Source organism: Andrographis paniculata, unplaced genomic scaffold, assembly GCF_009805555.1.
Source record: "Andrographis paniculata isolate CXL003 unplaced genomic scaffold, ASM980555v1 Contig82END, whole genome shotgun sequence".
NCBI classification, from domain to species: Eukaryota; Viridiplantae; Streptophyta; class Magnoliopsida; order Lamiales; family Acanthaceae; genus Andrographis; species Andrographis paniculata.
Genome location: NW_026137620.1, coordinates 3942595 through 4014683, shown reverse-complemented (window position 1 = coordinate 4014683; position 72089 = coordinate 3942595). Strand labels below are relative to the sequence as shown.

The window sequence follows — 72089 nt, the reverse complement described above, 5'->3', positions numbered from 1 at the left end:
TTTAAGTTGTCTTCCTACGGTTTATGATGAAATAATTACATTTAAGGGAGCATTTTCCGGATGAGCAATTACTTACAATTTCTTGTTCTTCCCTTTGGTATGTTGATTTAGTGAATTATTTGGTCACTAACAAATTTCCTACAGGGTGGAAAAAGGCGAAGAAGGCCAAGCTGAAAAGTGATGCAAAATACTATGTTTGAGATAACCCCTACTTGTGGAAACGATGTGGGGGCCAAGTTATTAGATGTTGCGTCAAAGAAGGTGAGTATGAGTCTATTATGAAGTTTTTTCATTCATTGGAATGTGGAGTTTATTTTGGCTCCCAAGAGATTGTAAAAAAGGTACTAGATAGTGGATTTTATTTGTCAAATGTCAAAGGGTAGGCAATATTTCTGCTAGAAACCAAATGCCTCTAACAGCAATATTATTTTTTGAATTTTTTGATGTGTGGGGTATAGAATTTATGGGTCCGTTTCCACTTTCACATAGTTTTTTTGTATATGATACTTTCTATTGGCTATGTGTCCAAGTGGGTGGAAGCAAATGCCACCCGAACTAACGATTCAAAGGTTGTTGCAGATTTTCTAAAGTCTTCGATTTTCCCTTTTTTTGGAATGCCTAAGGAGATTGTAAGTGATCCGGGGTCACACTTTTGTAATAAATATTTCAGCTTTGTTTTGAGGTTTGTAGTTCTTCAAAAGGTCTCAACATCATACCATCTGCAAACAAACAAGTAAGCAGATGTTTCCAATCTAAAGATAAAGTGAATTCTGGAAAAAATGGTGAGGCCGGATAGGAAAAATTGGAGTTTACTTTTACAAGATGCATTATGGGCGTATAGAAATGGATATGAAACTCCACTCCAGATGTCGCCCTAGAAGTTAGTCTTTGGTAAGCCTTATCATTTACCTGTTGAACTTGAACATAGAACATTTTGGGTTATTAAAGAGTGTACAAGTATTTGAACAAAAATGAAAAATGTAGAAAATGATAGTTGCAAAAATTGTAAGAAATTTGAAATGAAGCTTACGAGAATGCTATGATTTACAAAGAAAAGGATTTTAAGATCAAAAGATTACAATGGAGGATTTTAAGGTTGGCCAAAAGGCTTTGTTTTATTATTCTCGCCTTAGGTTTTTTTTAGGGTAAGCTTTGTTCTCATTGAATTGGTCAATTTTTGGTTACTAATATGTTCCATATCGTACAATTGAGATTCAAAATTAAGTATGGATAAAAGATCTGCTATGAATGGACATTGTCTTAAACATTATTGTGAGGGATACCAGAGCAAAGAAGTGGGGTGTGTAGTTCTATTTCTGCCACGTGATTAACTTAAGAGTCGTTATGTCTAGCCAAAGATAATAAACAAAGACGTTTTTTGGGAGACAACTCAAGTGTTTTAATTTTATTTTGCGTGTTTTGAGTTTTTTTGTGTATTCTAAATTAGTTTCATGCCCTTGTTTTTGGTGTTTTGATGGAAGGTAAATTTCTATGGTTTGATGAAGGAAAGTGGGAACGGTTTATAGGTTTGACCACACCTAAAAGTGTGCTGAGATTGATGAGAGAGTGAAAGATTAGGAAAACTTATCAGAACGTAAACCTCCTTAGTTGTGACCATGGATAAATCGCACTTAAAGGCTTAATGAAGTGGTGAATATTAAAAGTTAAGCAAATCTAAAAAATTTGTTAGGCGTGATCATTCTTAAAGAATATTTACATTATGGAAAATAGCATTAAAAAAGAGATATTTTATTTGGAATTTTTAAAAATTAAAATTTTGTTTATTTATTATTTTCCTAAATCCCCAATTAATCCGAGATTTTATTTGGAATATTTATTATTAATTATTCCCGTTCACACTCCAGCGCCGCCCTTGGATTCAAAGTTTAGCACTGCTGCTCGAGTTCAGCACTATTCGGACCGCCATCCGCCGCTTACGATGCGGCTACCGGTAGTCTCCTCCACTCAACCTTGAGCCGTGCTGCCCCGCCTAGGTTGAACTCGACATCATTGGCCCTGCTCGGTGTCCAGCATCGCCGCTCGACCTCACCAGTTCACCGTTTCTCTTGTTGTTCGATCGCACCATTCACCGCCACAGTGAAGCCACTGCCCACTCCTCAACATCCAATCGATGCACATTCGTCTCCCGGTCCTCAACGTCTGGTCGTCATCTGACCCTAGTCGTTCTGACGCACTGATGCCATCCGATGTCCACTGCTTTTTTCTGTCTCACCACTTCGTTTTTTCGAGGAAGTTATCATATATTAGTCTCTACTATTTTCTATACTACATTGATAATTTCTGAGATTAGTGTGAATTTGGTAGATTTTGAATTGGGCAAGTTTTTGTCAAGTTTATTTGATGAAATTGATGAATGCTTGATAGATGTTTGGAAATGATATGTTGGTTTTGAAATTTTTGATTGAAGTCTGAATTTCTATGCCTGTTATTGGTGTCGGGACATAATTGCTAGTGTTTATGCTCTTTGGAGTTCATTAACTTGTAATTTGGTTGTTGATTTCTCTTGCATTCAGACAACATGGGAAAAGTATGTGCTTTCCTACGGCATCTCTAAAGGTTCCAATTGCCACCGGTCTAAAAACCACTTCAAAACTTGGAAGACAAGGAATAACTAAGGCATCGATCTCAAAGGGCAAAATATCAATCTCTATGTTTGTCCTTGAATTGCTTGAGCAATTTGATGTCATGCAACAAGATGTTATTAGAATTCGCTTGCTGGATAAAGTGTTTAAGCTTTCTTTAGCCTAACTTAATTTATATCTAGGTTTTGTATCTTTAGATGAATGATTGGTTGCGCAGTCAATCAAATAATTCACTTACTTTGTGATCACAAATTAATGTGATACATGGGAAGGGACCGTCTCCACATGGATTGCATAATTGAATCTTTTGTATTCTAATATAATAAATTAAAAGGGGGATTTTTCTCTTATTATCTAATGAAGACAAAATGATAAAACAATAAAAATAACGGAAAATTGGTTACCGATGAGATGTCTGGCTTAAGGGATGATGCAGTTATGGTACTTGTGTTTTATCATCAATTGAATAAAGTTAGTTCTTATTAAACTATCAATAAATTGGTTATAGTTATCAACAAGCTCTGACAACTAGTTTTTCCTTATAGTGTAGGTAATTTAGGTACACCTGTTAATTATCCTTATTAAGCTAATAAACCTAGGTACGCTAATAGTAAACATTACCTAATCACATTCTAATCTAGAAAAATACAATTCAAAATAATTACTACCTAAGAGGAGCAATTAAATGTGATTGCCTAACCCCTGGAAATGAACTATTCAACACGGTTGTCACCTATTCAAGTGCGAATATAATTATGGATATCCTACTTGAATTGACTTTAGATTATAAGACCAATTTAAATATTTTTGTAAAAATATCCAATTAATTTAACAATCACAAACACTATTATCAGAATTAGACAAATATTGACAATTAAAAAAACTTTTATAAAGAAAGTCAAGAATATTCAGAACACAAGAACCAAAATATTGTCATATCTCAAATCAACAAAGTATCTACTTCATAATCAAATAGGAAAGAAGAATAAAGATAAAGTCATAGTTTGAAGGAAAATCTTCTTTATCGATTCGCTCACGCGCGATCTATGAATCTGTCAGTCTCCTGCTCCTACGCGTGTCTGCACTGCTTTTGGCCATCCTCTTCGTCTCTGCATGTAGGTTTCTCTTTTTTCTTATGGTTTTGCCCTATTTTTGTACCAATTGAGATTTTGGGCCTTCGATTAAATTCTTATGTCAGAAGGGTGGGGTTAGTCATGGCCATGACTAACTTGATTGTCCAAGGCTGATTTTTTTTCCTTTATTTTTCTCCAAATTCACCAATTTTGCTTTATCTCTTCTGCATGTTGGAAATAAACAATACCCACAGAAATTAGGTAGAATCCAATCAAAATCAATCAAATATCGCATATGATATGAACATAAAACGCATGCATTTTCGAGTGATCAATTCTCCCCACACTATATCATTCGTGCTTTCAAGCATGGATTTGAAAGGTTGTCATCTCTTACACGTTTTCATCTCTTCGACAATCCTTTTTTTTCTCTTACATGTTGTCATCTCTTCAGTTGGTCTTTTCTCCAAATGCTTTGTTAATGCAATTTTTTGTTTATTCTCATCACCAAATTCAAAGGTTTCTTGCACTACAAGATTGATAATATTAATAGAATATACCTATTCAGATTCAACAGGACATTTGATGGGAATAAAAATATCAAAATGAAATTATTCTCCATCAAACTCCAAGGTAGGTGTGCCTTTTTTGACATCTATCTTTGTTCCTGCAGTGCACATAAAAGGTCTTACTAACAAAAAAAGCGGTGGATTAAAGCAATGTGCATCATGCATATCCAGAATATAAAAATCAACACAAAGAATTTAATCATTCACTTGAACTAGTACATCTTCTATCATAACATCAGGATAAGCATTAGTTCGATCAACAAGTTGAATAATAATTCTTGTTTTTTTTAGAGGCCCTAGATTTAAAAAGTCGTATTGATTGTGGCATGGCATTAATGGAAGCTCCTAGATCTAGTATAGCCTTCGTTATCTCATTTTTCCAATCTTACAAGGGATAGAAAACATACCTGGATCACCTATTTAAGTCGTACCTTTCTTTTAAGAACAACATAAATGTTCTCACCCGCTATAATGTACTCATCTCCTTGAAACTTCTCTTGTTGATGCACAGTTCTTTCAGAAATCTTGCATACTTGGGGATTTGGTTGATAGCTTTAAGGAGCGGATATTAAGTTCCACCTTCTTGAATATCTTCATCATCTCCCTTCCCTTGTTTGCCTTTTGTGGTTTCTTCAAACCTGTCGGGAAAAGAAGCCGATTTAATTGTAGTATGAAGAATATAATTAGGATGTACCTTTTCGTGGATCTCAAGTTTCCTTTCAATCTTCTTTTCAATTTGCTCTTCGCTTTGCTCATTTGAGATAGGAGATGGACCATCCAATTTCTTCCTATTAGGGAGTGTTATAACACTTATATTCTTTGGATTAGGTCAGGAAAAACATTCAATCATCGTGTCATTGGAAATAGTGATGGCACTGACGTTTGCTGGATTTGGCTCAGGTTGAGAGGGCCACTTTCCTCTTTCATGTAGTTGTCTTACCTCCTCTGACACTTGATTAATCTGACTTTGTAACTTTTCAACGGTCAATCTCATCTCTTGCTGGAACTTTTTTATCTCTTGTTGAAATTGCAGGGTAGTGGTAGCTATAAACTTCACCAAGTCTTCCAAAGATGGATTAGAGTTGCTTGTGGGTACTTGGGGCAATTTTTTCTCATAGAAACAAGGATTTTGTATATGCTGTGTAGCTCCAAATGGTTGAGGACCATTAATTTGTTGTGCATTTTCATAAAACAGGTTCGGATGAGCTCTCTAGCCTGGATTGTATGTGTTGGAGATTGTACACTATATGTCTACTCGCACCATTATTTTCAGCATTTACATCCACTACATAGCCTTCTTGGAGGGTCGGGCATGCATCTGTAAGGTGACCTGCACTTGTGCATATTCCACATGCTTTAACTTAGACACAAGGGTTAGATTTTTGTACGACCATTTTGCGAACAGAGCTCGTCAACTCAGAAAATTGTTGTTGCATGGATTGGATAGAATGGTCATTACTGTTTCCGCTTGTCTATCCAACATCCCTCGAACCAATCTGCTTTGTGTTCTCAATCATCGTAACAATAAGATCCTAGGCTTTTGCTGGCATGTTATTCACTAGAGCTCCACCACTCGCAGCGTCGATAATGTTCCTGTCCATCAGTGACAAACCATCATAGAAGTATTGAATCAATAATTATGGATGAATTTGATGTTGTGGATATTTAATGATAAGCTTATTAAATTGCTCCCAATATTCATGGAAAATTTCACCTGATTCTTGCTTAATACCTCATATTTCATTCCTCATAATCGCAATTCTGGAAGCCGAAAAGTAATTCTCCATAAATATCTTCTTCATGTTATTCCACGTGTCGATGCTTCCAGGTGGGAGATAATAGAGCCAATCCTTTGTTGCATCTTTGAGTAAGAATGGGAAACCTCTGAGCTTGATCTGCTTATTTGTAACACCTGGAAGTTTTATGTTGGAGTATACCACGTCAAATTATTGCAAGTGCTTGTGCAGTTCTTCGCCTACAAGTCCATGAAAAGAAGGCAGTAAATGAATCAAGCCAGATTTTAGTTCAAAGAAGTAGCGTTATTTAGAATTGGAAAGTTAATGCATAAGGGCTATTGCATCAAGTTACGAGCAACCAACTCCTTTAAAGTGTGGTTATCCTCAGCCATGACAGTTTCTTGATTACTTTCAGAGTCGCTATAGCTAGGGATTTTGAGGTGGCTCAAATAAAGCTAGATTTCCAACTTAAGGAGCTTTTCGTTGTCTAGATTCCTTTCGCAACTTTTGCTCAATCTTTTCGATCTCAATATTGAATATTAGTTCACCTATACGAGAAAAACAAGGCATAAACATGAGGATATAGGAAAATAAAGCAAATAAATAACAAAAAATAGTAAAACAAAGCGCCAATCCCTGGAAATGGCGCCAAAAAATTGACCGGTTGTAGGGTCAATTAAATAATTCACCTACTATGTGATCATAAATTAATGTAATACAGGGGAAGAGATTGTCTCCACAAGAATTGTGTCACTCTTTTTTATTCTAATGTAATAAATTAAAAGGGGGATTTTTTTATTATCTAATGAAGACAAAATAACAAATCAATTAAATTAACGGAGAACTAGCTATCGACGGGATGTCTTGCTTAAGGGATGATGCAATTATAGTACTTGTGTTTTATCATTAATTCAATAAACTTAGTTCTTATTTATGATAAAAACATATATTTTCATATATTTTATAATTAAATTATAAAATATAAGCAATATTTTGGATAAATATCTAATAATTTTGGTGTGATCTTGATTTGTGCTTGGTTGGAGTAATTTAAAATAATCACGCCATTCTCCGGATCAAACAAGAGAAAATCGTGTGATTGATTGTACGCACTAAGGGAAGTCTTGATTTAAGAGGATGGTGGGGTGATTTTAGGCTTAAAGATGGAACGAGACTTGATTGAAGGCATGAAAATGAAAAAGAGCAATTAAAGGAGTTAATTGAATATTTACCGTCTATAAAAAAGGGGATTAAGGCTTTAGATGGGATATCATGATTTACACATGCATTTCATATCTCGAGGATTTGGAAGCAATAGAATGAGAAGAGGCGCCGGAAGATCGTCATTATCATTATTTATCCCTTTATTTATTTAGTATGAGTAGCTAGTTTCTCTTGTTCTAATCCAAGGTTGAATTTAGATTTTAGATTCGAATTTTTAAGATTATGTTTTGATTTGAATTGAATCTTGTTAATTAAATTGATATTTATATGATTTTTGTGATGCCTGCCCATAATTGTTTTATTTAATCTTTTATCGCGGCCTGATTTTAGATTGGTTTAGCAATTGTGTGCCAATCGAACATTTGCATCCGTAATTGTCCACTTGTTTGATAAAGTGGTAAATAGGTTAACAAGCTTAGCCTAGAAATTGCATGATCAAATAATTTAATCTTTTCGTAATTGATTGAATATTTGAATTGGGTTTTTCTCGTACTCTTTTCAATTGAAGAAATTAATTTATGGTCGTACCTAAATTATTTCTTTGATTAGGGATGGGGTCAATCGGTCGTACCATTTCCGCCAATAAAGTAAGGAAAAATTGGGCATTATGATCGTATCTAATGCCTATAACCAATTTATCAATTTAATAACAAGATTAGTTACAACCAATGATAGGATCTTTAATCCGGTTTTTTATTCACTCATTGGACTAAAAATTTAATCTCTTTGCAATCTAACTTTTCGTCGCTTATTTTAATTACCTTAGTTGAAATTGCTAATCTCTCCCCCCTAATACTTGAAATTGTGATAAAACAAGAATTAAATCTCACAGTCCTTGTGGATCGACCTCGGTACTACTTGCTTTGCCGCAATTGTGGTGTTGGAGTATTTTTATTGTAAACACCAAGGCTACCAATTAAACTATCAATAAATTGGTTATATTTATCAACAAGGTCTGACAACTAGTTTTTCCTTACAGTGTAGGTAATTAAGGTATGTCCGTCAACTACCCCTAATTAAGCTAATAAACCTAGATACGTCCATATAAAATATTGCCTAATCGCATCCTAATATAGAAAAAACCCAATTAAAAAAATTACTACCTAAGAAGAGCAATTAGATTTGATTGCCTAACCCTAATCCCTGGAAATGAACCATTCAACAAGGTTGTCACCTATTCAAGTGCGAATATAATTACGGATATCCTACCTGAATTGACATTAAATTATCATACAAATATAAATGTCGGTACTAGAATATCCAATCAATCTAACAATCCCAAATCCTATTCTCAAAATTGGACTAATATTGAAAATAAAAAAGAACTTTTACAAAGAAAGTCAGGAATCTTCATAACACAAGAACCAAAACATTATCATCCCTCAAAACAACAAAGTATCTACTCCATAATCAAATAACAAAGAACAATAAAGAATAATAAAGTCATAGTCTGAAGGGAAATCTTCTCTATCAATTCGCTCATGCGCGATCTATGAATATGTCAGTCTCTTGCTCATACGCGTGTTTGCACTGCTTCTGGCCGTCCTCTCTGTCTCTGCGTGTAGCTCTCTCTTTTTTCTTATAGTTTTTCCATATTTTTGTAGCATTTCGGCTTTGGGCCTTCAATTAAATTTCCACGTCAGAAGGGTGGGGTTAGTCACGGCCATGACTAACTTGATTGTCCAAGGCTGATTTTTTTCGTTTATTTTTCTCCAAATTCACCAATTTTGCTTTTTCTCTCATGCATGTCGGAAATAAACAATATGCACAGAAATTAGGTAAAATCCAATCAAAATTAATCAAATATCGCATATGATATGAAAATAAAATGCATGCGATTTCTAATTATCAATGAACTTCAGGATGAAACTTTCAGTACTGTTGTACGTGCTTTTGCTGAGCCATTTGCTCTTTCATTTGGGAGATTGTGGAGTAAATTTTCAGTAGATGAGAAAACTTATTTTGATGATAATATGACTGCCCATAAACTGAAGGGCCATGCCTTTGTTATATCCAACATTCTATCGCTTAATCTATTTTAGGGCGAATGGGTACCTCTAGTATTGTGACTAAAACGGAGTTTTTCTTTTATGGTGCATAACTGACAACATCAGGGTTAATCTAGGTTTTTGTTTGGCTATCCGATTTAGTGAAGTTTTTTTTTTTTTTTAAAAAAAAAGATTTAATTGGTCTTTCATTCGGTACTATTATTGCACTTAGTTTGAGTGTTCTTTCTAGTCTTGATGCTTCTTTTTGTTTTCAGGTTGCACCCCCCTTAAGTGGGGCGCATAGAATACTTGGACATGATGCTATTGTTTCACATGGGAATAATTAAAAAGGACAACACTAGATATCACTTTGTTCTCTAGTGGCAACGTTTGTCCCGTACGGTTGTGATGCAGTTTGATGATGACCAAGAGGAGCCCCTGCTGATGATTTTGATGAGGATGGAGTTGCTTTGAGATCCACCACTAGCCTTACCTTACAGGCATTTACTGCGGATATTGAAATATTGAAGCATGACAATGTTTAACTTCGTATCAAAGTTGTTGAGTTTAAACTAGTCAGCGGCCCTTCAAGAAAAATTGGACACTACCAAGAGTGCAACACATTTCCTCTGGGTATTTTGTAAAACACTACTTCAAATGCACATAAATTTCATTCTACTTAAAAAAAAAAAAAAAGAATAATGCACTTCATTTAGGAAAACCAACAAAATATATATGTAATAATAAATAGAAAATAAATGATAAAATAGAAGTAAAAAATTTGCAAGTTTTAATTAGGGCAGACGAAAAAAAAAATGCCTTCAATACATCTCCTTGCCTTCAATGTACATCTCCTTGCCTTCAATAGGTGTTTGATTTGATATTTTGAGGGGGAAAAAATTGGATGAATAGTATAAATTCAATCCAATCCCCCAAACAAACACATTATTAACGCTACTTATTTATATCTATATAAAATTTCATTCTATTTAAAAAAGAAAGACATAATACATCTCATTTAGGAAATATATATATACTTTTTCTATCGTAACTCAAAATATCATTCTTACAATTTTCGTTTGTCCTATTTAAAAGTATCTATTTTTTATTTTAGTAAAATAGATCATATATTAATACTCAAATATTTTTAAATTTTATTTAAATTACAAAAATACTATTATATATATAATTACTTTATACATAAAATCGAATGACAAAATTGTCAAAAATTTTTTACACACTTTCATTAACTAATAAAATACTTTTATTTCTTAATTTATTCTAAAATTTCAAAAGAATATGTTAAGTAGGACTCGGACGGAGTATGTAATAATAAATAAATAAAGAAGATAAAATAAAAATTTAAAATTTGCCAGTTTTAATTAGAGAAATAAAAATAAAAAATAAAAAATGCCAGCAATAAAAATCTCCCCAAAAATCTTTAATTGACATTATAGAAGTATTAAATGTGAATTTCAGTAACGAAGGATTTTTGGGCTTCAAATATAGAGATAAGAATAACTGATACATCCATTAGATTAGAAGAGCCTAATCCGATGCCGAAACCACTGTAACTAATACTTTAAATTATACTAATTCACCAATAAGTTTAATAAACATTTAGTCATTTAATCATTTCATTTGTCAAAATTATGTTGTTATTATTAATATTATTATTATTATTATTATTTTTGTTCACTAAACTATAAATTTATGATAAATTATACATCCTCTTAAATTTTAGTAAAAATGCACAAAATATTATGTGTTTTATTTATTGCATTAAACTTTCTTATGTTAATGGAAAGTTTACACGAAACATTCTCTTTGTCCAAAATTGATGTTTGGTTTCAGATAAAAACCTAAATTACACAAGTTTTATACAAAAAAAAAATATATAAAATATTTTATATAATTTTGTTGAATAAACTAAATAAATAAATAATTGATCAACTATTTCTTTTTATAATTTTTGTAAAAATTAGATAGCAATTTCTCTACTATACAACAAAGGATTAATCAATTATTTATTTATTTATTTTATTCAAAATAAATATTTAAAAATATTTTATATTTTTTATTTGTATAAAATACGTTTAATTTTGTCTTTATTTAGAACCAAATATCAATTTTGGACAAAAAAGTGTTTCGTGCAAATTTTACATTAAGACAAGGAGTTTCATGCAATAAATAAAACACATGATGCTTTTTGCATTTCTAATAAACCACGAGGGCGTATTATATAATTTACCCTGAATTTATTTATAGTAAATAATTTTATCCATTCAAAATTTATTAATTACCTTTATTTTAGCAAATAATAATCAATTTGTTACTATTTTTTCAATTTACTCCACCTTATTTAACAATCATTTAATAAAAGGGAAACTGAATTTTTAGTTTCGTAATCGTACCATTTTATCATTTTAGTCACGTAATTAGAGTTTGTCGCAAACTAGTCCCATAAGTAAAAAATTTTAGCACTTTTAGTCATTCGGCATTAGAGATACCTATGTGACACCTGCGTGGCTCGCCGGACGGCACATGTCCGCCAGGTCCACGACATCTAGAGGACACGTAGATTTTTTTTTTCTTTAATTAAATTTTTTTTATATATATTTGCTATTTAGTCCAATTGGACCAAATACAAAAGCAACAAAAGTTCAAAATTTTTTCACTTACGGGACTAGTATGCAACCATTTATAATTACGAGACTAAAATGATAAAGAGGTCCATTTACGGAACTAAAAAATCATTTTACCCTTAATATAAGTATTTAAGAAGTGTATAAGTAAAAATAATTATTGTATAATAAAACTAATTATACATTAAGATTAAGATAACTATATAGTATAATTAAGAATAAAAAAATTACATATTATGAAATTTAAAATATGATCAAAATGTATAAGTATATTTTCTAAAAAAATAAATAATATAAGACGAATGAAATAAAAATAATGAGCGAAAAAAGTGGGACTGATTAAGTATTACAATAACTTTTGACTATTCAAGAATGCCAAAATACATTTTTCCTTTGTATTCTTTTTCCATATTTTTTACTATTCAATTTTACAATTATTTATAATGATATACTTATTATATATTATCATAAAATATCATAATGAAATATAATTTAAATCAAAGTTAAAATTCAAAACTCAAACAAAAGTGCAAGGAAATATTAATCTACACGTAATTGAAGAATGTGAATGAGGAGATATGTGCCTGTTATTCATGTTTTTGGGGTGAGTTAGGTATTGCTCTTTTTGAATATGTTTCTTTTTTTAAAAAAAATAAATAATGTTATACGATGCACATACGTGGACAATACATATATGTTGTGTGGATGCAACCGATAGTGTAATTTCATGGGCTATATAAATGATTTGTTCTTTTTCATTAAAAAAAAAAAAGACGGTACAATTTGTTATATATATAGCTGTTATTTGTCAAAATAATATATTCAACTTCATTTTGCATTGTCTCTTTCTTTTTCTCTGTAATTCCCCAACATCAATCATCATTACTACCTTACATATATATATACATACATATATATATATATATTAAATACTAACATATAATATTATTACACCTACCGCATATACATATATATACACTAATTATATTATAATAATATTAATATCATACAAAATAGTGATTAACAGTATGGATAATTAATATTCCTATTCGTTATTTCTATATTAATATTTACAATATGTTATCAGCATGATTTGCTTTTTCGACACGGTAGGTATATTTCAATATTATTATGGCTACTAACATTGCAAAACAGGAATTCGTCCCACTTGTCATTTCTGGCAAAAACTATTTGTCGTAGGTCATGGATGTTGAAATCCATCTGGAATCGATGGGCCTGGGTGAAACGATTGCGAGAGATAATAATGCCACAAATCAGAGTCGAGCAAACACAATGATATTCCTCCGACATCATATCGATGAAGGACTGAAAATGGAATATCTCACATTCAAGAACCCTCTTGACTTGTGGAATAAACTAAAAGAAAGATACGATCACCTGAAGTTGATCGTACTGCCGAAAGTCCGTAGCGAATGGCACAACTTGAGGTTGCAGGACTTTAAATCAATCACTGAATATAATTCCGCCATGTTCAAGATCACTCCACAGTTGAACCTATGCGGCAAAATTATTAATGACAGTGACATGATGGAAAAAACATTCTCCACATTTCACGCCTCAAACCTGCTTTTACAGCAACAATATCGAGAGAGAGGCTTCAGAACATATTCAGATCTTATTGTCTGTCTTTTGTTGGTAGAACAAAACAATCAACTTGTTATAAAAAATTATGATCGGATCTAAGTATTTTATTAGTGAAATCAAGTAAAAACACAAATATTGAACTAGATTTGGTTAGGCTCAGTCCCAACCAACTCGGAAAAACTAAAATCGACACAATACACACCTAATCTAGCGACTACACATACGAACCGGCCACGGCCACGATACACACGAAATATAACCCCACACAAACATAGACAAGGCACCCGAAGGCCTACCGCGTCGAACGAGCCCCTTTCGGCTACGAATGACTACACACAAAAAGGGAAAACGTGCCACAGGAACTCCACAAGATTATAGGAGGAAGGCACCGCCATAAACCGCCGTGAAAAGTCACCGGAGAAGACGAACAGAGAGGTTGAGAGAGAGAGAGAGGCTAGAGTGAGAGAGTGATAATGAGAGACGAGTTCTCTCTCTCAATGTATATATATTCAAGGCAAATGCAACGGATGGCCAAGATTAAGATCCACAATCAACGGCCCAAATCACACCTCGCCAAAAGGACGCGGATCCCAGCCGGGTCATGGGCGCAGGTCACGGGCACAGGTCACGGGCGCGGGCGCGGGTCACAGGTAAGAGTGAGTAAGCGGTTCACGGATCACGTGCTATCGGGTGCGGGTCGTGGATCACAAGTCAGGGCCATATTTGAATGGGCTGCATAGATGTTGGTGTATAGTGTATTAAATTGGGGTGGATCCAAAGGACAAAAAATCCAACAAATCCTTCACTTGATTTTTCGTCCGAGTAGTATGGGGTACATCATCGCCCATATAATCTTTACCTGCACCAAAAATAATGTTAGAACAAAACATTAACTTAGCCTACCTATTACTCTAAGTAATATGAGGCTAATCAAAAGTATCACAATGTATGTATTTTATACAAGATACAAACTTATTTGCAGGCAAAACTTTACTACCCATATCAGGTGGATTATATTCAGATGGAATTTTTTCCAATTTTAAAATTCCTTTAAATACAATATCACGTATAAAATAAAAACGCACGTCAATATGTTTGGTCCTATCATGAGATACAAGGTTTTTGCACAGTTGGATTCCCGACTGGCTATCCGAAAAAACAGTAATAATATGTTGTAAATAACCTAATTCACTGATTAACCCCTTTAACCACAATGCCTCTTTTAACGCTTCAGTTATTGCAACATATTCAGATTCTGTTGTGGATAGTGCTACAATGTGTTGTAATTGAGATTTCCAACTTATACAAGTTCCACACAAAGTAAAAATATAAGAAGTTGTACTTTTCCTACTATCTCTATCATTTGCATAATTTGAATCCACAAAACCCTCTAATTTAACATTTTCAGTATGTTTTCCAAATACAAGACCAACATTTATTGTACCAACTAAGTATCTAAACACCCATTTTAATGCATGCCAATGTTCTAAACTCGGGTTCGACATATACCTACTTAAACAACTAATAGCATAAGCTAAATCTGATCAAGTGCTAACCATTAAGTACATTATGGAACCTATTGCATTAGAATATGGTACATGACTCATATATTCAAAATCAGATTCTGATTTGGGACATTGATCCCTACTTAACACAAAATTAGAAGCCATAGGAACGGAAACAGATTTAGCATCACTCATAGGAAACTTCTTAAGAATTTTCGAAATATAAGTAGATTGATTTTAAAAAGTCTTGAATTTTTTCTATCCCGTGTGATACACATGCCTAAAATCACTTTGGCACACCCAACAGTTTCATATCAAAATTATCACACAAACATTTAGTCACGTGATCAATAAGCTTTAAACATGGACTAATAATCAACATATCATCAACATAAATGAGAAGAAAAATAGGTTGGTTTTTAACAGTTTTGAAATACAAACAATAATCAATTTACTTTTAATGAAGTCAAGATTTTTCATACAATCATCAAATTTGATATTTCATTGTCCAGGTGACTGTTTTAAACCATATAAAGATTTATTTAACAAACAAACAGGATTCATTTTGTTTTTATCAACAAAACCTTCAGGTTGTTTCATATAAATCTTCTCATTTAATTCACCATGCAAAAAAGCTATTTTAACATCCAATTGTTTTAGCTCCCAATCCTAAAATGCAACTAGAGCTAACATGACTCTAACAGTGGTAAATTTGACAACAGGGGCAAAAATTTCATTATAATCTATTCCTTCCTTCATAATCTATAACCCTTAACTCCTTCCGGATAACCCAAGAACACACATTTTTCAACTCTAGGGTCTAATTTGCCATTATTAACTCGTATAAAAGCAGAACACCCAAACACCCGAATATTTAAAAAATCAATTTTCCTACCAGTCCACTTAAATTCAGGACAATCGCCATTCAAAGGAATATAGGGTGATCTATTGACTATATAAGCTGCTGTCATAACAGCTTTCCCCCAAAATTTTTTAGACAAACCGGATGAAGCCAAAAGGCTTCGAACTCTCTCCAAGAGAGTCCGGTTCACCCTCTCAGCCACCCCATTCTGTTGGGGTGTATAGGGGACAGTACTATGTCTATTTATACCATTTTCTTGACAAAAAAATCAAACCAGGAGTTACAAAACTCTAAACCATTATCAGTTCTAAGATATTTAATTTTCTTTGCTGTTTGATTTTCAATTTTAATTTTCCAATTTTTGAAAACATCAAACACATCAGATTTATTTTTCATAAAAAATACCCAAGTGTTTCTTGAAAAATCGTCAATAATGGATAAAAAATATCTAGACCCTCTATATGTGGGCTCACTAGCTGGGCCCCACACATCAGCATGCAAATAATCCAACACAGATTTAGACAAATCACGTTTTTCACTAGGGGGTGGGGAAATTGAACCCTATGGTGTTTACCATACACACAATTATCACAAAAGGACACATGAATTAAATTTTACATTTCCTAAGGATCCATTTTTATGTAAAATTTCTAATCCTTTATTACTTAAGTGTCATAATTTCTTATGCCACAAATCACTATTCTCTTTAACAGAATTTGTTGTGTTTACAGGCATATTAATTGGTTCAGCACAAGTAACGTACAAATTATTATGTTTTACAGCTTTAAACACAACTAAAGATCTCTTAGTAATTTTCATACAATCATTTTTCCATTTTCCCTCTAATTCTAAATCTGATAAAGCAGCACAAGATAGCAGATTATTTGATAAACCAGGTACATGCCTCACATTATTTAATTTTAGCACAAAACCAGTGTTAAATTTCAGATTTACACTACCAATTCCAAGCACATTAGAGACACTATTATCAACCATGGAAACAATGCAAATTTTCTAAAATTTTGTATTCACAAAAAATCGATTTTAATGGAGTCATATGGTAAGTGCATCTAGAATTAATAAGCCATTCATTCATACATACATTGTTCACATTCAAGCAGTCGACAATAACAATAAACACATCACCACAATTTCGATCAAGTAATGTCATATTTGCTAACTCACTAACATGCTGCTGGCTACCATTATTATTATTGTTTATAACATTATTAATCCTTCTTCTAGGGCACTCACGTATAAAATAGTTAGGATCACCACAATTATAGCATCTTTTACCCCATTTATTTGGAGTTTTAGACCTATTATTTCCTCTACTTTTAGATCTATATTTATTTTTATTATTCTGGTTTTTATTACTATTATTATTATTTCCAGAATTACCCTTTTTATTTGATCTAAAAAGAGACTTACCTCTTGCATACATAATTTCACCTTTATTGGACTTATGAATTTGTAAATCTAACTCTTTAGATTTTAACTCATTAATGACTACATTTAATGTTACATAATCACACCTATATTTAATAGCAGATTTTACATCCATGTGTGAATTAGGAATTGCATTTAACAAAACTATAGCACTATAATTATCAATATTTTTATCACCAGTAAGTTTTATATTTTGTATTAATTTTGAAAAACTGTCCACATTTTCATCAATTGATTTTGACAAATCAAGTTTAAAATTGAAATTTTTTTCTAACAAATATAATCTACTAGGAAATGAAGTTTGATTGTATAGTTCATCCAATTTATTCCATAATTCCAAAGCAGATTCTTGCTTACCTACTTTCTTAATTACATGATCTGCTAAATTGAGTATTATAATAGAGTGAGCCATTTCATCAAACTCAACCCTCTTTTCTAAAGGAACTTGAGCTACATGATCTGGTTCAATTGCTCTAATAATTTTTTGAGTGACTAACATGCTTCTCAGTTTTTTGTTTCCAAATTGCAAAATCCATTTTTCCACCAAAAGGCATTTTTTTATTTCAATAAAAATAGTTTATATTTTTCCCCAAAAATGACCAGTTCTGTTTAAAAAAAATTCCAGAAAATATTTATTTTAATCTTCACACGAAAAACAGATTAATTTTGCAAGTAAGTCACACGAAAACAAACAATCACAGATATCACAAATAATCAGGCAGTCACAACAAACAATTTAGGCAATCAAAAATATAACCTATATATTACAACAAACACTCGTGACTATTCAACCGAGGTACTCGAGAATCACTCACAAAGTGAGGATCGGAGTTTAGTAACCTTGGTTTCACAATAGCCTTTACAATTTTATTTTTGGGTGCAAAAATTAAATGCAGAAATTTAAACCAATCATCCAAAAATAGTAAAAACTATGAGTTTAAGGGATTACCCTCGTAGCACAGCAACAAACAATTTTATTCCTACAAAACAGTAGGAAAATCACAATAAACAAAACATATTATCTTTTATAGAAAATAGGGGTTAGCCAACAATTTACAAAAATAGAAAACTAACTCGAAAATTTGTTTCTTTTATAACAAAATGTTAGAATCCCCGAAACAGATTGTGATTTCAGAATGTCGACACAATGAACAAACACAACCAAACAAGGCTTTAAGATTTTGAAGATTTTAAACAAGATTTGGTTTGAAAATATAAAGATCTTCAAAAAATATTTACCAAAACTTTTTAAGATTTAAAAATCTTTTAGATTGACTCCCCAACTATAGATCCGCAAGGATCTTTAACAAAACTTTACAAAAGTAGAGACAACTTAACCCTACACTTATTATTTAAAGAAAATTTGAAAACAAAATTCGTTTATAAAAAATAAAATAATTTTGTAACAAACTAACCAAATCTAGACTCAAATTTAACCAAACTACACAGATTTGTAGCGATTAAGCACGATTAACACAAATCGCACTCGACCGAGGCTAGAGAGCACAGATCGAGTAAGATTTCGGCCGGTTTTGAGAAGATCTACAAAGAAAATAATCGAAACACTTTAAAACAGTTCGATTCAACCAGATCCTTGAAAGATCTAACAATTTACTACCAATATTAGATAGATCTACAAGGAAAAGAATCGAAACTCTTAAAATAGTTCGATTCAACCAGATCCTTTGGTAGATCTAAGTATTTACAACCGAAAAACCTCAAAAAAAAAGATAAACTCGATTTCGAAAGCAAAATACACCACAATAGCTCTGGTACCACTTGTTATAAAATTTATGAACTGATCTAAGTATTTTATTAGTGAAATCAAGTAAAAACACAAATATTGAACTAGATTTGGTTAGGCTCAGCCCCAACAAACTCGGAAAAACAAAAATTGACACAATACACACCTAATCTAGCGACTACACATACGAACCGGCCACGACCGCGATACACACGAAATATAACCCCACACAAATATAGACAAGGCACCCGAAGGCCTACCACGTCGAACGAGCCCCTTTCGGCTACGAACGACTACACACAAAAAAGGAAAATGTGCCACAGGAACTCCACAAGATTATAGGAGGAAGGCACCTCCGTGAAACCACCGTGAACCACCGTGAAAAGTCACCGGAGAAGACGAACAGAGAGGTTGAGAGAGAGAGGCTAGAGAGTGGGTATAGTAGCGCGAGAGAGTAAGAGAGTGAGAGAGTGATAATGAGAGACGAGTTCTCTCTCTCTATGTATATATACTCAAGGAAAATGCAACGGATGACCAAGATTAAGATCCACAATCAACGGCCCAGATCACACCTCGCCAAAAGAACGCGGATGCCAGCCGGGTCACGGGCGCAGGTCACGGGCACGGGTCACGGGCGCGGGCGCGGGTCACAGGTAAGAGTGAGTAAGCGGTTCACGGATCACGGGCTATCGGGTGCGGGTCATGGATCACAAGTCAGGCCCATATTCGAATGGGTTGCATAGATGTTGGTGTGTAGTATATTAAATTGGGGTGGATCCAAAGGACAAAAAATCCAACACAACTGTTGTTGAAAAATCATGCATCCAGGCCAACAGGTTCCAGCCCATTCCCTGAAGTGAATGCGGTATAGTCTGCAAATCCAGACCATGGAAACAACAAAGGCCGGAGGTATGGTAGGGGCCAAAAACGCGACCGTCCCCAACCTCGTCGAAATAATGGCAAGAAACCATACAAGCCCCTGAAATGGCAGAATGACGAGCAGAAAAGAAATTATGAAGATAAGTTTCATAGATGCGGCACAAAGGGACATTGGTCGCGCGTCTGCAGGACGCCTCAACATTTAGCTGATTTGTACCAGGCTTCGCTGAAAGGGAAAAATATGTCTTCTGGCGTAAATCTCTCTGAGCAGAATAATGATGACGCATATGATGATGTCCTAAAGAACACATCCGCTGAGTTAAACCTTACTGAACAGAATAATGATGACACATATAATGATGTCCTAAACAACGACCTTATGCATCTTGATACAACAGACTTCCTTGAGCACCCTGAAGGTGCCAAGTGACTATGTATTTTACTGCTTTATTACTTTTTGTACCCCCTATATTTTTTGTAATACCCCTCTTTTTGTATTATTTTATATTCCATCGGCTATATTAATGTATTGTCTTTTTTTGTTTTATTCTAAAAAGAAAATGAATGCAACGTGTCACAATACATATTATAAAGAGGGCAATATTTGCCTAATCGATAGTGCGACCACGCACACGATATTGAAATACAAAAAGTATTTCTCCCACCTAAAGTTGGGAAAATCAAAAGTCATCACAATAAGTGGCAGTGCGACAATTGAAGGCTGGAAGGGCCCTTATCTGTTTCCCTGGAGGAATCAGACTTGAAATACAAAATGCACTGTTCTCGAGTAAAGCTCGAAGAAATTTGCTGAGTTTCACTGATATTCGTAGAAACGGATATCATATTGAAACACAATGGATGAGGCAAATAATGAATATTTGGTGATTACAAAAATCATCAATGAAACTAAATGTGCAGTTGCGAAACTACCCTCATTGTTCTCTGGCTTGTATTATGCCAAAATAAATACCGTTGAAACATATGTAGTAGACCTGAAGTCTACACAATCAAATGAATTTTTGATTTGGAACGATCGGCTCGGGCATCCTAGAAATACCATAACGAGGTGAATAATCGAAAACTTCATTGGCCATTCATTGAAAGATCGAAAGATCTTGAATTTAAATGAATTCGCGTGTGCTGCATGCTCAGAAGGCAAATTGATAATCAGACCGTCACCAACCAAAGTTGGGACTGAATCCCCATCATTTTTGGAAAGAATTCAGGGTGATATATGTGGACCTGTAGATCCACCATGTGGGCCATTTAAATATTTTATGGTGCTCATTGATGCATCAACGAGATGGTCACACGTATGCTTGCTATCTACGCGTAATATTGCGTTTGCAAGGTTACTTGCACAAATAATTAAACTGCAAGCACAATTTCCTTATTATCCAATAAAGAAAATTTGTCTCGATAATGTCAGTGAATATTCATCACAAGCACTTGACGATTATTGCATGACTTTGGGAATAACTGTTGAACACCCTGTTCCTTATATCCACACGCAAAATGGTCTGGCAGAATCCTTTATCAAAAGACTGCAATTAATTTCCAGACCATTATTGATGAAATCCAAACTCCCAGTCTCTGCTTGGGGACATGCAATATCACATGCAGTAGAACTTGTGCGAATTAGACCGACAAGTTATCATAAATACTCCCTAACACCATTAGTGTTTAGAAAAGAGCCCAATATTTCTCATTTGAAGATTTTTGGGTGCGCGGTTTATGTACCAATTGCACCACCTCAACGTACAAAAATGGGTCCCCAACGTCGATTGAAAATCTATGTCGGGTATGAATAACCGTCGATAATTAAGTACCTCGAACCAGCAACGGGTGATCTGTTTACTGCGCGATTCGCAGTTGTCATTTTGATGAAACAAATTTACTAACATTGGGGGGAGAACAAAATCAACTGAAAAAGAAAATTTCTTGGAAAATACCTATGAATTTCCTGGATCCTCGTTCACAACAGTGTGAGTTAGAAGTACAACGAATCGTACATTTGCAATAAATTGCAAATCAGTTACCGGATGCATTTAATGACTCTAGCAGAGTCACCAGGTCATATATTCCTGCAGCAAATGCTCTGCCAAAATTAAATATCCCAGAAGGACAAATGAAAAGTGCCAATGAATCCTCTACGCGCCTGAAGCGTGGCAGACCTGTAGGTTCCAAGGATAAGAATCCTCGAAAGAAAAGGGTATTGATTAATGATTCAATCCCTCAAATAATTTGTAGTGACAAGGAACAAATCTTTAAAGAGGATGCTCCTGAAGAACCCACCTCAGAAGAAAATGAGGTTATCGAGAATTCAATTAACTTCATCGCTACAAATAAAAGTTGGAACCGCAATGAAATAGTCATCGATAATGCATTTGCATATAACGTGGCACTTGATATAATGGAAAATGACGAGGATCCCGAACCAACATCAGTTGATGAATGTCGGAAAAGAAACGATTGGCCAAAATGGAAAGATGCGATCTAGTCTGAACTAGACTCACTGGCCAAAAGAAATGTCTTTGGACCTATAATTCAAACACCTGTGTTAAGCCAGTTGGGTGCAAATGGGTATTTGTGAGAAAAAGAAATTAAGACAATGAAATTATCAGATACAAAGCGAGGTTTATAGCCCAAGGGTTCTTACAAAGACCTGGGATTGATTATAATGAAACATATTCTCCAGTTATGGATGGTATCACATTTAGATACCTCGTAAGCCTAGCAGTGTATGAAAAACTTGATATGCACCTTATGGACGTAGTCACTGCTTACTTGTATGGCTCACTAAAAAATGATATTTACATGAAAATTCCTGAAGGATATGACATGCCTGAAGCATGCAAATCAAATCCCAGAGAATGTTATTCTATCAAAATACAGAAGTCTTTGTATGGACTTAAACAGTTTGGATGCGTGTGGTATAACCGTCTCACTGAGTGTTTAACCAAAAGAGGTTACACTAACGACCCAATATGCCCATGTGTTTTCATAAAGAAAAAATGGGTCAAAGTTCGTGATCATTGCAATATATGTCGATGATCTTAATATTATCGAAACTCCTGAAAAGCTCCAATCAGCCGTGGAATACTTGAAAAGGGAATTTGAGATCAAAGACTTTGGAAAGACAAAGTTTTGCCTTGGTCTGCAAATTGAATATGTCGATAATGGAATATTCATCCACCAAACCGCCTATACTCAGAAGGTATTGAAACGATTTTATATGAATAAAGCACATTCATTAAGTACCCCAATGATCCTCAGGTCACTTCATCCTAACAAGGATCCATTTAGACCAAAAGAGGATGATGAAGAGATAATTGGTCCTGAAGTATCATATCTCAGTGCAATAGGTGTACTCATGTACCTAGCGAATAGCACTAGGCCAGATATTGGATTTGCAGTAAAATTATTAGCCAGATTCAGTTCATCTCCTACCAAACGACATTGGAATGGGGTTAAGCATATTTTGCGCTATCTTCAAGGGACAAGTGATCTTGGCCTATTTTACCCGAATTATTCTCAACATGAGTTATTAGGCTATGCCGATGTTGGGTATTTGTCTGACCGACACAAAGCAAAATCGCAAACCGGCTATATATTTCATGTGGCGATACTGTGATCTCATGGAGATCCACAAAACAGACAATAACCGCCACATCATCAAATCACGCTGAAGTATTGGCTATTCATGAAGCGAGTTGAGAATGTGTTTGGCTAAGGTCAATGACCTATCATATTAAAAAGAATTGTGGGTTAATATCGGAAAACGAAAATCCCCCAACAACTATATATGAAGACAATACAGCTTGCATTGCTCAGTTAAAAGGTAGATATATTAAAGGGGATAGAACAAAACACATTTCCCCAAAACTTTTCTTTACTCACGACTTGCAAAAGAATGGTGAAATCGATGTGCAACAAATCCGATCATCTGACAATTTTGCAGATTTATTAACCAAGACCCTACCAATAGCAACTTCAACAAATTAGTGAAAGGAATTGGAATGCGTCGGCCTAAAGATCTTAAGTAAAATTCAAATCAGGAGGAACAAATCAATACAAGAATGATGTACTCTTTTTCCTTCACTATGATTTTTCCCCATAAGGTTTTTTCATAATATGGTTTTAACGAGGCACATTCTTTGTATAAAAGCATCAAAGGGGGAGTGTTATACGATGCACATACGTGGACAATACATACATGTTGTGTGGATGCAACGTGTAGTGTAATTTCATTGGCTATATAAATGGTTTGTTTTCTTCCATTAAAAAAGGCGGTACAATTTGCTATATATATAGCTGTCATTTGTCAAAATAATATACTCAACTTCATTTTGCATTGTCTCTTTCTCTCTCTCTCTAATTCCCCAAAATCAATCATCATTACTACCTTACATATATATATATACATACATATATACATATATTAAATACTAACATATAATGTTACTACACCTACCGCATATACATATATATACACTAATTATATTATAATAATATTAATATCATACAAAATAGTGATTAATAGTAGGGATAATTAATATTCTTATTCGTTATTCCTATATTAATATTTACAACAAATAAATTAATTATTATAGTATAATTTTTTTTACATAAGTACATTATTTTTTGATAAAATATTATAAGGTAAATTGATTTTTTAGTCACGTAATTAGATATTTTTATCATTTTTTAATCCCATAATTGGAGTATATCGCAAACTAGTCCTATAAGTGAAAAATTTTCGTATTTTTAGTCCTCCGGCACCGGAGATACCCACGTGGCACCCGCGTGGGTCTCCGGAAGACACATGTCTGTCAGGTCAGCGACACCTAGAGGACATGTGATTTTTTAAAAATTTTATTGTTTAAAAAATATTATATATTTGTTTTTCTTTTTTTAAAAAAAATTAATATATTTTTATAAGAAATCTAAATTTTTAAATTTTAAATAAAATTAAATAAATTAAAAATCACGCACGTGTCATCTGGCGAGCTACCCGGGTGCCATGTAGGCATATCGGGCACCGAAGGACTACAGTTGCAAAAATTTTCAACTTACGAGATTAGTTTCCGACAGGCTCCAATTACAGAGTAAAATCATAAAGTACTCCAATTAGGGGAAAAAAAAATACCCAATATTATATTTAATAATTATTTAAAATAAAATCCTAAATCCCTGAGATTTATCTATTTTTTTTCAATAAAAAATATCTTTAATATGAAATTTCATATTAAATAAACATGTTATATGATATTTTAATAGAAAAAACTTACACTTCCTCCGTTCGCCTCTAAGGGTTACATTTACCTTTCATGTCATTGTATTTAACATTAAAAATATATTTATATTTGTATATTTTTTGTATAATTGTCCTTATATTAGTATTATAAGACACTAATAAAAATATTTTTGCAATTTTTTCTTAATTTATACTACGTTTTGATATAATCATTAATATTCAAATATTAACACACAAAAACTAAATAGGACCCTTAGATCCGGACGGAGTAAGTATATAATATTTGAATGAAAATTAATTTGATATAAATAACTTTTTTATGAGAAAAATTATTTTACTAATATGGCATAAAGTGCGGAACTCAAACACACACAATATAATTCAAAATTAAGCAACAACGAATGAAATAAAAAATATGTCATCAAATAATGTTCAAATTTTATTTCATTTATATTCGATCTCAACTGATTATTTGTCTAATACATTATAGGTGTTTCCCTCGGAATCGAACCTGATTTCGGATATAATCTTTTTGTGTTGACATATGAAGATTTAATTTTAGGATTTTCAGGAGTTTCGGGAATTCTTATTCTATATTATTCTCTACTTGTTGTTTATTTTTATTTTCTATAGTGCTTGTGGGTTGCCTGGCGTTTCAGGAATTCAAACATTTCTCTTGTCATTTAGTGGAATTGCCGGTGGTTCCTGTGGGTTCGGACCTGTAGGAATTTTTCTCTTAATATTGTCGAGTAGTATTGCTGGTGGTTGTTGTGGATTCGGCCCTGTAGGAATTCTTCTTTTGATATTGTCAAATGGTATTGTATGTGGTGATTCCAGTGGTTTCTCTGGATTCGGACCGGTAGGAATTCGTCTCTTAATATTGTCAAATGGTATTGCATGTGGTGATTCTGGTGGTTTTTCTGGGTTCGGACCTGTAGGAACTCTTCTCTTAATAACATCAGTTAAAAAAGATGAAGTAAAATAAAAAGCATTTGCAGGTGCAATTAAAAGATAAATAAAGATAAGGATGTAGGCATAAGATGAGAATGCCATATTATAAATTAATATTTTTGTTGAGTTAATTATATTTAATTGAGAATTAGAAACTCTTTATATAGACTATTTCGAGAAAATTTAATAGAAGATTATGTTATTGTTACTAATGAAATAGCCCTTTTAAGAATAAATCTATAATAAAAATATGGTAAGTCTATTAATTAATATTTCATATTACAAGAATCAAGAATACAAAATATAATTTTATTTAAATTTTAATACATGATTGTATATAACTGACTTTTTAAAAAAATAAATTTACAAAATAATATTTTAATGTTTGGTTGGGATTTGTATTTGAATAGAAATTTTTTTGAATTAAAATAGTTATTTTATATGATATAAATATGGGGTAAATTATTTTTTAGTCTCGTAATTGATCCATTTATCATTTTAGTCTAATAACTGAATTTGTATTAAAATAATCTCGTAAGTGGATTTCCTTTTGCACATTTGGTCTCTTAGCACCGGATATGTCTGCATGGTATGTTGAAAGACACGTGTCCGCCGCCGCCAAATAAACGCCACCTGCCGGACAAGTGAAATATTAACCTTTTTGGAAAAAGTTGTTTTCTAATCTTGTAACTGACCATTTTTATAATTTTAGTTCTGTAATTGGAATCAGTGTAAAAATTGTCGCATTTGATTATTTTTTTTTCTGCACACTTGGTCCCATGGCGCTGGAGATATGCACGTGACATACGTGTGGCACGCCGGAACATACATGTCCGCTAGGTAGGCGGTGGACATGTGGATTTGTTTTTTATTTTTTATAATTTGGACAATACTAAAAATTAAAAAAAAAAAAAAAATCTACGTGTCCGCCCAGTGACGCCAACCTGACCGACATGTGTGCTCTGGCGGTATACACATTCATCACATAAAATATGGGTTTTTTTTTTATGTCGTGAAAACCTGCAGCCGCTACTCGAAAGTACACACTGGATTCATGACCTCATAGTCACGCGTCCAACCCCACACCACAAGACCATCCTTTACGGGACAGAATGGGTTTGTTGATAAATCTTTTCTTTATCTATATTTTAAAATTTATAAATTTAAAATGATACTCTTTTCGTTTACAAAAATTATGTTTGTTTGGTTAGGTATATTGGTATTAAAAATAATAATATTTTAACATAAATATGAGATAAATAAAAATAACATTGCATTATTTTTGTATTTACCGATAAAAAGTGATGAGATGGGATAGGTTTAAAAGAAAATTCAATTTATTTATTATTTATAACGATAGTAAAATTATTTATTATAACCGATAAAAAGTGATGAGATGGGATAGGTTTAAAGAAAGTGTCAATTTATTTATTATTTATAACGATAATAAAATTATTTATTATAAATAAATTATTTATAAATTTAATGTACAACTATAAAAATAATTATCGCATCAGTTTAGTGGATGAATGGACTATTTTATATAAATTGGTTTGTTTATTTTGATTAGAAAATAAATTTTATATATGATATTTTTTAATACAAAACAGTTATTAATCAAATATTGTGAAAACAATTTGTGTTTATTTTATGTTCAAGTAAATTGAACTAGAATATGTCGCAAATTAGTTTCGTAAATGGAAAATTTTCGCAATGTTCGCCGGAGATGCCGCGGACACATGGATTTTTTTAATTCTTTTTTTAAATTTTAATTTATTTATTTGTTTTTTTTGTAAAATTTAAAATTCAAAAAAATAAAAATCCACGTGTTCGCCAGGTGTCGCTGATCTGGCAGACAGACACGTGTCCTCCGACAAATCACATGAGTACCAGGTAGGCATCTCCGGCGCCGGATGACTAAAATTACGAAAATTTTCCACTTACAGGACTAATTTGCGACTAGGTCCAATTACAAGACCAAAAAAATCAATTTACCCTTGAATAAATTTCTTGTAATACCGACACTTAACATTTTACTTATCCCACTTTAATATTAAAATATTATTATTGTTAAATTTTAATTGCAAAAAAATTTATTTAATTTACGGGATGAAGAGTGTAATATCATATCCCATCAAATCTATGGCCACAATACCTAACAGATCAATGCATAGAAATAAGAGTATAAGGCAAAGATTTCTCTTGATTTGTTATAAAATATATCAAATATAACTATAGTTATAAGATATAATATATATTTATAACTTAGATATATATATATGTATAAGTGTGTATATAATATAGAGAGAGAGAGATAGAGATTGAGAGAGAGAGTTGAGAGCCGAGAGATAGGGTGAAAATGAAACAAAAATCAATCCTCTTATTTTATTAAATACATAGCCCTTTATATAGGCAATTAAGAAGAATGATTAATCATCCAATTTGCTACATAGCATTATTTTACAATGACACCTAGTTATGTAATCAAATGAGCCATAACACTCCCCCTTAGGTGTCATTTAACTACAATGAATACGCCTCGTTAAAACCTTACTAGGAAAAACCCAATGGGACAAAAATCCTACTTAAGAAAAAAGAGTACGTCATTCATGCATTAAGAATACTTCCCCTGATGTGGACATCACTTGAAATAACGCTCCCCCTGATGTGGACATCATTTGAAATCTTGCAACCGACGCATCCCAATGATCTTTACTAATTTCTCGAACGTTGCGGTCGGTAAAGCCTTGGTCAACAAGTCTGCTAAATTTTGGTCTGATCGAATCTGCTGTACATTTATTTCACCATTTTTCTGGAGATCATGAGTAAAGAAAAATTTTGGTGAAATATGTTTCGTTCTATCTCCTTTGATATATCCCTCTTTCAGTTGCGCTATACAAGCTGCATTATCTTCGTACAGAATAGTGGGAGGATTATCATTTTCAGATTTCAAACCACAATTCTGTAAAATGTGATGAATCATTGATCTTAGCCAAACACACTCTCTACTGGCTTCATGGATTGCTATTATTTCTGCATGATTTGAAGATGTGGCGGTTAATGTTTGTTTAGTGGATCTCCAAGATATCACTGTACCGCCACAAGTAAACATATGGCCAGTCTGAGATTTGGCTTTATGCGGATCAGAAAGATATCCAGCATCTGCATATCCAATCAATTCTTGTCGAGATCCTTTTGGATATAATAGACCAAGATCAATAGATCCTTGGAGATAACGAAAAATATGTTTGATTCCTTTCCAATGTCGTTGTGTTGGAATTGCACTAAATCTGGCTAATAAATTTACAGAAAATGCTATATCCGGTCTAGTACTGTTAGCCAGATACATTAGTGCACCAATAGCACTTAAATATGGTACTTCAGGACCAAGTGCTTCCTCATTCTCCTCTTTTGGTCTAAAAGGATCTTTAATTGGATCAAGAGTTCTAACGACCATTGGAGTACTTAATGAATGTGCTCTATCCATTGCAAATCGTTTCAATACCTTCTGGGTATATGCAGATTGATGTATCAAAATCCCATTTTCCAAATGTTCAATTTGTAGACCAAGACAAAATTTCGTTTTCCCGAAATCTTTAATTTCAAACTCCCTTTTCAAATATTCAATAGCTTCTTGGACCTCTTCAGGGGTTCCAATTAAATTCAAATCATCCACATAGACAGTTATTATTATAAAATTTCTCCCATAAAAATACACGGACAAATAGAATCATTGGCATATCCCTCTTTCAATAATGATTCACTGAGACGATTATACCACATGCGACCAGATTGTTTAAGCCCATACAAAGACTTTTGTAATTTAATAGAATAACATTCTTTTGGCTTTGATTTATATGCATCAGACATACTAAACCCTTCAGGGATTTTCATGTAAATATCACTATCTAACGAGCCATATAAATACGCAGTTACAACGTCCATCAGACGCATATCCAAATTTTCATGTACTGCCAAACTGACAAGATATCGAAATGTTATTCCATCCATTACTGGAGAATATGTTTCATTAAAATCAACTCCAGGTCTTTGTGAAAAACCTTGGGCAACAAGTCTTGCTTTATATCTGGCAATTTCATTATTTTCATTTCGCTTTCGAACAAATATCCATTTATAGCCAACAGGCTTAACACCTTCAGGTGTTTGAACAATTGGTCCAAAAACTTTTCGTTTTGCCAGTGAATTTAATTCAGACTGGATCGCATCTTTCCATTTTGGCCAATCTATTCTTTTCCGACATTCATCAACTGATCTAGGTTCTGGATCCTCCTCATTTTCCATTAGATCAAGTGCTACATTATATGCAAAAGCATTATCCATAATTGTATCACTTCGGTTCCAATGCTTTCCAGTAGTAACATAATTTATTGAATTTTCAATAATTTCATTCTCTTCAGACGAAATTCTATTAGAATTAACATCATCATCAAGTTTATCAGAATCAATTCCTCTAGAAATCTGATCAATGTTACTATCTGTTTCATGAGAGTTTTGATTAACATTCAAATCTTCAATCCTTTCATTTGTTCCTCTTTTCTTTCGAGGATTTTTATCTTTGGAACCTACAGGTCTGCCACGCTTTAAGCGTACATTTGATTCATTAGCACTTTGTATTTTGTCTTCAGGAATAACAATTTTAGCAGGTACATTTTCAGCAGCTATATAAGATCTAGTGACCCTGCTGGTGTCACAAAAAGCATCAGGCAACTGATTTGCTATTCGCTGCAAATGTAAAATTCTTTGTACCTCTAATTCACTTTGACTTGTACGAGGATCAAGAAAACTGAATGGTATTTTCCAAGTAATTTCCTTTTTCAGTTGATCAGTTTCTCCCCCTAATATCGGGAAATGTGACTCGTCAAAATGACAATCAGCAAAACGAGCCGTAAATGAATCACCAGTTAATGATTCAAGATATTTAATGATAGATGGTGATTCGTACCCGACATATATCCCCAATCTCCGTTGGGGGCCCATTTTTGTACGTTGGGGCGGTGTAATTGGCACATAAACCGCGCACCCAAAAGTTCTCAAATGTGAAATATTGGGCTTTTCTTTGTATACTAATTGTACTTGGAGAGTAGCTATGATAGCTTGTCGGTCTTAATTTTATCAGTGTTGCTGCATGCATAATTGCATATCCCCAAGCAGAGACAGGAAGTTTGGATTTCATTAGCATAGGTCTTGCAATTAATTGTAACCTTTTTATAAGTGATTCAGCTAGACCATTTTGAGTATGTACATGAGGTACAGGATGTTCAATGTCAATTCCAATAGACATGCAATAATCATCAAAAGTCTTAGATGAAAATTCACCAGCATTATCAAGACGAATTTTCTTTATTTGGTGATCTGGAAACTGAGCTCGTAATCTAATTATTTGAGCAAGCAACCTCGCAAATGCCAAATTGCGGGTAGATAATAAACACACATGCGACCATCTAGTAGATGCATCGATAAGTACCATAAAATATCGAAATGGTCCGCATGGTGGATCTACAGGTCCACATATATCACCCTGAATTCGTTCTAAAAATGAAGGGGATTCAGTTCCCACTTTTGGCGGTGATGGTCTAGTTATTAACTTCCCTTTTGAACAAGCAACACATATAAACTCATTTGTATTTGATATCCTTTGATTTTTCAAGTTATGGCCATTGGTATTTTCAATAATTCGTCTCATCATAGTATTACCAGGATGCCCAAACCGGTCATGCCAAATCACAAAATCTGTAGACTTTTGGTCTACCAGATATGTTTCAACCACATTAATCTTTGTGCAATATAATCCGGAAGACAATGAAGGTAATTTTTCTAATATATATTTATGTCCATCAATGAATTTTGTAATTAACAAAAATTCATTATTTGTCATACTTGATGTCTCAATATGATATCCATTTCTGCGAATATCATTAAAACTCAACAAATTTCTTTGAGATTTACTAGAATATAGTGCATTTTGGATATCAAGTTTTACTCCTTCGGGGAGAAATATTATCGCTCTTCCAGAGCCCTCAATTAACTTCGCACAACCACTTATGGTATTCACCTCAATTTTTCCCAACTTCAGGTTGGTGAAATATTTCTTATATTTCAAAATGGTGTGCGTTGATACACTATCAATGAGACATGAACTGTCTTCCATATTATTCATTATAACGTGCTCAGCATTCATATTTCTTCTTCTGGGAGAAATATAAGAATAAATATATCAAAATTTTGGAAAAAAAAATACATAGCTGTCATATCATTACAAAATGTCGGGAGCAAAAACTACATGTGTTACAAAAATATATATACACATATCTATATGCATTTATATCGCATCTCCGGGATTTTCATAGTACCCACCTTCAGGTTGTACTAGAAAATCAGATACATCTAATTGCGTATTATCATTACATTTATCACCCCCACTTCCACTGGCAACATTCTCTGAAAAATTAATTTCTGGGGGATTGACATTTTCCGGTGCTTGAACTTCTTCAGGCACTTTGTCTTTCTGTTTTAGGGAATTTTGGTACAGCTCAACAAAATAAGAATTGGAACGACAATTTCTGAACCAATGCCCTGCCATTCCGCAACGATAACACTTATCCTCGTTTTTCTTTGAACTCTGACCAATATCGTTCTGAGGCCGCTTCATAGGCCTATTTGATTCCTGCTCATCAAAATATCCCTGACGGTAATAAACAAACCTGCCACGACCTCGTCCACGGTCGGCTCCACGTCCACGACTCATTCCACGTCCACGACCAAATCCACGTCCACGACTAAATCCACGTCCACTGCCTTGTCCGCGACCTCGTCCGCGGTAGAATCTAGGCATATTATTTAAACACTGAATCGCATTCACTTCAGGGAATGGACTCGCACCAGTTGGCCTCGATTCGTGATTTTTTAACAATAATTCGTTATTCTGTTCAGCAACAAGTAGACAAGTAATAAGATCACAATATTTATTAAAACCCCTTTCTCGATATTGTTGCTGTAAAACTATATTAGAGGCATGAAACGTGGTAAATGTTTTTTCCAACATATCCCTATCAGAAATATTTTCTCCACAAAATCTTAATTGGGACGTGATTTTGAACATCATGGAATTATAATCAGCAACTGTTTTAAAATCTTGCAATCGCAAGTGTTGCCATGCATGTTTCGCTTTCGGTAATATAACAGATTTCAAGTGTCCAAATCGATCTTTCAAATTTGTCCATAATTCAAATGGATCTTTCACCATTAAATACTCCATTTTTAGGGCTTCGTCAATATGATGACGCAGAAAAATCATTGCCTTTGCACGTTCTTGATTTGTGCATTCATTTTTACTAATTATTGTTTTCGAAAGCCCCATGGATTCGAGATGCATTTCGATATCCATTACCCACGGCATATAATTATTTCCAGTAATTGCCAGTGGGGGAAATTCAAACTTTGCTATATTAGACATAATTAAAAGAAAATAAATACTTACCAGAATTTTCGCAACCTTCCGAGTAATATAACAAAAACAACAAAAAAATATATATATACGCTATCTTTATATGCACTTCCTCGGCAAAGCCTCGTGCTGATAACGTGTTATAAAATATATCAAATATAACTATAGTTATAAGATATAATATATATTTATAACTTAGATATATATATATGTATAAGTGTGTATATAATATAGAGAGAGAGAGATAGAGATTGAGAGAGAGAGTTGAGAGCCGAGAGATAGGGTGAAAATGAAACAAAAATCAATCCTCTTATTTTATTAAATACATAGCCCTTTATATAGGCAATTAAGAAGAATGATTAATCATCCAATTTGCTACATGGCATTATTTTACAATGACACCTAGTTATGTAATCAAATGAGTCATAACATGATTAACATTTTAATTTATTACTATTTTTTTGTGTGCGTATAAAAACATATCATTAAATAATAAAGATGTAACCATCCGTTCTTAGAGCAAATACCGTGTGACGTTATAGGCAACCTTCCATCTGAATGGAGGCTTTTTTCCTCGAACTTCATTAAATTTTGCTTACAGTGATTCAATTATGAAAATAAAACAATGGAGACTTCCCCATGCCTGGTGTAGCTGAGGCTATTTTAGGCCTTTCGCCTTCTCATCATTTTTACAATATATATTTTGGGTTTGTTCTGTTCAATGTTTTCTTTTAATTTGATGTAATTTTAATATATATTTTATTTTTTTACAAAAATCAACATTCAACGTAAAATATTATATTTTATATTACTGATACAATTTTCTATAGTCTATGTAAAATAATTTTCAAATTAAAACACTCAACAAACAAACCCCTTATTTCATGCCTCTTAAAATAACCATATGAATGAACATATCATTGACACATCACATATAGAAGGCTTTATTATTATTATTATTATTATTATTTAACCATTGACTTTACTCTCATCACTTCTAGCAACTCGATATTGTTCACTTTGGCCAAATTCTTTACGCATTTATTTTGACTTCGTCCAAAATTTCTCAAACTAATGGAGTTCATGTGTTACTTATAACGGTGTGAGGTTTTTTTTTAAAAAAAAAATTAATATAGAACTTGGATGTGCACCTCAACAACTTTCCCCTCAAACCAAGGACCACATAATCTATTACCTCCCCTTTAGCAATATTTTATTGATTTGCCCATCTTGTACCGCCTTTTTAGCAACAAAGGGATCCGTCGGCTTAGCACACCTATCGAGACCACCAACCGATCATCACAATGTCAGGATGAATTTTAACACAAGGCACCACCGCAGATTCCAATCACGAGATCCAACAAAGCTGTGATATCCCCGATGTAGGGCCAGTGCTAGGCCATCCGAGAGGAGCATAGATTAAGTGAATTGAATAAGCTACTCATGTCAACAATATATACATTTTTTTTCATGAGTCCACCTGAGAGAACTATAAAATTAAGTGTGTTTGTCCTAGGGTAATTTTATGATGAGGGATCCATTGGGCCAGTCTATTCCCGACATGCTCGGTCTACGTAGTTTGCAGGTCGGAGTGTTACAAAATGCTCTCCAAAACCAATGCATGATGCCAGTTATTAGGACAATACCAACTCAATATTAGTATAATAGTATCCACTTTAGACCGAGCTCGTATGGATTTTTTTTTAAAAAAAACTTTCTTTTAAAGGCCTCATACTAGTGGAATTCACGTGAAATATAAAGTGCGTATGACACTTCCCGTTTGATGTTTTTAAGCAAATACTGGGTAAACCCTAGGCCGTCGGGGGTTTGAATCCATGGCCTCATAGTCACAAGTCCACCCCCACACTACTAGGCCATCATTTACAGGACGTTAATCCACAATATCTTTTTAATAATATAGGTCATTGACCTCAACTAAACACATTCTCGACTCGCTTCATGAATAGTCAATACCTCGGCATGATTTGATGATGTGATAGTTATTGTTTATTTGATAGATCTTCAAGAGATTACAATATCACCATATGTAAATATACAACCGATTTTCAAATTTTCTTTGTGTGGGTCAATCAAATACCCAACATCCGTAAAGCCTAATAATTCATGTCGAAAATTTTTCGAATAAAATACACCAAGATCTCTTGTCCATTGGAGATACCGCAAAACATGTTTAACACTATCATAATGTCATTTAGTAGGGGATAAACTAAATCTGACCAGTAAATTGACTGCATCTGCAATATTTAATCTTGTGTTATTTGCTAGATATCTAAGTACACCTATTGCACTGAGATATAATACTTTAGAAGAAAATATCTCTTCATATTCTCCTTTGGGTCTAAATGCATTATTGTTAGGATCAAGTTACCTAACTATCATTAGGGTACTCAATGAATGCACTTTTATTCACATAAAATTATTTTAATACCTTATGGATATAAAATGTTTTAGTGGATAAATATTACATTTTGAATGTATTCAATTTGTAAAGTAAGGCAAAACATTTTGTTTCTAAAGTTCTTGATCTCAAATTCTTTTTTCAAATATTCTATAGCTGATTGAAGCTCTTTAGAAGTTCTAATAATATTGAGATTATCAACATATACTACAATAATCACAAATTTTGATTTTTTTTTTATGAGAATATATAGGCATATTGAGTCTTTACTGTAAGATTCTTTGGTTAAACACTTAGTGAAACGATTATTATACATGCATTCAGACTGTTTAAGTTTTGTACTTTAATAGAATAATATTCACTGGAATTTGAGTTGTATGCTTCAAGAATATCATATCCTTCAGAAATTTTTATATAAATAGTATTATTTTCCAGTGAGTCATACAAGTAAGCAGTGACTACCTCCATTATGCACATGTTAAGATTTTCATGCATTGCTAGGCTTACGACATATCTAAATGTGATAACATGCTAATTGGATAATATAATTTATCATAATCAATCCCAGGTCTTTATGAGAATCATTGGGCTACAAACCTTACTTTGTATCTGATAATTTTATTGTCTTTATTTCTTTTTGTCACAAATACCAATTTCCACCCAACTGGTTTAACACCTCATGATGTTTGAATTATAGGTGCAAAAATATTTCTTTCGGTCAGTTATTTCTTTTCTGACATTCATTAACTGATGTTGCTTTGGGATCCTCATCATTTTCTATCACATCGAGTGTCACATTATATTATATGCAAAAACATTATCAATAATTATTTCCTTTCAGTTCCAACTTTCCTTTATAATTGTGAAGTTAATTGAATTTTCAATAACTTTATTTTCAAGGTAAACTGTTTTTTTAGTCTAGTAACTAGACTCATTTATTATTTTAGTTCCGTAGCTGGAGGTTGTCTTAAAATAGTCCAGTAAGTAAAATTTTTTCTTAATTTAGTCCTCAATGCCTATGTGGCATCTGCGTGGCATGTTGACAGACATGTGTCGGCCAGATCAATGCCATGTGGCTGACACGTATTTGCCATATGGATAATTTTTATTTTTTAAAATGAATAAATAAATAAATAATAAAACAAAAAATAAAAAATATATAAAAATAATATTAAAAAAATTAAAAATTAAAAAAATTTAAAAATTATAAAAAAAAAATTATCCACATGTCCGTCAAGTTAGCTTTACGTGAGCACTACATGGATTATTTATATTTTTTATATTGAAAATAAAATATAAAATATAAAAAATATAATTAAAAATATACTAATATATAAATTATTAAAGGTCACGTGACGCTGACTTGACGGACATATAGATAACTTTTATTTATTATTTTATTTATCTTTACTTTTTAATTTTATTTTTAAAATTTTAAATTTTTAAAATTTATTTTTATTTTTTAAATTTTATATTTTAAAACTTTATTTTTATTTTTATATTTTTGTAATTTTTTTATTTAAAAAAAAACTAAAAATAAAAATAATATACGTGGTGGATACGTGTCAACCACATGGCGCTGATCTGGCTGACATGTGTGCGTCAGCATGTCATGGAGGTGCTACATAGACATTGAGGACTAAATTGCGAAATTTTTTTACTTACGGGACTATTTTAACACAACCTCTAGTTTACGAGACTAAAATGATAAAAAAGGTCTAGTTACGAGACTAAAAATCAGTTTACCTTTGTTTCTAAGGTAGACTCTTTAGGAGTATCATTTTCAAAGATTTGTTCCTTGTTGCTACAATTTATTTGAGAGATTGAATTATTAATCAATATCATTTTCTTCCAAAGTTATTTATTCTTGGAGCCCAACGGTCTTCCATGCTTCAAGCGTACAAAGAATTCATGACACTTTTCATTTGTCTTTCTGGGTCATTTATTTTCGTTGGTGCTTCGGTTGTAGGGATAAATGACCTAATGACTCTATTGCAGTCATACTTTCATCCAATAACTTATTTGCGATTTTTTTAAACTGTATAACTTTTTGTACTTTTAATTTACACTATCATGAACAAGTATCCAATAAATTCAAAGGTTTTTTTTTTTTTTTTCAAGAAATGTCCTTGTTTCAATTAATTTTATTCTTCCCCTAATGTCAAAAAATTTGTTTCATCAAAATAACATAGTTAGAATCGCGTAGTAAATAAATCACCTGTCAGTAGTATATCGGTTATGATTGAAGAGACTATTAAAAAGATAAATATCGATAAAGATAAAGATAAAGATAAATATAAAATATAAAATATAATAATAATTTAATAATATAATATTAATAGTAAATAATATAATACTTCCTCCGTCCCACATACCGTGTCTGCTACACTGTAGACACGGTATTTGAGGAGGGGTGTAATTAGTAGATAATTAAGAATGTATTAGTGAAAATAATTATCCTATAATATAAATAATTATAAATTAAGATTAAGATAACTAATTAGTTTAATTAAAATTTAAAAAAATAAAATTAAAAATTTTAAAATGAGATTGAAGTGTATAATCATTTTCCAAAAAAGGAAAGTGACATGGTACGTGGGACGTGGACATGGTATGTGGGACGGAGGGAGTAATAAATATGATAATGATGGCGAATGTGATGATAATAATAATAATATAATTATATATATTAGAAAGAGAAGTCAAAGAAAGCAAAAAAAACTCAGAATTCTAACAGAAGAAGAACCCAGGAAAGAAGAAGAAAAAAAGAAAAGCAAAGGAAAAAGAAAAAAAAAACAGGATTTAGCTGTCCGATTTAAATTTTGACTTCGGTACGATGTTCTTTGTTATGAGTAGGCTTTAATTATAACTTTTAATATAAATTTAGATATTGGTGTATTAAATTAGAAATCCTTCGAAAATTCATAACGAGCTATTTAGCTATTTAATCGAAGATTTTCTTTAGCTAATAGCCTATTCATAGCCCAAGCGTTATATTATAAGAATTTCGTATCGATCTAAGTCAAATTGAAAACGACAGTAATTGCATGTCGGGAGATTTAATTTCTTTAAGGATTTTTATTTAATAATCGGACGATCTAAATATTATGAGGTATAAGGGTTTTATAGTAAGAATATTGTATTCCACCAAATGAAAAATCTTGAAACCCAACGAGCTAGTTAGAGAAATTTGCTTTTGAATAAGCAAATAGCTCATGCTATTATGTTACTCTTATTTTGATTTGAGATTGATTGTTATTTTAGGTTGTTAATTCCGATTGTTAGAGGGGATTGTCCGGATAGTTGCTTGATGTTTTCTATTCACAAATAAGGTATGAACATAAATATCGTAAATCGAATAACTAGCAGACTGTGCCTAAAACGAATAAAAATTTGATTATATGTTCGATTGTGTGCTTAAATGTGAATTGTGACTGCATGTCTAATCGTGTGACTATATGTTTGATCAAGTGAGATACGTGATATGTGTGCCCACGTGTTTATGTGCTTTGTGATTATGTGGCATTGATTATCATTTAGCCGAGAGCAGGCTATCAATAGGACATTGATTATCGTTTAGCCAGGAGAGAGCTATCGATATGGCATTGATTATCGTTTAATCGGGAGTGGGCTATGAATATGACATTGAATATCGTTTAGACGGGAGTTGGCTAGCGGTATGACATTGATCATCCTTTAGCCGGGAGTGGGCTATCGATGTGGTATTGATTATCATTTAGCCGTGAGTGGGCTATCAAGATGACATTGATTATCATTTAGCCTGGAGTGAGCTATCGATATGGCATTGATCATCGTTTATCCGGGACTAGGCTATTGATGTTGCATTGATTATCGTTTAGCCGGGAGTGTGGTATCAATATGGCATTGATCATCGTTTATCGGAGAGTAGGCTATCGATGTGACATTCATTATCGTTTAGCTAGGAGTGGGCTATCGATATGGCATTTATTATCATTTAGACGAGAGTGGGCTATTGATATAGCTTTTATTATCGTTTAGCCGGGAGTGGGCTATCGATATGACATTGATCAATGTTTAGCTGGGAGTGGGCTATTGATGTGGCATTTTTTATCATCAAGCCGGAAGTGGGCTATCGATATGACATTGATCATCGTTTAGCTGGGAGTGGGCTATCAATGTGGCATTTATTATTGTTTAGCAAGAGTGGGTTATCTATATGAGAATTATTATCGTTTAGCCGAGAGTGGGCTATCGATATGGCTATTGATTATCGTTTAGCCGAGAGTGGACTATCGATGTGACATTGATTATGTTATAGCCAAGACTGAGCTTTTTATTATTATTATTATTATAATTTTTTTTATAAATGGATTAAGTTATATTTGTAAATTGCTTGTGTTAAGATGGGATGAATGGTTAGTACTCCCATGACTTTTTGGTTACGGTTGGTTGCGCCTTCTGTTTACATGTTTATTTCCATACTCAGCTATTGTTGTTGATGATATTACATTTTTCTCCCACATACTTCATAGCGGGACCTTCAGGTCGATAATTGGCATATCATTTGGGACAAGGTCTTTCTGCATGACAACATGTACGTTTTTGGCACCCGTGTTGGAACTGGTCAAGGATAGGGAAGTTATGATATTTACCCTGATGCCTTACTTAATGGTTTAGGTTGTATTTTGATGCAGAATAGTCGGGTTATCGGATATGCTTCAAGACAATTAAAACCACATGAGCGATATCCGACTCATGATTTGGAAATGACAGTAGTTGTGCATGCCTTGAAGATCTGGAGGAATTATTTTCTGAGGAGTAAATGACGGATCTTCACAGATCATAAAAGCTTAATATATGTTTCCACCTAGAAGGACTTGAACCTGAGATAAAGACATTGGTTGGAACTGGTTTAGGATTACAATGTTGAGATATTATATTATGAGGCCAAGGCGAATGTGGTGGTTGATGCTCTAAGTCATAAGAGTCATCATGTTGATGCTCTTGTATTTTAGGACAGATTATGTAAGGAGATTAGTTGATTGAGATTGGAGTTAGTTACTCTTGGCTCGACACAAACGATGTTGGATGCACTTTTGGCTGCACCTACATTGTATGATGAGATTTGAGAGATAAAAGATGGATCCCGAATGTTTTAAGATCATAAGACGAGTACGTAAAGGGAAGCTCAAGGGGAAAAGTGGATTTGAGTTGGCTAGCGATGGTAGCACTTATTTTTTAGGGAGACAGTGCATACCTGACTCAGTTGAAGATTGAAAGAGAGATTGATGGATGAAGCCCATTCATCACCTTACTCGATTCATATGGGGGGTGATAAAATGTACAAAGACTTGAAAAGAAATTTTGGTGTGTTGGTATGAAAAGGACGTGACTTATTATTTTTTGAAATTCCTTGTGTGTTTAAAGGTGTAGATTGAGCATCGTAGACCGATGGGTCTATTATAGCCACTTGAGGTCCCGAGTTGGAAATGAGACTCAATAGCAATGGATTTCGTGACTAGCTTAGCGGGAGTAATAACTAATACGGAAAAATTGTTCAATGACTAAGTTGGCCGAAGTGTATATGTGTGACGTGGTGAAACACTTTGGTGTGCCAACTAGTATCATTCCAGATAGAGATTCCAAGTTTATGCCCCACTTTTGGAAAAAGATGCAGCGTGAATTTGAGACAAAATTGAGTTTCAATAATTCATTCCACCCAATGACCGATGGTCAGACGGAGAGGACCATTCAGACTCTTGAGGACATGTTAAGGGGTTGTGTGCTGCAATTTCGGACTTCATGGGCTGATCGTATGAGCTTGATCGAAATTTCATATAACAACAGTTATCACTCAAGCATTAAGGTTGCACCTTTTGAGATATTGTATATGATAAGTTGTAGGACACCACTATGTTGGGAAGATCCGAGTGATAGGGTGCGCTATTGGGACCCGAATTAGTAGAAGAGACCATTCAACATATCCGTGTAATCTAAGATAGGATTTGTGCAATTTAGAGTTGGCAGAAAAGTTATGTAAATCTAGGCCGTAGGACCGGAGAATTCGAGGTTGTGGATCCCATCTTATTACTTGTATCCCCTATGAAGGGTATAAATATATTTGGCGTTCGAAGGAAGTTAAGCCCTTTTTACATTGGTATTTACACGATTGCGGAGCGCATTGGGAAATTGGTGTATCGATTGGAATTTCCTAGTTAGTTGGGCAAGGTGCATGATGTGTTTCATGTATCCTAGTTGAGGCGATGTGTAGCTGATGATACAAAAGTGCTCCAACTTGATGAGTTGAGGTTAGAGGATGGTTTGAGCAACGATGAGAAACTTGTTCAGATCTTGGACACGAGGGTAAAAAGCCTTGAGGAATAGGAATGTGTATCTAGTCAAAGTGTTGTGGCATGGGCATGGGGTCGAGGAAGCCACATGGGAAGAGGAAACGTTGATACATGAGCGGTACTCTGAGTGGTACTCTGCGATTTTATACCAACATGATAGCTATTTTCATTGCAATATATGGATTTATTGATTAGTTGGTATCTGTGATTTTGGGCTCGTTTAACAATTCGATGTATTTAGGAGGTTGAGGTTGATTAGAGAACACCGGGAGTTTTGGGTGTGATTGGTAGTGGCTTGTTGGTTAAGTGTCTGGGTTATAGGATTGTGGGCGGTGAGACCATTTTAGATGCCGTGGTTGATCTATTTTGGGGATGAAATCCTTTTAAGGAGTAGTGACTGTAATGTGCCGGTTTTGGAATATATAAAACAATATTATTATATCAAATAAGTATTTTGATAATATTAATAGGATCAAAAAATTAATATTTTGAAATAAATTTTATTCCTATTTTGTATGTTGATTATGATTGAAGAGACTCTTAAAAAAATAAATATTGATAAAGATAAATTTAGAATATAATATATATAGAAATAATTTAATAATATAATATTAATAGTACATATAATAATAAAGATAATAATGGTGGTGAAAGTGATAATAATAATAATAATAATAATAATAATAATAATAATAATAATAATACATATTAGAAAAACTCAAAGAAAGCAAACAAGCTCAAAATTCGAACAGAGGAAGAATGCAGGGAAGAAACATAGAGAGAGAAAAAGAAAAAAAAAAATTTAGCCGTCCAATTTGAATTCCGATTTAGTACGATGTTCCTTGATGTGAGTAGGCTTTAATTATAATTTTTAATATAAATTTAGATATCGGTGTATTAAATTAGAAATCCCTCAACATTCATAATAGACTATTTAACTATTTAATCGAGTAATTTCTTTAGCTAATAGCCTATTCGTAGCCCTAGAATTATATTCTAAGAATTTTGTATCGATCAAAGTCGAATTGAAAACAACAGTGTATTGCACATGCCTGTTTATTCATATCTTTAAGAATTTTTATTTAATAATCGGACGATTTAAATATTATGAGGTACAAGAGTTTTTATAGTAAGAATATAGTATATATTAACAAATGAAAAAGTTTAAAACCCAACAAGCTAGTTAGAGAAACTTTCTTTTGAATGAGCAAGTAGCTCATGCTATTATGACGTTCTTGTTTTGATTTGAGATTGATTGTTATTTTAGATCATTCCGATCGTTAGAGGGGATTATCCGGATAGCTACTTGGTGTTTTCTATCTGCAAATAAGTTATGGACGTAAATATCGTAAGCCGAATAGCCAGCAAATTGTGTCTCAAATGAATAGAAAATTGATTATATGTTTGATTATGTGCTTAAATTTGAATTGTGATTGTGTGTCTTATTGTGTGACTATATGTTTGATCAAGTGAGACACATGATATGATATGCTCGTATGTTTATGTGCTTTGTGTGATTATGTGGCATTGATTATCATTTAGTCGGGGAGTGGGCTATCGATATGACATTGATTATCGTTTAACCGGGAGTGGGCTATCAATATAGCATTGATTACCATTTAGCCATGAGTGGGCTTTCGATATGGCATTGATCATCGTTTAGCTGGGGGTAGGCAATGATTGTGACATTTATTATCATTTAGCTGGGAGTGCTATCGATATGACATTGATTATCGTTAAGTCGGAAGTGGGCTATCGATATGGCATTGATCATTATTTAGCTGGGAATGAGCTATCAATATGACATTGATTATCGTTTACCCGGGAAAGGGCTATCGATATGACATTTATTATCGTTTAGCCAAGAGTAGGCTATCGGTATGGTATTGATTATCGTTTAGCCGGAAGTGGGCTATCGATTTTAAATTTATTACCTTTTAGCTGGGAGTGGGCTATAAAAATGGCATTGATCATCGTTTGGCCAAGAGTGGGCTATCTATGTGGCATTTATTATCATTTAGCCGGGAGTGGGCTATCAATATGACATTGATTATAATTTATCCGGGAGTGGGCTATCGATATGGAAATGATTATCATTTAGCCGGGAGTGGGTTATCGATGTGACATTGATTATGTTATAACCGAGATTGAGCTATCTTTTTTAGATTGATTATTTTATATTTATAAATTGCTAGTGTTAAGATGGGATGAATGGCCATGAGTACTACCATGATTTTTGGGTTACAGTTTATTGCGCTTTCTGTTTATGTATTTATTTATATACTCAGCTAGTGTTGCTGATGATATTACATTTTTCTCCCGCAGACTTCGTAGCTAGACCCTCGGGTTGATGATTGGCATATCCTTTGAGACAAGGTCTTTCTGTATGACAACATGCACATTTTTTGCACTAATTTTTTTGTATGCCTATTCCACTCTTTTCATTTATTTAAGAAACACTATGGGTGATATTCCCACGTTTTGAAATAAATATTATTCGTGCAAAAAAAAAAGGTGATGTTAGTGAAGCCTTAGTATTATATCATGGCTTGTTGATACACGTTATTGTTATAATACTATCGTGTAATATATCTGCATTTTGTGGTGTTACAGTGTACATAAAGGATGGAATGTTCAACTGTTATCCCCAAACTCATACAATAATCGAAACAAATTTTTATTATTGGATAATCAGGACATTATGCTTGAAATATAATTATATGTGCAAATAACCTTGCGAACGCTAAAGTACGCGTGGATAGCAAGCACACGTTGACTATCTTGTCGATGCATCAATAAGCACCATAAAATATTTAAATAGCTCATTTGGTGGATCTACAGATTAGGGTATATCACCATGATTTCTTTTCAGAAATGATGAGATTCGGACTCAACTTTAGTTGGTGGCAACTTAATTATTAATTTTCCTTGTGAGCATGCAGCACACATAAATTCATTCGAATTCAAGATCTTTCGATATTTCAATTAATGGTCATTGAAGTTCTTGATTGTTTGCTTCATTATGGTATGTGTAGGATGCTTGAGGAGGCATTCATGCCAAACTAACATTTTTTTTTTTACTTATGTAGACTTTAGGTCTATAATATATGCTTCAATGATACTTATTTTAGCATAATATAAGCGAAAGGACAATGAACACAATTTTAAATTTGTACACTTCTTTTCATTTATGATTTTTTTTTTAATTATAAAATATTTATTATTTTCCTTATTCATAGTTTCAATGTGATATTTATTTTTACGGATACACTCAACAAATTTCTCAAGTTTTACTCGAGAACAATGTATGTTGTATTTCAAATTTGATTCATTCAGGGAGATATATAAGTGTTCTTCTGGAGCCTTTAATTAATATTGCACTGCCGTTTATGGTGCTAACTTTTGCTTTTTCCAACTTAAGGTGGACAAAATACTTTTTGTATTTTAATATCGTGTGTGTATTCACATTTTCTATTAGGAAAATATTATCCTATTTATAATGTGTATTTACATGACATCCATATTCTTTAAGAACAAAACAAACAAAAATTAAATATATTAATATAGCCGATGTAATACAAAATTGATATAAAAAATAGAAGTGGTACAGAAGTAATAAAATAGTAAGATACATAATCATTTAGCATATTCAGGCCGCTTAAGAAAGTTTGCTACATTAAGATGCATAATATAGTTATTTAAGACATCATCATGTGTCATCCTCATTCCGTTCAATGAGATTTACGTCAGCATATGTGTTTTTTCCTTTCAATGAGACTGAGTATAAATCAAGAACGTGCTTAAGTGTTCTACAGACGCGTGACCAATGTTCATATGTGCCACATTTGTGGTATTTATTTTCATAATTTCTTTTCTGCACATTATTTTGCCATTTTAGAGGCTTATAAGGTTTCTTGCCATTATTTTGATGAGGTTGAGGATGGTCACATCTTTGGCCTTTATCTCCTTTTTGGGACTTGTTATTTCCATGGTCTGAATTTGCAGATTGAACCATATTCGCTTTAGGGAATAAGCTTGGACTTGTTGGCCTTGATGCATTATTTTTCAACAATATTTTGTTGTTTTGTTCTGCAATAAGATTTGAAGATCTTCTGAAGTCTCTCTTGATATTGTTGCTGTAAGAAAAGGTTTAATACGTAGAATGTGGATAATGTTTTCTCTATAATGTTATTTTCATTTATTTTCTCAATGCATAGGTTCAACTGGGAAGTAATCCTGAATATGACAGAATTATATTCACTTACTAATTTGAGTTTTGCAACTGAAAAATTTGTCATTCTATTCAATATTTTGGCAATACGATCAACTTCAAGTGATTATATCTTTCTTTTAATTTATTCCACAAGTCAAGAGAATTCTTGATTGTGTGATGTTCTATTTTCAGATCTTTGTGGATGTGATATTAGAGGAATACCATTGTCTTCACTCGTCTCTGATTGGTGCCATTATTGTTTTTCAAAATTATTTTACCAAAACCTATTAATTTCAGATGTGTTTTAGCGTCCATGGCCCATGAATATATACGTGTGTGTTTGGGGGGTTTTGAATATTTAAATAGTAATATTTTATTTGAATGATTATTTAATGTAATATAAATAACTTTTGTATTATATTTTACACCCAAAATAATTAATCAAAATCGGCCCAACATTGACACAACCCAAAGCCCAGTGAGTGGGCCTACTGACCGAGTAAACCCATTGCCCAAGAGCCTAGTTCACATAAGAGTAAGCCCAACTGGAATGAGATGATCCAGTCAAGAAGGATTTGAGCAAGAGTGAGATGGTTGGAGAAAAAAATGGGATAAAACCTTACCCAATAACATTAAAAATAAAATAAAATCCACATAGATCAAAGAACAAATGTATCATCGTTCATCTTCTTTGTATTTTCTTTGCGATTTTTTCTTTAATTTTTTCTTCAAGAACTTATTTTGCCTTTCCGTTATGTTAATTATTCGGATATCGTGAGATAACAAGGATATTTTTTTTAGGAGGTCGGGAAACCCTTCAAACAAATCAATTCCGATAGGCTTTTCCGATTAAGCCATCGGTGGTGATTTTCGACAACAACAGAATTGACACGCCTAATGAGACTCCAATGTCTCGCGATCTTGTATGCAACTCCATAAGAGAAAACTTATGCTGCCGACAATCATGGAGATGTCAAAAAACAAAGAGATTGATGGCGACTTGTCATCTCGCCCTGCGCAGGAGGCTTTCCAACGCGGCGAGGCCTCTGCGGCAGTTGAGGGGCCAGGACTACATCATTAGCCTTCCGGCCAGTGTACTCCAAGAGCAGATCCGTGGAGAAATTTAGTCATCCCTTCACAAGTCTGCCTTAGAACTTTCCAGGTACATTACTGATGTCCTAGAGCCCACTATCCGGACTAAATTTGCGCTCTTTCGGGAGGAAGAAACGTGAAAAGGCAAGACCCCGTTGGCCAGAACCAACCTGCCAGATATTCGGTCTCCCACAAACCTTACAGCCAACTCTCAATAGATCCGACTTCTCAGATAGTCAAGTATGGTCATGTCACTATCTTCGGTAGGGGTACCGGATCTAAAGAACCTCCGTTTGACGCTTGGAAGTTCGGAGAATGTAGCGCGCAGGCTGGACAAGCCTTCTTTGGGACGCCTTCAACTGACAGATTTAGGATGATTTCTCGGTCAGTCCCATCAGCCCCACGTTGGCAGCCGAATGCCTCATTTGCTATAGCCACTTTCAGCGCCCCAGCTCCTATTCTGGGCCTCCAAGGAATTCCGACTGCCGGACAAGGGACTTTAATGCTTGGGGGGTAGGGCCGACAGCGGTTCCAGCATATTTTTTCGCCCCAACTTTTTGTGAAACGATGTTGAGACCAAGGAGAGCTGTCCCCGTGCCATCCCAATACACCGGGGGGCACGGAGCTAATTAGGAAGGTCCATTTGCTGCTGGTTGAGTTGCAGCAGAATTATGAATTTTCTGCCCAACCAGATCTCGGAAATCCATCTTCTAGTAGGCCCCAAGCAATCGAGGATACAATTTGGAGGATTTATAGTGCCCTATCCGCTTACCGGCAAGACCATACTAGCGAAGGCCATTCCCGGGGTACATTCCTTCTGATCATCCACTTCCCCGTAATGATCGAATCACCAAGTTCATGCTATATTTGAGGGAGGATTTCCGCTCCACAATCAAGCATATCACCCGATTCACGGCTCAATACGGGAGACAATACGGGAATAACGATTGGTATACACTCCAGCTTTCTTCATTGTCGTTGACAAGTCCAACTTTTTCGTTGTACACTTCACTACCTCCGAATTCCATCCATACGAGGACAAACATGAAGAGGATCTTCCACGAGCGTTTATACAACGCCTCTCCAGAGGTGACTGTGTCATACTTGACGAATTTATATCATCACGGTAAAGAATCTATACAACAGTTCCTGGAACGCGTTTGGAGGTCTGAAAGTAGGTGCCAAGTTTGTATACCGGAGAACCAGGTGGTGGACATGGCAATCAACAGCATGACGCACCAGCTACGAGAGAAGTTGACCCTCCAAGAATACCATGACTTTTGGCAGCTGACATCCAAAGTTGTGAAGGCCGAGCAGCTCGTGAAAGAAGCTCAAATAGCCTAAAATAAGAAATTCCAAAGTGGAAAGCATTGCGTCTATGCCCAAGAAGGAGTTGCCGAAGTCGAGGAGTAGGAGGAGACCTTCTTGGCCGAGATTTTCCAAGGAAAGCCATACATATGCCTTAAAAAAAAAAGAAAAATAAAGAAAAAAAAAACAATGCATGGAACAAATTTATATGTAATGATTAATTTAAAATTTACTTTTAGTATATACACTATTTTTAAATATAAATAAAACACCAATTTATTAATCTAATATTTACCTTTAGTATCTACAAATTAAATAATAAAAGATAAATGAACCAAAAGACTTTTCTATGTATATATTTTTTTATAGAAAATCAAAATTGGTATTTTATAGTCTGAATAACACAATCATATGTTCAGTTAATTTAAGCACAATCCAAATAACAACCAGAGCTATATTTATCTGAAGTGGATCTCGTAAATGTATGCGACATAGGTTCTCCAACATCCTAATCTAAGATTTTCTACATCCATGTCCATAGGTTTGTGTTTAGTCCGAGACTCTTTTTTATTTTATTTTTATTTTTTCTGTTTATCAATTTTATCCTTAAAAAATTGTCTGATCATATATATATATATTTTTTTATGTTACCCTAAAAATTAATTTAACTTTAAAAATTGTTATCGTAAAAAATCGCCACCAATGGTTAAATCGGAAAATTATGTCGGAATTTATTTGTTCGAAGGGTTCTACGGCCTCCTCAAGAAAAAATCCGGGCTATTTCACGATATCCGAATAACTAACGTAACAGGAAGGCAAAAAGACTAATAAAACAAGAAGGAACATGGAAATTAAACTAAAATTAATGAAAAGAAAAACTGTAAAAATTTGGAAAAATACATTGTTCTTGAAAAAAATTTAGAAAAGAAAGATTGCAAAGAAAATATGAAGAAGATGAATGATGATATGTTTGTTATGCATAAAAAATCACCACCAACGGTGTAATCGAAAAAGTATGTCAGAATTAATTTGTTCGAAGGGTTTTCCGGCCTCTTCAAGAAAGGACCCGGGCTATCCCACGATATCCAAATAATTAACATAATGGAAAGGAAAAAGACTAATAAAACAAGAACGAACATAAAAATTAAACTAAAATTAATGAAAAAAAAAGCTGTAAAAATTTGAAAAAATACAGTAACCTTAAAGAAAAAATTAAAAAAAGAAAGATTGCAAAGAAAATATGAAGAAAATAAATGATGATATGTCTGTTATGCGTGGTTTTTCTTTTTGAATGTTATTGGATAAGGTTTTATTCATTTTTTTTCTCCAATCATCTCAGTCTTGCTCAAATCCTTCTTGACCGATCATCCCATTCAAGATGGGCTTCCTCTTGTGTGAACTGGGCTCCTGAGCAATGAGTTAACTGGGATAGCAGGTCCACTCGCTGGGCTTTAGGTTGTGCCAATGTACAAATGTCTCAATAAAATTATTTAGGATATAAATTTTAATTTGTAGTCCGAATAATTTTGTTAGAGTAGGTATTATTTCAAATCAACTGCTTCGCACGGGTATTGTATCACGTCACCATCATCACCCATCAGATATTTCCCCTCAGGTCCCTTCGCCGTTATTTCAAAACCTCATCGTAGATTCAAATGATTCCTCTTGAACTTCTCTCCTCAATCGAGCAAAACCATCGTCCCCCTTTTCACTCCTATCCCCCAAAATCCCCCACCGTCGCTTCTCTTTCCTTCTTCCCATCGATGAAAAGCGATCACCCTGCCCCCAGGCCAAGCAACGATGACCTTGGTATTCATCCCCCGGTAGCGATTCGGCAGTTCCCGGCAGCGATTTGGCGGTTCTAGACACAGTTCAGCGGTTCTCGGCGCGGTTCGGCGATTTCCGGCACGGTTTGGCGGTTCATAGCGTGTGAACCACAGGGAGGACTCAAATGTCTTGAGCTAGACCGGGTGCCCAAACCAGTCACACGTCGGCAATGTTTGCGGAGGAGACGGCCCCAAACTTTCCCGGCGGTCAGTGTGTGCTTGGGTCGTTCGTGACGGACAATGAAGATGCACCATCCAAGGGCTTCGACCAGATCGTCGGAGGGGGTAAGCTATTGTTATCCCAAACTTGGTTCAAGCTTGATAGTTTTCTTTCTAGAATATTTCGTTACCCTGTGATGCTCCCGATTTCAAGTTATGGATGGATAGACTAGGTACTTATTTCGATGAGTGGTGGCATAACATGGGGATTAGGGATATGTTGTCTTTGCGTACTGATTCCCTTCCTCGTGATAATCTTATTGCGAATACGCTGATATGTTTTTGGAGTCCGAGTATTAATGCCTTCATATTTCCAGTTGGGATTTTGACTCCCACGGTTTTGGACGTAGTGGTCATCTTAGGTTTGCCTTAAAAAATGGTGGAACCTCTCTTGTCACCATCTTGTAGGTTAGATCACCTAGCTATTCTTGTAGCCCACGATAGCAATATCACTGTGAATCAATTTCTAGCCTCCAATATTCTTTCGGGCGATGTGGACCCATCCGAGAACAATGCCTTCTTTTTATATTGGTTCAACAAATACTTTGCATGTTGCGCTTTAAAGGGGTTGGGTTGGGAGGCTGAACCGATATTGAACGCCATTATATGTATAGTATGATGTTGGACTTAGCCTCGGAATTAATGATTTACTGGACAAGCTCCCCAGTTCGACTTCGCGTGAGCCTGTGGGGGCTGGCCCATTGTGGTTTCCAGAGCTATGGGCACGGCTGTATTTTTCTAACCTAGTCAGCCTGCGTCGCGACCTCACATTTGGTCATATTACGATTCTGGGCACTTAGCTTTGTATCCTCCCTTCAATGAAATATTCTCACGAGACTGAGCGTTCTCGAGGCGACTTCTGTCCGATGGCTGGTCATCCCGCCAGGCCGGATTGGCTTTTATTCCAAGTGTTGACAAACAGTCTACTACGCACACCCGTCTGTACTATTTGCTGGAACAAGTGCCTGACTGCCCGAGTCTTGCTCGGAGGCCTAACCGTGGGTTCTCGATAGAACCCGCTGCTTACTAAGATTTATCAGTCTTAGTATTGCGCTCGACAATTTGGGTTGATTCAGGGCATTTATCACCTCCGGCGAGCCACGCGGGCGTCTCCGGCATCGGAGGACTAGAACAGCGAAAATTTTTCACTTATGGGACTAGTGTGCGGCAGGCTTCACTTACGGACTAAAATGATAAGAAAATCCAATTACGAGACTAAAAAACAGTTTATACTATTTTTAATTTACATTTAAATTCATAATTAGTGGTAGTTATAATTATTTATACTAATTGACCATCATCAATACATTTTAATTAATTATTTTGTATTAATTACATAGTGTTAAATTAGTTATAAATAAAATTTATTATGATACAATACTTTAATATATTCTACAAAATATAGTATAAAAAAACTATAATATTAACATTATATTTAAGTAAAATTATATTAAGATATTTATAAAATTAATAAATTGTGTACGTATTATTATATGAAAATTAATTTGCTAATTTTTATATTATTTATTTATTTATATCAAATCAGTAGAATTCATATTAAAATATATTTTTTTATTTTTTAATAAAAAACATATATTAATCTTTCGTACCACGGTAACTCTCCTTCGTGTTGACGCCTTCGGACACAATATTTTTTTTTTACAATTTAGTTCGTTGGAATTCTGAAATATTAGATTTTCACCTAATATGGACATAAACATCTTTTTATCGTTATGTCATAAATTATAGGTATTATCGGAATGTATTCATTTTATAAGTCGATGTTTTATCCTCGATTCAACGTAAATCATCAAATTTTTTGATAATTATTATTTTATTTTTTTTGAAATGTAATTTATATAAATTTTATAAAATAATTGAATTTTCCTCCAATAAAATATTTATCCGAAAAACAAATGTATTTGGAATGATGTTGTTGTTAATAATTTAATTAAATTTTTAGTTATTATAATTTAATACAATATATAATAATAATAATAATAATAATAATAATAATAAATAATACTAATTATTATTATTATCTATATATTATGTATTTGAGGTGGGTGGTCTCATGTGATCAAATCTTTTTTATCATTTTTTTGAATTTTTAATATTAATAATTATGTTAATTGCTACAATTAATACGTTACCATTAACATCTTATAATTATCAGCATGGATCCAGTGCTGAAATAATAAATTCAGCACACATGCTGACAACTAAAACTTAATTATTTTTAATTATATTAATTACATAATCATATATATATATATCTATATTTGAACTCACTGTAGGACCACCCAATGAAAAGCTTGAATTTCTAGTATTTTTGAATTTTTTAAAAAAAATCTTATTGGTTAAAATATTTGATTGATTATTCTGTTTAATTTATAAGATTTTATTTTTTTAATTAAATATTTATCTCAATTACACAAATATTTTAATATTAATTATAAATAAAAAAAACTCTCTCCCAAACCCTAATTTAAAAAACTCTCTCTGAAACCCTAATTTAAAAAACTCTCTCTGAAACCTTAATTTGTTCTCACAACCGTCGTCCCTCCCAAAACTCTCTTTCTTTTCCGTCTTTTATCTTCAGATTTTGCCATCGGCCGCAGCTACACCGTACTCCAAAATCTCATCCTGCACTGCCCCCATTCAAAACACTGGTAATTTATTTACATTTTATCTCTTTATTCTTTTTTTAAAATTTATTTTTAATTATCTCCAACATATATTTGCAAATTCGCAGGCTCTCCATCGCCATCAATCCATATCTCGCTGCACACCACTCCACCCCTCACGGTTTTAAAGCTCTAGCTGTTGTTTGATGGAATTACGGGTAATTTTTTTTTTGTTTTTTAATCTTAATCTATTTTCACACATATAAAAAAATTGAGTTTATACGAATTTTTTTTTTGCTCTTCTCATTCTTTGTTTTTAAGATTTGTTTTTTTGTTATTCTATTTATTTCTTCTTTTTTTTTTTTAAATGTAGATCTACTTCCACGCATGTAAAAAAAATGAATTTATACAATATTTTTTTGTTCTTCTCATTTTTTGTTTTTCTTTATTTTTTTCTTTGAACCTTTCTCTGCAAATGTGTCAGCACTGTGAGGTCCAACCCAACCCTGTTGTGTTGTGTAGTGCCCCATTGTTCAATTGTGGATATACTGGAGAAAAGTATTTTTTTTTTAAATATAAAATTATAATTACAATGTAATGAAAATAGATGAGTATCAATTTTCTGTATATAGCTATTAGAAAAAAATTAATATGTAAATTATAATATTAACTTATATATTTTTTATATAATTTTATATGTTTATGTTATATAATTTGATTCTAATAATTATATTATCTATTTTTTTATAAATATTTTAATATAGATACAAAAGAGTAAGTAAATTAAATTATGTATTAATAAAACTATACATTATAAATATAAATAATGATAAATTGTTAAAGAAAATATAGATTTTTCTATAATTATTATTTTTTTTTTGAAAAGAACACTTTATTTTTTTTTAAAAATACAAGTTTCATATTGAAGATGCAAAGTTTTTTCTTTTTTTATAATAATTACTTATTAAAAAGTTATAATAATTAAATTTAATTTTAATTCATTTTAAAGTTGAGAAATTCTAATTCATTTTTATAATAATTTGATTATAATAATTATATTATCTGTTTTGTTATAAATATTTTAATATAGATACAAAAGAGTAAATAAATTAAATTATGTATTAATTAAACAATACATTATAAATATAAATAAAAATAATGATCAATTGTTAAAGAAGATATAGGTTTTTCTATAATCATTACTTTTCTGAAAAGTTGAACACTTTATTTTATTTTTAAAATACAAATCTCATATTGAAGATACAAAGTTTTTCTTTTTTTTTTTTTATAATAATTACTTATTAAAAAATTATAATAATTAATTTTAATTCTAATTCATTTTAAAGTTGAGAAACTCTAATTCATTTTTATAATAATTTGATTCTAATAATTATATTATCCATTTTGTTATAAATTATAGATACAAAAGAGTAAATAAATTAAATTATGTATTAATTAAACAATATATTATGAATATAAATAAAAATAATGATCAATTGTTAAAGAAGATATAGGTTTTTCTATAATTATTACTTTTTCTGAAAAATTGAACACTTTATTTTTATTTTTAAAATACAAATCTCATATTGAAGATACAAAGTTTTTCCTTTTTGTTTTTATAATAATTACTTACTGAAAAGTTATAATAATTATTTTTTATAATTTTTTAAATACAATGAGTTGCAGAGTTTTTCTTTGCATTCAATATTATTTAAACCTCTCATTTTAATTTTTCACTTTTTTTTTTTCCGTATTTTTGTCTTTATCTTCTCTACTTCTGCATTCTCTTATTTCTACTTAAAAAAAAACTGTAATTCTCACATATTTTTCTACATCTCACCATCATACAATTCTTACAGTAATTATTACACATTTTCTTCTTCTCTTATCTAAAATCATCCTCTACACTGTGTTCCTGCATAATTTCACCTTCCAAATGTTTACATTTATGATTATATTAGTGTTTGATTATTAGGCTATTTGGACAATAATCATTATCCTTAATTTTGTTCTTATGAAGTATTTCTTTGAATTCAATATTATTTAAACATCTTATTTTAATTTTTCACTTTCCTTTATATTTTTGTGCTTCTGTCTTCATCTTTTCTTCTTCTACATTCTCTTCTTTGTACTAAAAAAAACTCTAATTCTCACATACTTTTTTTTCATACTTGAATGGCACTACATCTCACCATGTCATACAGTTCTTACTTAACATCAGACACTTCTCTTTTTCTTTTATCTAAAATTATCTTGTACATAGGGTTCCTGCACATCAATTGTTAATATTTTTGAATATTTTTTTAGTTGGTTTACTTTATTTTATATTTTGACATTTTTATGTTTCATATTTTTATTTTCTCAGGTAGGACTTGACTCTCACGAAGAGGCGTGAACATATATAATTTCACTTTTCAAGGTTTACATTTATTATTATATTAGTGTACGATTATTAAACTATTTGGACAATAATCATAGTCCTTAATTTTGTTCATATGAAGTATTTATGATTACTTAATTTTGGCAGGTTGAAGTGACATTTGAGATTTGAAGAGTACTGTTAAGCCGGACAAAATTTTTGTACCGAAGATTTTTTGTTATTATTTTTTATTTTAATATTTTTAAGACTTTGCAATTATTTATATTTATACATTCTCTTGATCAGTGGATGAATCAATGCAATCGGCATTAATCATAAATGCACGCACGATGTTTAAAAATAGTTTTCTTTCCTTTCGTAAAATATATTTATGGTTTTACATTTGTTATTGGCATCATCTTCTGATGTTGGCAATATTTGTGTTTTTTAAAGTGGTGGGTATGTTATTATAAAATTAGTTAAGTTTTTTTAATGAATAATATGTCACTTACAAATATGAGATATATATATTTTTGGTACCCACTTATGCACAAAAATCTTTGTTGTTGAAAATTGTGATAAAATATTTGCGAATAATATATTTAAATATAAGTATAGAATTTAAGTACAAAAGACAAATATAAATAACTCTATATAATTCTATAAGGAGAATTTGTTTAAAAAATTAATTATTAGTTTATTTGTTAAATTATTACCATTTTTTTGAAAGTATAATTTACTAATATCAATTTATTTTGTTCAAGAACAAAATATATTTCATAAAATTAGCAGAGTGTTTTTAATGAAATCTATTCTTACAAATATGAGACTTTTTTTTTTATCCACTTATGCAAATAGTCTTTATTAAAAATTGTGATAGAATATTTGTAAATATAATATTTAAATGTAATTATAGAATTTAACTATTAAAGACGTATAACATAATATATTTCATAAAACTCTTTGTTTGATTATGAGTCTATTTGTTAAATTACTATCATTTTTTTCATAGTATTATTTAAATAAATTAAATTGTTATATAATATAATTTACAAAATTACGATCTTCATAATTATAACTCTTTTATTTTTTTATTTCTTGGCACTTTAAGATTTGATGGTAATTTATAAAAACGAATTTTATTTAAATTTTATGATTTATAAATTTTTGCCACTACGTGTGTACTATTTTGTATATCTTATTCTTCTTTTTTTTTACTTATATTTGTATATAATTATGTTACAATATATCCGACGTAATTTCACCCCGTGCATAGCCCGGGTTTCACACTAGTTTAATAATATAAATTAACATAGTTTATTTTTACACATTCAGCATATGTGCTGAAATTATTATTTTAGCATTTGATCTCCTACCTATAATTATAGATCATATAATTGTAGTATGATATAATTAATGCAGTCATAATTAACATATTTATTAAAATTTAAAATTTACAATACTTATTATGAATATTATATATTTGTCATATCACTCTATTTTTTTTTAAATTTTTTTAATAAAATTAATAAATATTCTTTAAAATAAAAATTTTGATATAATTATTAAATCCATAGTATAATATTTACATAATACTTTTTTTATTCATTTTAAACTTAAAATAATTTTTTTAATTAAAAATCTATTTAATTTACATTAATATATATACACTCTATTATACATATATATGTTAGTGTATAAATTATATTTGCAAAATTATTTGAATAAAATTTTAATTATTACAATTAAATAATAAAATTTATCTTAAATATAAATAAATTTTTAATCATCATGAATGAAATAAATTTTAAAATTTTTGACAGGAGGTTACTGAATATTAAAGATATAACGTCGATATTTATGACGAATTTGATGACAACCCTCATTTCAATGCCTATAAAAAAGGCTTTATGGGCATCTATTTATACACACCACGATCACTTTCTTTTCCCTTATATTCCTTGATTCTTTTTTTCATCTTTTCCGACATTATTTTCAGCGAGTCTCCGGTTGATATTCCAACAACTTTCATTTCTTCTTGTAGAGATATTTTAGATATTCGGTTTTAAATTTAGTAGACTTATATCTAGATTTGATCTTATTCATAGATTAAATTACTTAAATTTGAGTCTATCGAGTCTATTTTATATTGTCTATATATAGGCTCCTTATTTTTATGATCAATAAGACAATCTCATTATTTTCCCCCAAAATTTTTAACATGGTATCAGAGCCTATTTTTCTCATGCCATAGATATAGCCTACAAACCCATGTTTCTCCGGGTACATTCAACCTGGATTGTACTCGGAGGTCTTGTGATTTTGAGATCATGCCTTTGCAAGTTGTCTTTTTGCAAATCTGTCTCGGTCATCTGTCCGCTGCTTGTCTGTTGCCTGTGTGCAATCTGAACTCTTTGCTGCTTGTCTATCGCCTGCAAGCGATCTAAAACGATCTGCCATATGTCCGTTGTATGTTTGTTGCTGCGTGCGATCTGTCATCTGTCGTTGCATGTATATTACTGCGTACGATCTACCATCTGTTGTTGCCTGCATGCGATCTGCCATCTTTCGTTACTTATTTGTTGCTGAAATCTGTCTATGATATGTCATTTGTCCGTTGTTTGTCTGTTGCCTGCGTGCGATTTGATATGTCCGATGTTTGCAATTCATCTCGTTTTCGGCTCCGGTGGAGCGTCATCTCGTTTTTCGGCTCCGGTAGAGTCATCTCGTTTTCGCCTCCGGTGGAGCGTCATCTCATTTTCGGCTCCGGTGGAGCGTCATCTCGTTTTTTAGCTCCGGTGGAGTTATCGCATTTTCGGCTCCAGTGGAGTCGTATCGTTTTCGGCTCCGGTAGAGTCTTGTCATTTACGGCTCCGGTGGGATCATGTCGTTTTAGGCTCTGGTTGAGTCATGTCATTTTTTGCTCCGGTGGAGTCATGTCGTTTTAGGCTCCGGTGGAGTCATCTCGTTTTCAGTCATCTCGTTTTTGCCTTCGGTGGAGTTATGTGGTTTTCAACTCCGGTGGAGTCATGTGGTTTTTTTGCTCCAGTGGAGTCATGTCGTTTTCAGCTCTGGTGGAGTAATCTTGTCTTCGGCTCCAGTGGAGTCATGTCGTTTTAGGCTCCGGTGGAGTCATCTTGTTTTCGGCTCCAGTGGAGTGATGTCATTTTCGGCTCTAGTGGAGTCATGTCGTTTTTTGCTTCGGTGAAGTCATCTTGTTTTTGGCCATCTCGTTTTCGGCTTCGGTGGAGTCATGTGGTTTTCGGCTCCAGTGGAGAGTCATCTCGTGTTCGGCTTCGGTGGAGTCATGTCGTTTTCGGTTCCGGTGGAGCGTCATCTCGTTTTCGGCTTTGGTGGAGAGTCATCTCGTTTTTTGGTCTGGTGGGTGGAGAGTCAACTACTAATTTTATTTATGTTTTCTTTTTTATGTTTATATTCAAATTTCTTATCAAACTCAAGTTGGTTTTTGTTATACCACTTGAGTTTGAGGGGGATGTTGAGATATTTTAGATATTCAGTTTTAGATAATATTTTGGGGGATTGGATTTTCAGTCCACTATTCATCCCATTTCCCCCACCCTCAAAAACATGAAATTAAACACTTATTTTTCATTTTTTATATTATACTAAAAATCAATTTTACATTCAAAACATCACATCTACACCTATTTATATCACATCATACAACTATTCAAATTCATAATTTTTACTATTCAAATCCCAACTCAAAATCCAAACCCCCAAACAAACACAATTTATATCTAGATTTGATCTTATGCATAGATTAGATTACTTAAATTTGAGTCTATCGAGTCAGTTTTGTATTGCCTATATATAGGCTCCTTATTTTGATGATCAATAAGGCAATCTCATTATTTTTTATCCAAAATTTCTAACACTTCTAATACGGATTTGTTGTTCTTCTTTTAGTTTGTCTAAGTTCTGCAATATTAGAATGTCATATAATTCGAAGATGATAAGTTACTATACCTTTAGGATCATTGTGCCACAAATTGGAGATATTAGGGAACATATTTGTTATGTACATTTGGTGGTCTTGGATTAATATTAAGATGTTGCCAATTTTTTTATTAATAATAATTGTATATTTTAAAATTCCATTTTATGTAAAATGTACATATTCTTTTATTTTTATTTTTAATATTTTTTTATCGATTATGGTATTTATCATATTCTCATTAATAGATTTGTTTGATTTTGTGAATGGCGATTGAAAAATAAGTGTCGGGAGAACCAAGCTATTATATCTAACAATTATTCATATATGTATAGTTCAACTCCAAATACCACACTCAAAACAAATGAAAAAACACTTAAATTGTAAAAATAAATTAGTACATTTCAATATACACTCTAATTTTCACATCCCAAATGCTTTTAACATCATTTTTTAGGGTGAGGACTTCCCGTGAAGTTATCCATTCTAAAACTACTCTTTCCAAGCATACTTGATTTCGAAGTTCTCATAAAATTCGGTGTGTTTAACTACTATGGATTGTATATTTTTATCACCAAATTAAAACCCCAGTTAGGTTAAAGTAGAGCTAGAATGACATAAAGTTCTACAAACATGTTTCAGAAATGTGTAAATATACACATATATATATATATATTAATGTTCACCTAATTTAATTATTACTCTTATCATTATATGTCTGTAAATGAACTCAGGGGCGGATCCTTCTTTTGTGGAACGATGGTATATGCCACCAGTGATTTTATTCATCAAAAGAAATTTTTTATGATTTAATAAATGTGCTATCACTAAAAAATTATAGTGCCCCCATTTAAAATTTAAAATTGCATTATTATTTTTAAAAAATTAGGTGGATTATTTAAAATTTAAAATATCAAACACCCAAATAATTAAAATTCAATCCAATTAAAATAATTAATTTATATTCTAAAACATAAATATACAAAATAATATTACATTATAATTATTTTTTAATACATCGAGTCTTATAATTTATTTTATTTTTAAGTTTATATATTGTGCAACCAATAAATTTTTTTTTCTAGCTCCGCCACTGAATAAACCACCAGTGGTTGTGATTAGCAAGTTGTTTCATATCAGATTTATCATCTACATGATTGATTAGTAATTAATCAGTCTTAAAGTTAAGCAAATTCACTCGAAACGTGTCCAGGTATGAATCATAAACTTAACTTCATCCACTTTAATTATTACTTAAGAATCTGTTTAGTTGGCCTTTTTCTTTTCAGTATCAGATTAAACACAATTTGGTCATGTCACAGTCATGTCTGTCTCTCCACGCCAAATTTAGAGCTCAGTAAAATCACTTACTTCAAATGGGAATAGGTGAAACTATGATAAAGCTTTGTTAACTAAAGAGGAAAAGATGATTACATGACTACTAGCAAACAACGACTACTTTTGAAGGATTCTAGAAATATTACTAACAAATAATTGTGTTTTCATTTCCTCATTTTCATTATATATACAATAATATTTTTCAAAAAAAAAATTCATATTATAAATTATTTTTGTTTTTAATATGTTATATAATTTTTTATTAAAATATGGCATGATTTATAATACATCAAATTATTAGTAGTAGTAATGTTTAGTATGTTCTTTTGATGATTTTTATCTTGTATGTTCTTTTGATGATTTAAGTTGGGCTAAGATTCTTAGAATAGTTTATTTGTTTGATTTATTTTTTTCCTTAAGATTGTTTTTTATTTTGACCAATGGCAGCATTTTCTCATTCTCTTTTGATTTACCTCTTCTTATATATTTTCTATTCCTAAATTATGTTTGAATGCAAGTAATCTTTCATGGTGTTAGAAGAAATTGATTCAATACATGTGGTTCATAGATCAAACTGCGAATTGAGTTCCTTAGGGAGTTATGGGAGAAGCACTGTGCAACCATTGTTCTTCATTATTAAGTTATGAACTTTTTTAGAATAAGAACCTTTGCCTTTTGTACTCTTTGGAATCAAATCTTCTTTTGTTGATAATAATCTGTACTTTTGGTCTTTTGTTTTAGAGATTATTGGGTGTTTACTATTTTTTATGACAAGTGAAAATCATGATTTGTTGCAATGTATTATTATCCGTTTGGATGACAACAATTACTCATTTTGAATTTGTGTGACGAAGAATTTATTGCCAAGAAAACGGATGTGGGGATATGTGAATGGATATTATGAAAGCAAATACCCTTTCATCTTTTTTGGCATATCGACAAATTCATTTTTCCTAAGCAGCTGCTTGTTCGTTCCATTTCAAGCAAATGTGTTGCAGATAATCTGTAACTGCAACTCTACAACAAGTCTAGGTGTGTTTGTCTTTATCATTTGTCTACTTTTTCAAGTCCATATAAGAGACAAAAAGGATATTTTGGGAAGGTCAAAACATGCCAGATACAAAACATGCCAGATACACTGAGAAATGCAACACTTCATTTCAGTGCAAACAAAAATTAATGGATGTTTTGCAAACTATTTTCCGAGGTTGTTTATTCAACCACGGGACAAAAGATTGTGGTTTTAATCATTCTGAGAGTTCATTCTAGAGAGAGAAACTATTGTTCGAAGCTCTCACATTTGTCCCTCTTTATCACCACAATTTTTTAATGTGTGTTTAACATCTTATCTCGCCGGAGAAGTCATTGAAGAACGGAGTTAATCGGAGTTCCAACCAGAGGAGATGACCAATCTCTGAGCTGCCTTACTCTGTGGCTATTGTTAGTATGCATTTGTGATAATCAAATCCTGTGAAGGTAATCCATTGTTAGCCATTGTAGAGGAATGAGTTGAAGGAGTTTTGTGGTTGTTTTACTTTTGTAATAATGATTTATTATAGTAGTTATTCTCCTGGATTGGATCCACAAGATGTAGGTAGATTTACAACCGAGCGGGATTACCAGATACCTTGTCTTATTTACTGTTTTGGAGTTTTGCATTTATTTTGTTAGTAGTAGGTTGTTATTAGTCTGAGATAACTACTTTTCGAGAGTTGACCCTATTTAAGGTGTCGAAATAGATTTGATCGAGCATATTTTTCAACATTTGGTATTAGAACAATTTCTCTAAGTTGTTGAGTAGATCATCTTACAATTCTGAAAATAAGTAAGAAAGGTGTTTCAACTTCACGACCTCCATTGCTAGATGGAACTGATTGTAGAAGCTAAAAAAACAAAAATGGATGTTTTTATGATGTCTCAAGGAGAAGATGTGTTTGATGCTATCGAGTTCGCATGATCTCATCCAAAGAAAACTTTTTAAAGAGAGAATTATGTTCCCATTGTTTTGATGAAGCCCAAAAAAGAGTGGACTTTGAATGAAAAAACTGTTGAAATTGCAAACACGAAGGCAATTTATTCCATCTTCAACGCTGTGGACGAAAATCAATCCAAGTTGATATCCAACTGCAAGATTGCTAAGGAAACATGAGATATTTTGGAGAAAGCATTGAATAGTCTATTCAAGTCAGAAAATCAAAACTAGAGCATGTTTAAACATTATTCAAAGGGCTGAAGATTAATGAAGATGAAACGGTTTCAGAATATTATAATAGGTTTAAGGACATTGTTAATGTGATACCCGAGTTTCTCACTACTCATTGGCTAATATATATTACATATTTTAGGTGCTGGTAAATTACTTATATGTTAAATTGTTTATAATTTGGTATATGCCTTACCCGTTTATTAATAAGAAAATATTATCATAATTTATATGAGATTCTAGTAGGATACAAATAGGTTGGGTAAATTATTTGGATATTAATGGTGTAAGTTAAATATAAATGACTTGAAAATTTATTTTGATAGTTAAATAAAAAGTAAAATAAATAAAATAATAATAATGAAAATAATAATAATAATAATAATAATAATAATAATAATAATAATAAATAAATAAATAAATAATATATTAAGGCGGTGGGGGCGGGGTAATAATCCCCACCCCCACCTCAATCAAACCCACATCCATATCAATTGCGAAACCAGGGAGAAAGACAGAGGTGAGGCAATGCGAAGGAAAAAAAAAAAATTTTGACGCCGAATTTGTTAAAAGCCTAGTTCAAGTATTTTTCGTGTTCACGAATTATTACTATTTTACTAAGTAAAGGAAGTTTTGAGTAGAAATAATTATTTAGTAAATTGGAGTAATATTTGTAATTAATTGTTATGAGATACGAGACTGGAATCGTGAAAAGGGCTTTAAAAGTTAGGATTATTGACGTTTTTGGCGAACTTCAGGTAAATAGAAACTCATTTGCAACTACAATGCATAAATTTATTATTTTGTGAGTTATTTATGTTTGTTTGATAATATGTGAATATCAAAAAACTGTAATATGTGATTAATATTATGTGATTATGTGATTTGAGCCCGCGAGCTCCGTATATACATTGGTTTCAGCCTGTGAGCTCTGTATGTGATATGGTTGAGCCTGTGAACTTTATATTTGATGTTGAAGGAGTCTGTGAGCTTCAAAATTGATGTGGTTTGAACTAGTGAGTTCAATAATATCTGTATATTGTGAAATATGTTGCATTGCATTTTCATTAAGCATTCATATTATGCATTGAAATGAAATAAAATGGTTTTACTATGTTAGACCGCTGATTATACACCGCGGGCGGGAGAGGCGACCTGGGAAGAAGCGACCTGGGGAAACCTGGTGTAGGCTACCCTGGTGTAGGCCACCGTCTATTGTGACTTTACATACAATGCATAAACAATGCATTCGGAAAAGGCGACCTGGGAAGAAGCGACCCGGGGAAACCTTACGAGGAAACCCGGTGTAGGCTACCTGGTGTAGGCCACCATTTGATTTAAATATATGGATATTGAGCTCTTCCGGTGTATAACAGTGTGTCTAGGAGCCCTGGAGAGTATTTCATAAATAAATTGGTGAATTTCAAACGATAGCACATTCTGCATAGTGAGAATTTTGAGATAAACTTCACATCATGCATAATTTCTACTTACGGAGATTTATAAATCTCACTCAGTTTATGCATTGTAGGTAATCCTGATGATATATGACTTGGTGGACAGACTGGAGTAGCCATGGCGCTCTTACAGGCATTTTGAGTTACCGTGTACATAGATGACGACTTGCAGGCAGGACCGTGGCTTATTTTGCTTCCGTTGTGCTATATTACGTCTGTTTTAGAAGTTGTATGATATTGTTATAAATAGTATGTCGATTGTGTAGTTTTTGATAAGGTTTGAGATCCTTTTGATGAATGTTAATAGGTTACTGTTGAGTTATGTTATGTTTTGCTGAAAACAAAAATTTATAGCAGGTGAATAGGTTTTTATAGATGTAAGTAATTAAAAGGGATTATAGCATGTTTATCATTTACGTATATGTAAATTGGTGTTAGTAGTATAGTGTAAGTGTGGTCGTGTCAGTTAATCAAGCTATAGCCTTGGAAATGCATTTTGAAGAAAGAAGGTTGGTGAAGAAGATGCTCAGAACACTCACAAAGAATTTCAAACCAAAAGTGATTATACTCGATAAACCATCAAAGTTGAGAGATATGAACTTGGATGACTTGCATGGTGCATTGGTGTGCTATGAAATGAATCATCTCAAAGATGAAACTCCCAAAAGTATGACATTAAGTGTGTGAAAAACGTGCAGTCAAACTGAAGTATAGAAAATTCCATATTATAAATATTTATCGTGATGTGATTATATTAATTTCAAACAAAAATAAACTGAGCAAAAATAATCAAAATACAACAAGCTTAAAAAAAAGTTTGATAATGGATTCTAGAATAAATTTATTGTGTTTACTAGGCCTTAAACAGTTTAACAACGTACCTAATATGGATGTGGTGGAGTTAGATAGATTATATCTAAGTGCCCAACGGTGAAATAAAAAAGTGTTTATCAAGTCACATGGAGTGACAGCCAGGAAGAAGAATGTGTTGGCGGTGAAGAACCATATGAAAAATATGAACTAATGGCATTTATGGTTGGTGTTGATAAAGTAAGAAAAGAGAATAAAGTCCCTATTACTAAAACTACTGAGAAATCTAGGAATCTTTATGCAAATGAGTTGATTGAAGTCTATTAGGAGATTGTTTCTAAACAAAAGAAATATTTGGTGAAAAATAAATAGTTGTTGAGTACAATCTATCAATTGAAAAATCAAACTGAGAAGCTTGATAATGAGATTGAGAAGCTGAGGAAGGATATCAATGAGAAGATAGCTAAATCAGAGAATCTAAGGACTGAGAATCAAAACTTGAAAGATGAAAATGATAGACTTCGAAGGGGAAAAGAGAAATTTGATAAAGTTCTTTCTAATGGAGAATGTTATGGAGATCACAAAGGAATAGGGTTTTGTAAATCCTATCAAAGAAAATAAACTACATTTGTTCGTGGTGGTCTATTAATTGATATCAAAGTCCCAGAGAATAAGTCATCTACTACTAAGAAATAGAAGTCTAAAAAGAACAAAAATAGAAATTAGAACATAAACCACAAAACGACACAAAATGCTAGATAGTTGTCATTACAACCTACTGACTGCAAGTACTACATGTATCCAGGTCATAGAGTAGAGAAATGTTCCAGATTATCAAATAATGTTGTAACACCCCCAGTTGGATCATACTAGAAATGCTACCGCCACACTGCATCATGAGGTCGTTACCTCCTGATTTGGGCCCCACAATACAGTGTTAAGGCTAAAATTAATCATAAAAGCGCATTATTATATAACAAAATTTGATTTATGAATATTTACAAACACGCTCCTAAACAAGAGGTTTTTCCGGTTAAAAATTTACATATAATAAAATAGATGTAAGTTCACTCACTCAGCCCGTCTTTCTATATCCCGAGACGTTCCCTATCTCGGATGTGCCATGCATACCTGAAACAAATATTTTTCTTTCTAGAATTAAATCCATTTTAAGAACCAACGTGAAATATGTCATTTTATATATTTTTTTTTAAAATAAAGACTAATTCCCGTCAATCATAAAATACATGTCATGTCATGCCAAGAAATGATGCAACAAAGATATCAAACTCGACAACAATGCACATCCACATATATATACATCCGCCGAAGTGAGCAACCGCAATAACCTCAGCTCCATAATCATAGGCTCACTACATCTGTCTAAGTGAGCAGCCGGAATACCCTCGGCCCCGTAATAACAAGCTCACTAGACCATCATCAATAAATAGCCGAAAAATCATCGACTCAAGGAAGGACCTGATAAACCATAATAATATAACGGTCATCCGGTCACTCTCATATACCCACCATACAACTCCCACAATCAATACATGGATAGCCGAACGTTGTCGCCATTAACCACAAAACGCCCCATAGTCTGTGATAGCGAAGATAGGTTCCCCACAGACTAGCCCTATCCCGTGTAATGTAATAGAATCCGTGCAACCTCAAATCATCCAAGGGAAACCCGGAAACTCTACTTCTCCTCGCGCACCCTAATGAGATCACGTTTGGAGTTTGACATATGATCCTAAACTACTGGTAGACCTCACTAGTAGCTACTCCAATGAGTGGAACAACACTGAACACGAATGATTAAACCAAATACGTCTCAACTACAATGGGTCTAATCTCTGAATGACCATACGACTAAGTCACCCAGTTGTCCGACTACTATCGTCCACTATCGCCAAAGTGTTACGGTACATCGGGGTCGAATATCCTAACCCCAGATGATGCCTTCGCCTAGCACTACCGCGCATGGCGAGTAAACGATAGATTGATAAAACATATCCGATAAACCGTGCAATATGTGTGCATCATGTCAAATAAGTGAATTACCGAAAAGGGCTGGTGAGACAGCTCACCTATCCTCCTTTTCATAAATTCACTTACGAGATCAAATACGTATATCAAATATCATGAACAGTGAAGTCTCCCACATGCATACGCACACATATATATAAATATATACATGCACTGACAAAATAATTCATATAATATCACATTAACATATTAATCAGAATCGCATGCAACATGCATACCTAATTTCTTAAAATTAGATTTAATTCCTTACTGCTTACCTCTTATCGACACTCCCTAGCTTCTGCAATCTCACCCAAATCTTCTCCAACGTACACCTGTCCCATTATTTACTCAAATCAGTTGAACTAATGCTTATTCATAGGAGCTACATGCTTATTCAAAAGCTAATTTCTATAATTAGCTCGTTGGGTTTCAAAACTTTTATATTTAGTAGAATACGATATTCTAGCTATAAAACTCTTATATCTCATAGTATTAATATCACCCAATTATTAAATAAAAATATTTAAAAATATGAATAAACAGTGCAATACACTGCCGTTTTCAATTCGGCTCGGATTGATACGAAATTCTCAAAATATAACGCTAGGACTACGAATAGGCTATCAACTAAAGAAATTAGTTGATTAAATAGCCAAATAGTCAGTTATAGATTTTTTTAAAATTTCTAATTTAGTATCTTCAATATCTAAATTCATATTAAAATCCATAATTAAATTCTACATAAAACAAAGAATACAATACCCAAATCGGAATCCAAATTGAACGGCTAAATCTTTTTCTTTCTTTTTTTTTTCTTTCCCCTTCTCTTTTCCTCTTCCCTTTCCTCCCAGGACGCCTGCTTCATTTCCTTCGAAAATGGGTTTGCTTGTTTGTTTTCTTACATATATATAATTATATTATTATTATTATTATTAGTAACGTTATTGTTATTATCATTCTTATCTATATTATTATTATTATTATTATTATATATTATATTTTATATTTATCTTTATCGATATTTATCCGTTTAATAGTCTTTTCAATCATAATCAACAAATAAAATAGGAATAAAATTTATTCCAAAATATTAATTTCTTGATCCCAAAATATTATAAAAATATTTATTTGCTATAGTATTATTATTTTATACACTCCAAAATCGGGGCATTACAATTCACTCCCCCTTAAAAGATTTCGTCCCCGAAATCTAAACTCAAACGCATAACAACACTACTTAATTAAACAAATGTGGGTATGCTTTGAACATCTCTTGTTCTACTTCCCACGTGGCCTCTTCTGCTCCATGCCAGAACCACATTACCTTACGAATATCTCGGTTCCTCATAGTTCGAACATTTGTGTCCATGATCCAAAGAGGCATTTCCTCATACGAAAGATCCTCATTTAGCTCTAACTCATCCGAAGATAAAATATGAGGAGGATCTGCGACATACCTACGAAGTTGTGATACATGGAACACATTATGAATTCGTTCCATGGAATTAGGAAGTGCTAACCGATAAGCCCAATCCCCCAACTCGATCGAGGATTTCATAGGGTCCAACATAACGCGGACTTAATTTTCCTTTAATTCCAAACCTTCTAATACCTTTCATTGGAGATACTTTTACCAGGACGAAATCTTCACTATGAAATTGACCTTCACGTCGGGCTTTATCGGCATAACTTTTTTGGCGATCTTGAGTTATCTTCATCTTCTCCCTGATAACTCGAACCTTATTTTTTGATTCTTCAATCATTTCTGGACCTAATATCAGTCGATCACTCATGTCATCCCAACTTAAAGGAGTCATGCATCTTCGTCCATAAAGAGCTTCAAAAGGAGTCATTCCAATACTTGTTTGATAACTATTATTATATGAGAATTCCACTAAATCCAAGTGGTCCTCCCAACTTCTTTGAAATTTTATTGCGCAAGCTCTTAGCATATCTTTCAGAATACGAATAGTTCTCTCTGATTGACCATCAGTCATTGGATGGAATTCAGTACTCATATGCAACTGAGTACCAAAGGCTTCTTGCAATTTTTGCCAAAATCGAGATTGAAAACGTGGATCACGATCCGATATGATTACCTCAGGAATACCGTGACTTTTAACCACATGATGAACATATAATTTGGCCAACTTCTGCATGTTCCAAGTCATACGTACTGGGATGAACATTGCTGACTTAGTCAATCTATCTATGATCACCCAAATTACACTTGTTCCCGACTTCGCCCTTGGAAGTCCTGTCACAAAATCCATTGCAATAGAATCTCATTTCCAGAGTGGAACTTCTAAAGGTTGTAGCAACCACATTGGTCTATGATGTTCTTCTTTCATCTTTTGGCAGTTTAAACATTGTGCAACAAATTTGGCTACATCCTTCTTCATGCCCTTCCACCAAAAATGTTGACATAAGTCTTGATACATTTTAATCCCTTCTGGAAGTACTGAATATGGTGTATTATGAGCCTCACTCATAATTTTCTCATTCAAATCTCTTCGGTCCTTTGGGATACACCACCTCCCATGGAATTGAAGACTCCCATCTGAAGCAATATTAAAGTTTTGAGTCTGACCGTACTGAACTTTTTATAGCCAGCTCGACCATCTTATTATCCTCCATTTTAGCCGCTCTAATATGATCATAACTTTCAGGCTCAACTTGCATCATTTGCAAATATCCCCACGTCATGCCCCGTCCAAGTACTTCAATTTTCATATGTGCTAAATCTTGACACAGTTCATCGGCAACTGACATAGAACCCAACTTATGCCTTGGTTTTCGACTCAAGGCATCAGCTACAACATTTGCTTTGCCTTCATGATATACAATTTCGAGATCATAATCCTTCACCAATTCTAACCATCTTATTTGTCTTAAATTTAATTCTCTTTGGGTGAAGATATATTTCAGACTCTGATGGTCAATAAACATTCTACAATGGGCACCATAAAGATAGTGCCTCCAAATCTTCAAAGCAAACACAACTGTTGCCATCTCCAAGTCATGTGTAGAATAATTCTCTTCGTGAGGTTTTAGTTGTCGTGACGCATAAGCAATAACTCTTTGATTCTGCATTAAGACGCATCCTAATCCCCTTTTTGAAGCATCACTATAAACTTCAAAATCCTCACCCTCTACTAGTAAAGCCAAGACTGGTGTTGAAGTTAATCGATGTTTCAATTCTAAGAAAGAGGACTCACACTCACGATCCCAATTAATCATTGTGTCCTTCAGCAAATTAGTTAATGGCTTCGCAACCTTTGAAAACTAAAAAAATGAACCTTTGGTAATACCCTGCCAAACCCAAAAAGCTTCTTACTTCTGATTGATTGGTAGGTCTTGGCCAATCCGAGATTGCCGCAACTTTAGAAGGATCTAATGAGATACCCTTACCAGAAAGTACATGCCCCAAGAAAGCAACCTTTTTAAACCAAAACTCACATTTGGATAACTTGGCATATAACTTCCTCGCACGTACTGTATTTAGTGTCACACGCAAATGTTTTGCATGTGTCTTTTTATCTGGAGAATATACCAAGATATCATCAATAAATATCACCACAAACTGATCGAGGTATTGTTGAAAAATTCGATTCATTAATTCCATAAACGCAGCCGGGGAGTTGGTCAAGCCAAAGGACATAACCGTAAATTCATAATGACCGTATCTAGTACGAAAAGCTGCCTTAGGAATATCATGCTCTGCAACCCTTAGTTGATAATATTCAGACCTAAAGTCAATCTTGGAGAATATACTTGCACCTCTCAGTTGATCAAATAGATCATCAATCCTCGAAAGAGGATATTTGTTCTTTACCGTTACTTTATTCAGCCCACGGTAATCAATACACAACCTCAAGCTTCTATCTTTCTTTTTCACAAATAAAACTGGAGCTTACGCCCAAGTTGACATACTATGATATATTTATCTATTGTCTAACGATTCGTGAAATGACAACTTAACCATGGGGAGCTCAATGGTACTTCTTATATGGGGTTCTTATCACTCCATCACACTTAAAACATGTCAATCAAACTTTATCAAAACGGGTACCTAAATGACTTGCTCCACAAAGTTGACAAACAACCCCCGATTGTTGAAACCTCTCTTGACTCGGTTCTTTAATCGAAATCCCTTTATACGATGGCCCAGACCTGAATATTTGCCACCATTTATTTTTACCCTTTGGTTCGTCCTCCATCTTAGCTTTTCCTTTATTTCGAAACTGATGTTGATACCCCATTTCCTTCTCACTGTTCTTCTGGCTGACTTCCTACTTCTGATAGAATCGAGCAGCATGCTCGTAAGCCTCATACAACAAAC

The 72089-nt window shown here is 32.9% G+C and overlaps 1 protein-coding gene, 1 long non-coding RNA gene and 1 other non-coding gene across 3 annotated transcripts; 2 read left to right on the top strand and 1 right to left on the bottom strand.

Moving 5' to 3' along the window:
- The first annotated feature begins 5892 nt into the window (after positions 1-5892).
- LOC127241561 (small nucleolar RNA R71) lies at positions 5893-5999 on the top strand. The gene has a single exon (XR_007836558.1). It is a non-coding gene; the product is annotated as a small nucleolar RNA R71 (small nucleolar RNA).
- Positions 6000-32430: 26431 nt separating this feature from the next.
- LOC127241356 (uncharacterized) lies at positions 32431-33495 on the bottom strand. The gene has a single exon (XM_051260366.1). It carries the CDS (start codon positions 33493-33495, stop codon positions 32431-32433), a length of 1065 nt encoding a protein of 354 aa, XP_051116323.1.
- Positions 33496-53445: 19950 nt separating this feature from the next.
- Positions 53446-56224, top strand: LOC127241513 (uncharacterized). The gene is made up of 4 exons (XR_007836551.1): positions 53446-53636; positions 53720-53809; positions 55957-56010; positions 56119-56224. It is a non-coding gene; the product is annotated as an uncharacterized LOC127241513 (long non-coding RNA).
- Positions 56225-72089: the final 15865 nt, after the last annotated feature.

Excerpts from the sequence above, each read along its gene's own strand:
- LOC127241356 (XM_051260366.1), bottom strand. The coding sequence starts at position 33,495 with ATGGATATCGAAATGCATCTCGAATCCATGGGGCTTTCGAAAACAATA.